We start from the raw sequence: 67,308 nt of genomic DNA, 5'->3' as shown, positions 1-67,308 counted from the left end.
ACATTACTTTTATCAGTTTAGAAAATGTTAAAATTTTGTGTTTTTTAAAAATAGATACTAAAGGAAGTCTTGTATTTGGTAATTTGTTTAATCAGTGCAAGTGAAATGAAAAAACAGTGTAAAAATGAATGTAGAAAATGAGCAGATACTGAGTGTAAATCCCATAGGTGAGTAGAGATTTATGACAAGTGCAGGCCATTCGATAGTAAAAGTATCTTTAAATACTGTCATTTTATGCCATCAGGAAACAGTGATGCTATTTTTATTTTTAATTTTTTTTTTGTTTCTCACACACATGACAATAGTGGAATGCATTGCTATTATAATTATTCATTCACAACACCATTTTGTAACTCTACCCTCATCATTATACAAAATACATGTATGAAGACATGAATTCGTTGTCAACATACCTTATATACAATCAGAGATACGATGCTATTTTTAAAATCAAGTTTTTGATTCTTATTTTCCTAGGAATTTATCCTGCCCTCATGTTTTTCTTCTGCCTGTCCTTACACATTGCATATATTCTTACTTGCCACTATTTATTATAAAGTATATAGTACAGAATGGAGAAGAATAGTGACCCTACTTACTAACATTTTATATGGACTTGTTAGTGATCTCTTCAACATAGGCTATAAATGAAATCTTTGATATCTTTCCTAACTATTTGTTATAAATTACATATGATATTTTCCCATGGTACTTCAAGCACATAAACAACATAAAAACAAACATGGTTTTGTGGAGTAGATGACCATGTTCTAAAGAAAATGTCTTCATTGTGTAACTTTCAGAACATTCTTCCAAAAAGAGTTAAATTAGGATTGTGCAATATGTTAATAGTAATATTGGTATATTATAGATAATTGATTGTTAATAATTTTATTAAATTGAAAACCTTGTGTTTTCTGTACTTGTAGATACGTTAACAGTTAAATATTATAATTTCATTTCTCCAGTGACTTTTATTCACTATTGTATACAATTTTAGTTTTCTTTATCTAAACCTTTTGATTTAAAGTAGGCTAGAAAATTATAGTTGAAAATTTGCTCCAAAAATTAGGGATTATTATGTGCTGCTATGTACAATGACTAAGTGAGTACTGGGATAGGGGGTAGAGTATGAAGGCTGAGGCAGGAGGTCCACAAGTTTAAGACCATCCTCAGGAATTTAGTGAGGCCCTGTCTCAAAATTAAAATTTACAATTGCTGGTGATATGGCTGAGTGGTTAAGCATTCCTGGGTTCAACCCCAGTTCCAAAACAAAAGTTTTTCATGTATAGGTAACTGTTTATTTTTCGCACTGTCCCTTACAGTATCCACTAGGCATTTGTGGCTATTCTGGATTTAGATGCAGGTGAAATCTCAAATTTCATTATGATTGCATGTTCAAATAATATTATTGTTAGATTGGGGAAAATAGTTTAAAATTAATTTTACCCATTTTAATTATTTTAATGTGGCTAGTAGAAAATTTTAAATAATGTGGCCTCTATGTCACTTCTATGAGAAAGCATACCTTTAAGCTTTATAAGTTTGTATTCTTACTACAATAAGACCTCATTAAAACTCATCCCCCCAGTACTTCCTTGAAATAAGGGATATAGTCTTTAATATTTGGATAGGCAAGAGGCAAACTTTGCGGTAAATTCTTCCTAGAGCATATAGTCCAAGTCAGAGACAATAGTATTTTAATCCAACTTCTACCTTTACCAGTTTTTTTTTTTTTTTTTTTTTTTTACTATGAGGAAGTAGGTTATTTATGTAACCTTCAGTTTCCTTATATATAAAATGGGTGTATACAGTTTTATAAATTTATTTTTAGAATTATCAATATATTATATATCAAGTATAAAACCTTTTTAGTTATGTAAAATACTCCTAATATTGTTACTCTAAGTTGCCACTCATTGGAACTCCAGAATTGGAAATGTGATTTCTGATACTTTGGTCATATAAGTGGAAGTGGTTAATACTGAAATGTCAGAGAATTCAGAGAAGGAATTAGTTCACAGTAGAATACAATTCTGAAGATACCACCTTCTCTGTTTCAGTATTTTTTTTTCCTTTTTAGTTTTATTCAGTCAGATTAACAGTTCCTTGACTTGCCCCCAATTTAGGTAAGTCTGTATAGCAAGATATTAATAAAAGAATTGATTTATGCATGGGTAAAAAATTCTAAGATTATTAGAGAAAATAATGCTGCAGACAGAAACACATATTGAAGAGGGTGCTAAAATAGTTGGAGAAAAGAAATTCAAGTATGGGAATAGATATGTTTAAATTAGATACTTTGATATTTCAATAGAGTTTTAACACCTTTTATTATACTTGTAAGCCCTTTATCTAGTGGACCCTCTATAGTTTAATGTTAACAAAATGAAAGCAATATATTTCAATGATATTTCAATTATTTTCTTAACCACCCATTCTTACTTGAAAACTGAATCTAATATGTCTATCTCTGGTTTTTCTCCTTTACCTTATCTTCTGTTTATCTTACTCTACCTTTACTCTTTTGTTTATCCTGTCTCTTTAGCTTTCAACACTGCTATATTCTAGTTTTATATTTTCTGTAGTTTTATGAAATTTAAAATGTGGGTTTGATTCCTGGTCACAATTCTTTCTAGATAGGCCAAAATTTCAGTAAAATACTTTCTTTCTGTAAAGTGAATTTAAACTTCCATAACTTCTTTATAGAGCCTTGCATGTCTTATAGACCATATATAGAAGTGAATGGCATGCAACCTGGTATACAGTGTGTACCAGATAGTATAGAACCTGATATCTAGTAGGTTAACAATAGTAACTGTGATGACAAAAGAAGTAATTATAGAAGTGCTACTAAATACGATAAGCTACTCTTGCTAGTTTAGTTATGATGATGTCTCATATATGTCCTTGTAACACCAGCTTCCTATTACAAAACTTGTAAAGCATTATTTTACTATTCCGATATGCTAAATCTGTTCCATGTGAAATGATATTATTAACAGTGAACCATTATTATTAACTCCAGTTACTACTACACTTAATCTTTTCCAATTAGCTTGTCACTGAATTACTACAACATTTTCTTAGTTGTCACCCCCATCACATTTTATGTTTTTATCTCATACATTTTATATTCCTCTCTGCAACTTATTCCCTGAACACCTACCTATCATACCAAATCTAAGGTTTAACAATTTGGATATGTTTTTAATCAGCACTGATACTCTAAGGTAAGCAGAAATAAGATGATGGATTACTTTAAATTACAAGGTAAAATCTTTGCATTTTTAGATAATGGGAAAAGCTTTCAAAAGGTTTTTTGTGTTGTCAAATTTTGGACAATGAGTCTCTTCTGTTTGGAAGATAGTTAAAAGGTTAAAGACAGTAAGACTACTTGTGAGAATAATGGGAAAATTTGATTTCAATTAATGTTTTTATTTTTTTAAAATTTTTTGTTTAGTTGGACACAGTACCTTTATTTTATTTTCATGTGGTTCTGAGAATAAAACCCAGTGCTCCACATGTGCTAGGCGGGCACTCTACCACTGAGCTATACCCCCAGCCCTATTTTGTATTTTATTTATAGACACAGTTTCACTGAATTGCTTAGAACCTTTCCCTTGCTGACACTGGCTTTGAACTCATGATCCTCTTGTCTCAGCCTCCCAAGACACTGGAATTACAGGTATATGCCACCATGCCTAACATGCTGTTTTTATTACAATGATGTTTGTTATTAACTTCTATACTTTATGTCAGGAATTTTTAAGTGTTAACCTTTTTAGAGCTTGATTTAAATTTTTTGTTTCTACAACTTAAAATATATTAAAGCCCATGCACATAGGTCTAATGCATGGTATTTTTAAGTAGGCATATTTAAAATAATTTAAGATCTGGTAATAGTGGTACACATCTATAATCCCAGCTACTATGGGAGGCCAGGGTAAAAGGATTGTAATTTCAGGGCCAGCCTGGACAACTGAATGGGACCCACTCTCAAAATGAAATAAAATAAAATGGGTGGTGGATGTAGCTCAATGGAAGCGTACTTACCTCACATACATGTGTTTCTGGGTTCAGTCCCTACTACTGCATAAGAAAAATACTTTTTGAGCTCTGACTTGAGATAACCATTGATGAATAAAACCAGCATAGTGATAAAACAGCTTTTCTTATTTAAAAAGTTTTCAGAGCAAAGATCAAATGTCTCCATATGATCTTTATGAATTTTGAGTTGCCAGAATGAAGGATGATTTGCCAGGTGTTGGTACACAGTAATCACAGTCAGAGCCATTTGGAAAAGCAAGGCTGCTTCAAAAAGAAATAACCAACTGATTTCCAAGATGTGTTAGATGAATGGTATATGACTCTTAGTGTAGCTGTGACTATAGAGTTGTTAAAAAAAAAGTATTCATGGAGGGAGTCGGATTGAAGTATATCCTAAAAGATTTGGATAACTGAAAGAGCAAGGATGATATTAATAGGGGGACCAAAAAGAACTGCAAATTTGTTGCTCTCTTTTAGGTTTTATTGTCCTTAGACTGGAAAGTTTCTTGAGTATGGAAAGTGTAATAATATGTGACAAATTTGGGGAGATTATTAGAGTTTTTAGATGATGGACTTGAAAGAAAGCCTTATCTTGAAGGCAGTGGACCATCAACAGTTGAGCTCATTAATCACATCTGATCATCTGTTGGCCAAATGTGTTTCACTCTCTTTTGAGTTACTAATATTTCCTAACCCTAACAGGGTAACTGTACTTCAACATGTTTGGCAAGTCATTTAAACACTCTGAAACTTAGTTTACTTATTTGTATGAATGATAAAATAATTACCTGCCAGTCTTGTGGGTAAAGGACACAGTGTAGAGTGCAATGCTTGATAAATAATAGATTTCTGGAAATATGAATTTATCTCCCTTTTTTCAAGATTCTTCATTTTAATATTTTTAATTGCTTAATTATTTTTTCTCCAAAATGTATAATGATTTTATGATGTTGATATTAACGTAGATGTTGTAATCTAAACATGAGATAACATATTTTAAGGAAACCTTGTTCATTAAAATCAGTGTTTTAGTTTACCTTTCTTGATAATTGGAAATGTAATCTGATTCACTTATCAATTATTAGATTGAGACATTTCCAGTTTGTAACTGCTATATTAACAGTTAGAAATGATAATTTCATGAGAGTCACCCTAATTAAACTTGGGACATCACCTGGTAGACCAGTAGATACTTAACATACTTAGTGTTCATAATTTCCTTTTTGCTCTTAAAGATCCTGATAAATTCAGTGCCTTTCTATTTTCTAATGATGAAGAAAATGCTGTTACTGAGGAAATAAATGATAAAAGGTGGTTTAAGTACTAATATTTTCTTGATACATACCTCTACTGCAATGTTAAGCAGATATTGTAAAGGAAATCTCTCTTCCATTTTGAAATACATTCTGCTTAGTTTTATTCCTAGGAAACCAGTACCATTTTATCTATTTTCCACGTGTGTGTGTGTGTGTGTGTGTGTGTGTGTGTGTGTGTGTGCTTGCGTGTAAATAGAAGTACAGGCTAATCATGATCATGACTTAGTTGGAAAAGAAATAACAAACTGATTTTCAAGACATGTTATATGAACAGTATGTGACTCTCAGTGTAGCTGTGACTAGAGTTGTTATGAAAAGTCCTTGGAATATGCATATGTATATATAATTTTTACAGGCATGTACTGCTGCTACTGGGGATTACAGGCATGCAATTTCTTTTAAGTCTGGACATATATTTTTTTCACACATGGTAGTAAAGTATGCTTTTTGAGCTCAGTTTTCCTCACTTAACTATATTAATATTTAACATATAATACTTTTTCTGTTCTAGGCTATGTTTATTAAGCATTTGGTATTGATTATTAATATTTATTTCAAACTTGGAAATAGCTAATGTTATTCCCTTGTCCTAGGTGAAGAAATGAAGCCACAGAAACTGTAAGTAGCATCTTAGTTGTTGAGTTGAACTCCAGCATACTGGGTAGAATTCTCACTACCGGACTGTTTGCTACTGTACAGTAGTTTTTCTTTATCTGTAGGAGCATGTTCCAAGACTCGCAGTGGAGGCCTGAAACCATGGGTAATACTATGTTTATAAAGCTCTTCTTTACAAACCTATGACAAAATTTAATTTATAAATTAGTCACAGTAAGAAAATAATAGTATCTAATAATAAAACAGAAGTTTTTACAATTGGACATTGGATGTAATAACTGAGCTAATTTCAGTAGCACATATAATGTGGATATGTTTTATTCCACATCCCAGGTGGAAGAAAACAGAATTGTGTGAGATTTCATCCTACTGGTCATAGGAGTGCACAGTTTAAAAGTTGTGAATTGTTATGGAAATTTTTGTTTGATCAGTTAGGATTATGGTTTATTGTAGATAGCCATGAAAAGCAAAAAAGAAACTAGTTCTGATTCAATTGTTTCCTACCAATATAGCTAACTGCTGTATTCTTTTAAATAAATACTTAGAAATCTATTAATTAAAAAATTAATTCTTAACATAACCAAGTCCTGGTTGGAGGACATGTGATTCCACGTATGTAATGCCTGCATCATTTTGAATATGTACAGAGTTTCTACATTTTTCAACTTTCAAATTTTGAATTAAACGGGTCTTATAGTCACATAATGTTGTTTTTTGACTTAAGCCTTTTTCTTACAGTGGGTATATTTAGAGCATTTATATTATGAAATAATGCTTAGTTCTTCATATTTTAGAGCTAATGATTTGAGATAAATGAATATATGGTAACGGAGGTGTACTTAATGGTGTAAAGCAGTACAGTTGTAACAATGTTATAACTCAGTCCATTTTTTCCTCAAATTTTGTTGGTAATACCACACTGTCAGTGACTCTATCATTTGTATTTTGAGGCATAGTTTTATTTCAGAGGACTCTATAGGTATTCCTTTATTATTTTTTTTATTTTTAAATATTTTTATTCTTTTTAGTGGTACATGACAGTAGAATGTATTTTGACATATACACATAGAGTGTATTTCCACAGTTTTTAAAACATTGATTACTCCCTCATTCTGCTTTTTAGATAGCAGTGCTTTTGCCTAGATTCTCAAAGGATTCTCTTTTTAAATCTGTCAAGTATAGTGAATTTAATATCATTTATCTTGATGAGGTTGTACATATTGTTCTTAGGAAAAGGTGTGTCCTTTCAAACAATGAATTCTTCTGATTCTTCTCTGTCTTGAGCAGTGCCCAAGGATTTGGGTGAATGTTTCAGGTGATGCAAGACAGGGATTGATTGGCTGTGCAATCTAATTTAGTGAACTGATGATAGTTTTTAGATTTGAAGCTTATATCTTTTATGCTTGCTTGAGATGTTCCACCATTTCTTGTTAGTTTCTGCACTGCATTTGGCAACTCTTCTTATATAATGTGGCTATGGTGGTTTCCTGTTTATTTGAAGATAGTATTCATATTTCTGTTTCTCATTTTTCTCTCCTGGTTGTTTTAAGACTTTCCAAGAGGAAGAGGAGGCCATCTCTCCTCTACCATTTTTCAAACTAGAAATCTTAAGAACTGTCGGTCCTGTTTTCTTAAATTAAAATAATTTTGCTATAACAAATAAAATATGGGAGCTGGAGTTGTGGCTAAGCAGTAGAGCACTTTCCTAGTACATGAAAGGTGCTAGGTTTGATCCTCAGTACCACAAAAAATAAATAAATAAAATAAAGCTATTATGTCCAAATACAGCTGAAAATATTTTTTAAAAAAGAATAAAACACATGCTTATCTGTCAGTGTAGTTTCCTGAGAGCTAAAACTATTTTATTTACAGAGGGTGTGCTAGATTCCCCCTCCATCTGTGCTTGCTAGGAAAGCATGTCAGCACTGATCTACATCCCAGCTATAGATTAAAAAAAATAACTTAAAAGTCACATTTTAGCATTAATTTTTTTAAAAGTATTTTTTCTTAGCTGTAGGTAGACACAGTATCTTTATTTCATTTTTGTATGATGCTGAGGATCGAACTTAGTGCCTCACGTGTGTTAGGTGAGTACCACTGAGTAACAACCCTAGCCCTACTATATTATTTTTATTGTATCAATTTGTGATTATAAAGGCTTGTATTAGAAAATATTAAGAATGATACTAGAGAATATAGTCAGGCACTATTATTAGATTGTTTATTAGTTCTTTAGTATGTCTTACTGTTGATTCCTTTTTGAACTGAATCTGAAAATTTAACTTTGATGTTTTAGATTCTGCCACTAAAATAATTTTACTTTAAGACCCTTGATATAATAACAGTAGTTATACAATATATTTTTTTCTGAATGACATTTTGTTTTCAAAGGAAAATGCCAATTATTTTTCTCACTTAATGATTCTTTTATAAGAAATATTTAAAATCCTTATGTTCTCTGATTTGAATATGTTCATTTGACTCAGTTCCATTCTCCCTATCATTTTGGATTTGCAAGAGCAGTATAGCAGTTGGGAGAAGATCAGTGTTTTCCCCTTAATTTTTCCTAGGCAATGACAAGATTACTTTCTTAGTTCCAAATTAAAAGTATATCTGACAGGGTTGGGGTTGTGGCTCAGTGGTAGAGTGCTTGCCTAGTATGAGCAAGGCACTGGGTTTGATACCTTAGCAGCACATAAAAAGTAAATAAATGAAGAAAATAAAGGTATTAAAATGACATCATGTTTAAAAACAAAAAAATACATCTGACAACATCATGGAATATTATAATATTTGTTAGATTATTGGAAATTTCAGTCTCAACTCTTTATCATCCAGTTACTGGTAACTTTATACTTTTTAAAATCTCAAAATTTTAATGGTTTTAAAAATATATATCAGTGTTCTAGTTTGTTTGATAAATGATCAGTGTTTGCTAGTAAATGGAACTGTAAATGCTGAAAATATTATGAGATTAATAGATATTCCTGAGAAAATGTTTTGTTATCCTCATAAATTTGAGAACTTTTGTATATAATATAATGATGACCCCATGAAAAATATAAAGAGAACAAATAATTTCTTCTGGAAAGCCAGTCAACATTGATGTTAGAAACACTTTTTATCCCAAATCTCTTTGACCATTGAAACTAGAGGATATTGAAATACATTTTGGGAAGATTTTGAGAATGTATTACAGAATATTTTCAGATTAAAATATTGTTAGGATATCCATAAATATGTGTTTGGAGATAGTCATGGTTACCTAAAGCCATGGGGATCTAATATTCTTCTAAATATTCAAATATCTCAGTGTGTAAATATACTCAGAACAATTAATAATGTTGATGTCTTCTATTGTCAAGGGTACTTTTTCTATAATCCTAAGAATTTTATTAGAATTTATTTTCAACATTATGTATTAAACTTTTGGTTTCTTTTGAACTACATTCTATTAAGTCTTAATAGTAGAAACTTTGGTATTTTAAGGAACCTATGAAATCATTTCATATACCCTCAAGACTTACTTTTCTTATAAAAAATTGAAGCCCAAAAATATATTTTTTTGCTCAAATCATATTGCAATTCATCAAGGGATTTGGAACCAAAACCCCCATTCCAGATCTTTTTTTTTTTCATTTTACTGCATTTTCATTTATGTATTATTCTTTTGAGGACAATCCTTCTGAGATGGGAATTAGTTAAATGATATCTCCATTTAACGAGAGAATTAAGGGAAAAGGTTGTTTGTATAATATGAGGTGAATCATATTTAATGGGAAACTAAGTAAGCCACTAAACACACAGTTCTCTCCTCAATAATCTAAATTACTTTTCTCTTCTCTTTATCTCATCCACCTTTTGTTGCCACCCCAACAAAAGATTACTAGGTTTAAAATAAGCATGTATCCTTACTGTTTTTACTACTAAGCGAATTATCAGGGCTAGGTATTAAGACCAGGGAAATGGGCCAAGGATAGGTGAGTTCAATTCTTTTCTGAATTGAGTTGCATCATCACTTCGTAGTAGTTGGTTATGTAAAGAATTATCTATATCATCTAATATTATTAGTCAAGTGCACTTAAATGACTAGAGTTAAGATCTACATTTTGAATTTAAATTTATTTTAAAAAACTATTTTGGCATACTTTTTGCATAGAGATATTTAGTACAATTGGACTTTATGAATTATGCATTTGATATAAGTGTATTATTGAAAGATATTTTTTTAAGTTCCAGAATGATCAGTAAATTACTAGTGTGGTCCTAGGATCAGGACTGCATTGAGGGGGAAATTAATTTCTAAAAAAATAGGTATTTGAGTTTTTTGTATTCAGTTGGCAATTTTCTGTTAAACCGTAGAATGCAATCCTACCTTTAGAAATCTTTTTCTGTCAAATATTTTTTCTTGGTTCATATGTCCAATTCAAATTATTTACATGATTATTTATTTTTACTTATTGTATTCTAAAATTCAAGAAGCATATATTATTATAGGTGATAGTCTCATGACTGTCAAAAAATATCTTCTTGGATAGGTCATTTAATTTCTTTAAGCCAGCATTTCCTTATCTCTAAATGGGCCTTAATCTGCCTCAGAATTATTTTAGCAACTTAATGGACTGACTGATAAAAGCACTTTGCAAAGTGCTTGGCATATACCAATTGCTCAATAATTAATTTTGCTGCTGCAAATACTGTTTTCAGATTAAAATCATGCTATTTAGCAAATCATTTTACTAGACCTTGGTTATCTGTTAAATGGGAATGCTGCTACCTGGGAAGCTTGCTTTTTTAAGAATTGTTTTGGAAATCAAACGTAATAGTTGGTAAACTCTGCTTTCTGAGCTGAAGTGGCAAATTTTATACTATTAGAACCAAGTGGGGTGGGATGGGGGTAAAAACATAGAGTGAAGATCTGCTTTGAGGGAAAGAGTTCAACTAAAGGCTCTAAAACAGATTTGCCTTTGCTGAGTTCTGCCAGACATAGACACATGGGGATATACAGCTTCCTTCTAGGCCAGCCAGACAAATACAGACTCCTTTGTTAATTGTCATTCAGAGATACATCATCCCTCACAAATTGAAAATTATCAATCAAGATATTAGTTTCATTGGTTTTATTGATATATAGTACCCATGAAATCCTAGAAAAGGAATCTGTGGCAGGGTATAGACTCTTTTAATGGAGTATCCATAGCCTTTAAGAATTTGGCCTTAAATTTTTTACCTTGTTCAACTTTATGCCCTCACTATGCCCTCCCCCCACCACCTCATCATCTCAACTCCCACATCTTTTTCTGGAGAGATTAAGCAGGTAAGTTTGGTGTATATTTTTTAGTTCTTCTGTGCTCTTATATAGATGTGTAACTCTCACATAAATTTATACTTTTTTATTTTAAAAAGATAAAAAATTACTCATTATGAAGAAGACACATTTTTTGAATTTATATCCCAATACCAGCACATATGATAACAACAGTCTATAAATACAAAATCTCCGTCAAAATGCTGTAAATGCTTATAAAGTATACTACATGTAACTTTGGAAGATATTACATATGATTTTGCATATACAGTATATGTAAACATAGTGATTTATATAGTTGTATAATTTTAGAGATATGTTTAGTGCATTATTTAGGTATTGCTTATGTATTACACAATATTCATTACCATTCAAATTTACAGATTCTTGCTTCTTGTCATCTTTTGTTCCTGTGGTTTTTATCAGTTATTGGTTATATAAAGTTTTTCTGATGTCTTCCATTAATTTAGACTTTTCTGTGACCTATTTAGAAACCATTACTTCCACTCTGGTCTCTTGAGTAATTAGCAAAGAAGGGTGTGTTGAAATCCTCAATTATAGATGAAGATTTATGAGTTTTCTTTTTAGTTTTATCATTGTCATCTTGAGACTTATGAAATAATTATTTAAAACTTGAAACAGTGACAGGATAAGACTTGTTAAACTATGGACCAGTGGCCAAATGTAGGTCAAGGCCTAGTTTGCTATAAAATTTTGTTGAACTCATCTACTCCTGTTTGTTGTGTATTGGTGTCTTCTGCACTCATACTGAAATAACAGAATTCATATTCCTGCCACACAGACTTAATTTGGTCTGTAAAGCCTGTGGCCCTCTACAGAAAAAGTTTTTGACCTCAAAGTTTCATGTATTGAAGGACTGGGCCCCACCTTATGGCCCATTTGGGAGGCTTTGGAACCTTTTATGAGGTAGAATTTAGTGGAAGGAATTTAGGTCTTCAGAGGCACACCCTTAATGGGAATATTGAGACTCTGGCATGTTTTTTCCCATTTTGCTTCTTGTCAAGCATGTTGAGAGCAGTCTTGCTTCTCATGTGTTCCCTGCCATGATGTACTGCCTCACAATAGACCCAAAGGTAACATGGCCAAACAACCATAGGCCAAAGACTCTGTAATGTGAACCAAAACGATCCTTACTTCCTTAAAGTTGTTTATCTGATATTTTGTCAAAGTAACAGAAAGCTTCCTGACAGAACCCTGACTTAGAAGATACTGGAAATCTAAATTAATCAACATCCATATACAATCATGATATGGATGCTTATCTTTGTAATTGAGCATGTTATAAGGCAAAGGATATACATGGAATTTAAAATCGGCATCCCTTTTTTAATTTTTTTCCACTTATTAGATGTGTCATTGTTCTTGTTTATACATAGGGAATAGAGTCACTTTTCACCTTAGAAATTCAAAATTGTTTTCATAATTTGTAACATATTTTTTTGCTTATAAAAGTTACCTCAACCTAGACCTTTGCAAGGGGGAAATCAGTGCCATTTTCTGGTTTGATGCCATTTTGAATTAATTGTAAAATGGATTTAACAGAGCTAACTTGGTTATAAGAATGGGATTTGTTTTATATCTTCCTTAGGATCTGGTTGTGAGACTATGAAATAAGATAGATTAAAACCCCATATAAAGTGCTCTATATACAGTAGTTATTAGATGGTTGGAAATAAGAGTTACCAGGGGTGGTGAGTATCTCAGTATAAAAACATATTGTTGGCATCAGTTTAATTATTGATACAATTTTAGGATTTCTTCCTCAACTGGATTTGAAGCATTTGAGACAGTACTATATACTATTGCATGAATGAGTACAAAATTCTCAATCTTTGTAAATGTAGCTATCCCTCCAAACATTATACAATTAAAGTAATTACATAAAGCCCAGACTCTTGAATATCTTATTTTCAAGCATTATCAAAGATTACTCTGAGTACATTTTATCTTTTAAAGTTTGGCAGTGTCAATTGATTCAGAAATATATTGAGAATTTACTTTTGGACTGTCAAGTCAGTTCACCTGAACAAAATTATTTTACTAGATGTGATTTTTTTTTAAAATTAATAGTCCAGCCTGGTTATTTAATTAAAGAATAAAAGCATGGTGAACTGTGAGTAAACTGTGTAGTAGCAAATCTCTTTTGGTACAGGAGCTGCAGGATGGGTACGTGACTCAGCTCAAATCCATCTTGGCTAGAGTAAAATCATTGAAATAGCTCAAGTATTGGTAGTCTGAATTTCAAATATAGTGTATGGTGTTAATAAACTAAAGGAACTCCTTTAGACTTCAAGAGGACCCTAAAATTATGAGTAATGTTTTTTTTCATTAATGTACTTATATCATGAACTGTCCTTGACCTTCAACCTTCATTATTTTAGAATGATACTTGAGAAATACATTTACTGGTTTTCAGATCCCACATTTGTTCAGATCAAATGTTTCCCAAACTTGATAAGTTTTTATACAGACACTTTGGTTTAGGTTTTAGATTTCCAGGGCTCTCTTCCATAAAGGTTCTGATTGAGTAGTTGGAGATGGAGCCTCAGCTTTTGCACTTTTAAATATTATTTATTTTTACACAGGAACATTGGATTTTTCCTTCTAAATTGTGTTTATATTTAAGTAAAAACTGAATTTTCAGAAACTTAGTAGGATGGCCTTTCTTTCAATGCTTTTTGTTTGTTTGATTTTAGTACCAGAAATTGAACCCAGGGGTGCTTATCCACTGAGCCACCTCCCTGGCTCTTTTTATATTATTATTATTTTTTGTATTTTGAGATAGAATCTTGCAAAGTTGCTTAAGGACTCACTAAATTGCTGAGGCTGGCTTTTAACTTGTGATGCTCTTACCTCAGTCTCTGGGGAACTACTAGAATTTACAGGCATGTGACTTCATGCCTGGCTCATGATGACATTTTAAGTACATGTGAGCAATGCTGTATCCCTGAAGTGATGCATATTTTCCATTATTAATTGTTGTATTGTTTGAGTAAAGGCACTTCATTGGTTTGAAGGGGCCATAGTGGTGAATGTCATCATCCAGAGCTTTTCTGGTATGCTAGCAAATAACAGCATATTTATTTAATTGTATTTACCAGTGTAAGTTCATACTTTGCATTTTCAATTTATTTATAGATCCTTCATTCCCTAGCCAGCTTCTTTTATCATTGCAAGTCTCCTGTTTGATCAAATTTCTACCTTTTCACTATCATTTGCAAACTAAGCCCATTTGTTCTTATTTTAGGCAAAATGTCCCCTTTCCTCATGTACCACCCATCTCTCCTTGTTTGAACTCTACTCCATTAATAAGGAGCAAGTTACCCTAAGTTCATCTCAGCTATTTTCACTGATAATGATTGTCCCAAACATTTTATAGTTTGTGTCACTCATATGAGGAATTAATATACTACACTACCTAGTTACTTAGTTGTCTTGAGTGTTCTTACAGTCTAACTTCTAAACTTGTGTGGGTGAGGGGCAATAGCCTACAATTTTTCCTGTTCCTGGGTTCAAACTTAGAGTCCTTATTTGTGCCAAGCAATGTGTATCATTAGTTAAAGCTAACAAGAGTTAAAAATAAGAATTGTATATTTTAAATTTAAAAAATGTTTGGGAGAACTGATGCCTTCCACAAAAGTTTTCCATACCATTTCTTCACCAGTGAATTTTTTGTACTTTTTCTGTGCTATTAATCTTTCACTTTTCCAAGAATATAGACATCATTAGAGATTGCTGTGTCATGGATTCTCAAGGGTGATCCCTCTGATTAACCTGTATGAGAATCAAATAGAGTGCTTACTAAAGTGCACAGTTTAATACTGTTTTCCCTTATTTTAAATTTTTTTCCATCTATATAATTTTGTTCCTTTTGTTCTTTTGCCACACTGCTGGTCTATTCTTTTATCAACTTTATAACCCTTCCTGTTTTCTAAAGCTACAATTAGTTGCAGGTAGAGCAGTTTTAGGCTGTTGGTTAGGAATAGAGCCTGTAGATATATACTGATTTAAAATGTTGGTTGTTTTTCACTTCCTCGATAACAAAGCTAGTTATCTAAAAGTACTTCTGTGTTTCAGTGTCCCTTTGTAGAAAATGTGGATAATTGTTCATCTCATAGTGCTGTTATATATATCCATGTAAAATATATAAATGTTTGTAAATTCTTCAGTGTTTGTATTAGCACTTAATAAATGTTTGCTGCCGTTGTGATTTCTCTCACTGTAACTTCCATAAAGTTTTACCACAGAGAGATTTGTAATCATTTACCTCTATTAGATTCCAAATTCCTTGAAGGGAGTGCCTGCCTTATTATTTTTTTTAAGTTTTCAATTCATTTTACATACTAAAAAGTTCGTAAATACTGTATCAAGTAATAGGAAGATGGTAAAATCCTGTGACCAGTGTGGCCAAACTAGCAGGTTCTGATGAGGGGCAAAGAGGGATACGAAAAAAAGACTCACATACAGACAGATGTTTTTGAAGGTAAAACTGGGGTTGGTTCACTGCTGTTTTCTGAAGAAGAAGATCTAATGAATTATGCCACTATTCTTTATTTATATATGCCTCATTTTCAGGTTAAAGCCTCTAGAAACATTATCCTTTGTACTCAGATGTTTATAGGGCTAGCAGCATCATGCACTATTCCACAATCCACAGTTGCAGTGTGGAACATTAAGAGCTTTGTGTAGCTCTCAAAGTTTATTGTCCGAACTTACTGTTAGGTGGGCAGGTTCAGGAGAGGCACAACTGGTGGAACAGCGTGGTATTCTAGCAAGAGATTTCCTCTATTCCCAGGAGCTATGTGTTTGATTTGAGGTTGATAAAACTCTAGCACAGAGTCTCCTCATGGAGGGCATTCCAACAGCAGATAGGCACTCTGCACCTCGGCCAAGAAACATTCTTGTCTACCAGGCATGCCCCAGCCATGAGGTCATCCAAGACCCCAGTCCCAGACAGTGTTCTCCCATTCTCTGTGACCATTCTTCACAGCAAGACCATTTTTCTGAGGCTGTTTACTTCATATTAATTATAACATAAGGTAATTTAATACTCTCTATTATATTTCAGGAATTCTAATGAATCATTGATTGGTCAGCACCATTTTACCAGTTGGAATGAGTTTTCAGAAATGGACAAAGTACTTTTAGATCCAACATGTGACAGATGGGTGTTACTCCATGCTGATTACATTTTCAAGCTAACACCTGTTTGATTGTTTAGGATGTTTTTCTGTTCAACATTGAATTTAATTGCTAGGAAATGAAGTAAAAGTTAATGTATTTTTTTTTCAAGCTTGAGTCACCATGAGTTGTATTTTAGGGAAAGAAAAAGACTCTAAAGAGAAAGATCTGAAAGTGCCATCAGTCAAAGAAAGAGAAAAGATGTCAAAGACCTCTGGAGTTTTGGAGAAAGAAAGCCATAAAAAAGAACCTAAAACCAAAGGGAAAGATGCCAAAGATGGGAAAAAGATCTCCAGTACTGCCCAACCAGGGGTGGCTTTTTTAGTTAATACAATCAAGCGGCCAAGTCCTCCACGTGGGACTGGGAAAAAATCCAGTAATGCAGAAGTAACTAAAGAGCTCAATAAATTCCTGGAAGATAATTCAGTGCGTTTGGACTTATCCAAGAGGTCTATGCACATATTGCCATCATCAATCAAACACTTGGCTCAATTAACTGAACTTTATTTATACAGTAAAAACTGCAGTCCCTCCCAGCAGTGGTGGGCTGTCTAGTAAATCTCATGATACTGGCTCTAAGTGAAAATTCACTTACCAATTTGCCTGACTGTCTTGATAACATAAAGAAGCTGCAGTTGCTTGACTTATGGCATAATAAACTAAGAGAAATTCCTTCAGTGGTGTATAGGTTAGATTCTCTCACCACTCTCTACCTTCACTTTAATCGCATAACTATTATGGAAAAGGACATAAAAAACCTGTCAAAACTCAGAATGCTTAGCATTCGAGAGAACAAAATCAAACAACTACCTGCTGAAATTGGTAAGAACATTTGGGTTATTACTATTGATTTTATTATTTGTTATGTTTAATAATTCAGTTGAGTGCTTTTCCATATCAAAAAATTCCTAATATTTGTTTCTAAGTTCCATTTTCCCTGTGATCTACTTAATACTACATGACTTGAGATTATTTTGTAGGATTAAAGTGTAAGATAGGACATAGATATAATTAGACCTTTATTACAAACACAATCAGCTCTGATTTTGATTGGAAAAATGAATTTGAAAGATGTTTGCTTAATTGTTAAGTTGTCATCTGTTTTCAAAGCACCAAAATATTTATACTAAATATATTAAGGCTCTACATGCCCATTCTCTAACTTTCCATTTTTTATTTGAAGGCTTTAAATTCATATCACTTTCTACTTAGTGTATTTCTAAATATCTTCATATTATACCTTTGTGAACCTGAAGTGCCATAGGAAAATAGAAAAACATGTTTTTTAAATTTTGTCAGTACCTTCATTTTTATTTAAAACTCTAATATTACTATACTAGAGTGAATATCATCATCATGTACTTCCACAAGATATTAATTGAAAAAATAAAAACTAATGTACTTAAATAGCAGAAAGATCAATAAAGGAAAGGAAAGAGGATCTGAGGGGGTGGATAAAGGCAAGCATTTTATACTGAATTGGAAGAGATCATACTCCATGCATTTATAATTGCATCAGAATGAATCCTAATGTATCACTAATATGATGCAATTAAAAAATAGGAAAAAAAATTGAATATATTAGCTGTGCAGGGTGGCACATGCCTATAATCCCAGCTTCCCAGCTACTTGGGTGGCTGTAGCAAGGAAGGTGGCTTGAGCCCAACATTTCCAGATATGTCTGGGCAACATATTGTATCAAAAATGAAATCCAAACAGCAAACAAAAAAAATCCAGAACAGAAAAGTAGAAGAGAGATCTGTAGTAAAACAACACTTAGCATTTCTATAGCACTTATTCTTGCCTTTTATAGTAAGCTGAATAGTAAGGAAATAAAGGAAATGTTTTAAGAGAATGGTAGTAGGAAAAAAGTAATGAATATAGATGTGTAAAGTCAGTAAAAAAGAAATGAATTATCTTTATTATTAATTATGGGAAAACTTCTGAACTATTTTGAATATAGAAATTTATTGGCATCAATTTTGTGAAATTAAAGTTACAGTTTTGTGTTTTTTTTGTAAGAGTTTTTAAAAATCAAAATACAAAGTATATTTTTATTTTTTAAAGGGAAGCTTTTGTTTCATAAAAGGTTTATTCAAAATACACAAAGATGAATTAAATACATGCTTGCATTCAGTATATGTCTTGTTAGTGATAGAGGAAATTTTCTGATTTTAGGCTCTGGAGCTTTTCAGGGAGATAATGTTCTGTGTTTTAAAATGCAGTTAAACTTTTAGATAACATGTTTTATTAGATTTAAGTCTAGACACTTAAATATTAATTTCATCTTCAGATTACTCACGAGTATCCGTTATAGGCTTTCTCAAGTAATACATGGTATTTATGAAGTAAGCATAGTTTGCTCAAGAGGTATTAAAATACTCCCAGGAATTTCTGTGTGGAAGTGATTTATTACATATGGTCCCATAGAAATGAGATTGTAGTATGACTGCTGTTAATATCATATTGTCAAAATTTGACCTGCATTTATGGCTTATTATTGGATAGAAGTATAGACTTGGAAAAACAAATACTGAATTTTTTGTTGTTCTGAGGAATTGAACTCAGGGACACATGACCAGTGAAATAACACCCACACCACATTTTGAATTTTATTTAGACACAGGGTCTCACTGATTTGCATAATACCACACCCTTGCTGATGCTAGCTTTGAACTCTTTGTTCTCTACTCTCAGCCTCCTGAGATACTGGTATTACAGGCATGTGCCACCATGCTTAGCCAACTGCTGAATTTTTGTATAGAAATGTCAGATATTATTGCTTTTCTTTGTTATTGTTTTTTTGTGTGTGTGTGTGTGTGCTACACTTAGTCTTAAAAAGTTTGACTTAAATTCACAAGTCATTCTATATGGGTTTCTTTGTATAGCATTGCTATCAAATTACCTAGACATTAATATACTATTGTTGAATGAGGAATTATTTAACAGGATTTTAAATTTAACTTCACTTTGTTCTTGAGAGTACACAAGCAGCATTTTTACTGAAAATTGAACATACTTTTAAATTTTTTTAAATATTTCTTTTTTAAGTGTAGATGGACACAACACAATACCTTTATTTTTATGTGGTGCTGAGGATAGAACCTGGACCTAACCCGTGTTAGGTGAGAGCTCTCTGCTGAGCCACAATCCTAGCCCCTGAACATAACTTTTTAAATTGGCCTATTTTATGTCATTACATGATTCATATTTGCAGCTACCCAACTTTTGTCTTTTATTCCTAAATTTCTAATTCTAAAAACAAATCATGGAATTGAAACATCTTCAGGTATTATGTATTTGAAAAGATAATGACAGATCTTAAGTTTTATTCTGAAATGAAGAATAGAAGTATCCAAAATTTCCTTAATTATCTTTATTCTTTCAATTAATATAATGCTTTGCACTAAGCACCAAACAGACACAGTGCAGATGAGGAAGTACTTATGCTCTAAGGATTGCTATGTCTTAGAGAGAATTATTCTGTTCATTTATTATTATGTAAAGTTTTCTGTATTCTAGAGGATTTTCCTTGCTTTGAAGTTTGCTTTGTCTGAAATTATAGCCATACCAGCTTTGTCTTCATTGTCTATTGTTTTAAAGTTCTATTAAATTGAGACATTATTTTTATTTATTAAAAAATTTATGTATTTATGTAACATCAGATTATATTCCTGTATTAAGCATGTATATTTTGAGGTGTAAGGCATGTCTTCATCTGAACTGAAGTTGTATTTGATATAATTGTGCTACATTTGTCAGCTTTTTAAATCTGGACTATGTCATCCAGCATTTGTGGTTAAATTTGCTACTTGAATATATGACATGGAGCCCTGGATGTAGCTAGTGGTAAAATATGTTCTTAGTAGGTGTGAGACCCTGAGTTCAATCATCAGGACAAAAGAAGAAAACCCCACATGACACTGATTGTTAAGTAACCTTTTACAAGAAATATTTTCATGTTATTAGATGTACTTTTGAAATAATAGATTCAAATTTTGAGTTCAATTTTAATATTTTCAGAAAGAATGTAAATATGTTGGAGAAAACCAGGTTTTGTACTTACAATCTAAGTATGTTCACCCATTTTCCATTTTCAAAAATGTTGCCTATGTAATAATATTATATTTCTAGTTATGTTTCAAAATCATAAAAATTACTCCCTTGCATCCTACTATTACCTGAGATATTATTTAATAATGCTTATTAAATCACTATGTTGGTCAATTTGCAGGTGAATTATGTAACCTCATTGTGCTGGATGTAGCTCATAATCAACTTGAAAACCTTCCAAAGGAAATTGGAAACTGCACACACATAACCAACCTTGACTTGCAGCACAATGAACTGCTAGACCTCCCAGATACTATAGGTATCAGAGGAGAAAGAAGATATTGATGATTATTTATAGCAACCTAGATATTTAAAGGGTTATTTTTGATCCATTTTGGTAACACAAATTAAAGAAATTATCAAAGTACTATATAAGTAATAAGAATTTTAAGACAGTGTTTGAAAACTTTTTCTATTTCAGGAAAATAAAATTAAATTTTAGGAAATTGACTCAGTCATTTTAAAAGAGTGTTAAGTTTCATGTACATACTCTATTATTTATTTTTTATTATAAAATGATGGATTTTTGGTATTTTTATTTAAGCATATTACATGGAGGAGGTCCCTTCTTTGCTAAAGTAGGCAATATTAAAAAATTAAGCCTTTGCTGTTTAGTTTTCTGAACATGGCCAGTATAGTTTAAAGGTTGCTTATTTGTAGTGTTGAGGGAGTTGTAAGAAAAGACATGTTTTGAAGACTTCATACACCACACTGCAAAAAGTTTGAGCTTACCAAGATAATGTTCTATATTTATGTAGATTTTTTTTTCCAAAAGCTCAAACATTTCTACAAACATAAAAGGTAATTTTAAAAACATAATGCTTTTCAGTTATTAGTGTAATATAAAAACACTATAGTGCTTATTTGGCAAAATATTCATATAATTTCATTAAAAATATTTCAGAGATGTTATTGTATTTTTTGAGATGTAGGTTTGTCTTATCTTTCTCTAGAAAGATTTTTGATTGCCTGTGGAATGTACCTAATGGAACCACTATAATCAATCCATGTTCATAGCTGGATATTTTTGTGGTCCATTAGGTAATACAAAGTTTGTTACAGATTATTTAGAGGACTGTTTTATCTCTAATTAACCTATATTATTGGTTTTAGTCATGATTGGTCCCACTCGGCTCAGGCCTTAGATTTGACTCTTGCCAGAATGACAGCCTTGGAGCTGCAGGTTAGAAAAGTGTTCTCAAACTCTTCAGCCTTTTGATTATTTACGGTCTATTATTTAGTTCTTGTTAGTTCTTTACTTTTTTTTTGGAAGATGGTTTTTAGAATTTTTTAAGGGTATGGTTTGAATTAACTCCCAAGGAAATTGTTAAAGAATTTTAAAATCCAGTTATTTGGCACAACTCTATACAGAAAAGCTTGCTGAGACTTAGTTATAGATACTGTCCATTGAACATATGCTTTCCTGAATTCTTGTCATGGGTCTTTATGTCATATTCTTATTTGGAGTGGTAATGGGTTAAAAGTATTTTCTAAATGTTGTTCTGAAAGGCAAGCTCATCTGTAACACATAATGAATTGTTTTTATAGCCATAATAAATATTTTATATAAATTTTCTATATGAGATTTATATTCATGGTTCAATATAGTAGGAAACAAGAACAAATATTTCCTAATTTTCTTTCTTTAAAATTTATTGAAGGGGCTGGAGTTTTGGCTTAGTAGTAGAATGCTCATCTAGCATGTGTGAGGCACTGGGTTTGATCCTCAGCACCACATAAAACTAAATAAATAAAATAAAGGTATTATGTCCAACTACAACTTAAAAAATTTAAAAAAATAAAATCTACTGAAATGGCAATGATGAACAAAGAGAAATGATCCTGGAAGAAAAAAACATAGAAAATATGTATTGTATATAAAACATGATCAGACTAATTAAAAGGGGAAAAATGAATAAAATACAAATCTTAGAAATATGCTTCCCAAATCAAACTCAATAGAAAATGCTATATACTATAGTGAACACAAACACCAAAAATATTGATCTATAGGAAAAAGTAGAATTCCCCTCGATATCTAGAACAGAAAGAAGGGAATGTATGTAAATCCTGTGAAAAATTATATTATAAGAAATAAATCTAAAAGTACTAGAAAGAGAATATTGGAGTAATCCAATGAAGAAAATTAATTTCAAAATATGCTGATTTCTTAAACCTGATTAAAACCTAGATATTAAGGATAAGACTAAAATTGCTTTCCAAAAAAAATATAATCAAAAAGAGTACTTTTAGTTTTAAAAATTATATTCATTGACTTATTTGGAATAAATAATATATTCACATATAAAATTTTACAACCCATCTTTCTTTAGTTTTGGTCTAAGGATACTGCTGACCAACATATAGTAAGTTCCTCTTTTGTTTTTGGAACCATTTATATGAAATTGGCATTATTTTATCCTTTACTATTGGTAAAGTTTCCATTGAAGATGTCTGGGGCAGGGGTTTTCTTTTATATGAATGATTTTCAGAGCATTTCCAATGTGTTTAAAGGTTATAGGGTTGTTCAGGTTATTATTTTCTTCTTGAGCAAACTGTGTCATGTGTTTTTTTAAGGAATAAGTTAATTGCATTTGAGTTGTTATTAAAGACATAAAATTATAACATTTTCTTATCTTTAATATCTACAGAATCTAATATTAGTAAATTGTCTTGTCTCTCCCTTCCCAATATTCTTTATCAAAACTGTAAGTTTCATTGCTCCTCTCAAGATTTTATTGATATTTTCCTGTTTCTCTGATGTTTAGTTCATTGATTTTCATTTTGAACTTTATTATTCCCTTTCATCTGCTAACTCTGAATTTTATTTGCTGTTTTTCTAGTTTCTCATGGTAGGAGTTTGAGGTCATTGATTTAGATCTTCATTCATTTTCATAAAGATATATAGTGCTGTGACATTCCCTTTAAGGATTGCTTTAGTTAGCACCTCACACATTTCTATATACCATGTGTTCCTTCTTTCTGTTATTGATTTATAATTTTATTCCATGTGGGGAAAAGCATGACTTTGTATGACTTGAATCATTTTTAATGTATTCAAAATTTATGGTGCAGTATGAGGTCTATCTTGTTAAATATTCTGTATACAATTGACTGTATATTCTACATTTGATGAGTCAGGTGTTTTGTAAATGTCAGTCATGAATTGTTGTGCAGATGAGGCAATTAGTGAATTTAGTCTACTTCCTGCCTTTTGGGGTCTATTTTCCTTGTAATTTTTATAATGTCTGGACAGATAACGTACACTGCTATACTAATCCCTAATCTTCATTTTTGTTTCAGTCTTCATGGTCATGAGCAGGACTGTTACCACAGTTGATTTAGTCAGTTTTACTTTAGTTAAAGTCAATCTTTGTAGAAGTTTTTCAAACATAGTTTATGGGAACAGTAGTGTCTCTATTGTTATTGTGTTTGTGACCTTTTTACTTGAACAGGTTAAATGTGTATAAAGTCATTGTATTTGACTTCCTTTTTCTTGAGGATCTTAGTAGAACTAAAAGGTAGTTTTCCTGTTCTTTGGAATTGAATGATTAAAACTACAAGGCAAGTCCAGTAATTTTTATTATAAATGATTTAATCTATTTGCCTGGCCCCTCAAAGATTATTCTTTTTCTCTGAAATTCAAAAGCTAGATTTTATCTCCTAGTGTTTTTTTTTTTTTTCCAAGGATGCATGTCCCTGGTATGCTATGGGCTAACTCAACATGTACATTCAATTTTTATTTCAGTATGCTTTTTGAATACAGAATTACATTTTTAATTTGTTATATGTTCTTACATTGAAATATATGTCTTTAAGTTTACTTTGAACGACCAACTAATTGGGATGGTAAAGGGAAAAATAATTTGGAATCTCAGCATGATAACTTCAGTGGAATTCCATTTTCGGAAAATAACTTTCATCATCAAATACAAAATCTTGTTTAGTTTTTAAAAGAGAAGCAGAAAAAATAATTACTATTTATGCAGATTAGACACAAGAAGCAAAAGTTAAGTTACTAAAAATGTTTAAAAGTTAGGTTCTTCTCATTGGTGCTTAGTCACTGTGTATTTCTATTTCTCTTTCCTCATTTTTTTATTGATGCATCTTAGTTGTAGATTATGATGGAATTTGTTGTAACATATTTGTTATTGCACAGGATATAACAATATAATTTGTCCAGTTATCACTACCCGGCTCCTCAGGACTCTCACAGCCTTGTCCCTTTCCTCTATTGTCTCCCCCTTGATTTTTATTGATCCCCTTCCCTAACTCTTTTCTTTTTCCTTTTTATTCTAGCTCCCACAGATGAGAGAAAACATACAACCTTGGACCTTTTGAATTTGGCTTATTTTGCTTAACCTAATGCTCTTAATTCCATCTATTTTTTTCCTGCAAATTATACATTTTATTCTTCTTTATGGCTGAATTAATCTCCTCTGTGAAAACATACCACATTTTCTTTATCCATTTACCTGTTGATGAACAGCCAGCTGACTCCATAGTTTGGCTATTATGAATTGTACTGCCTATAAATGTTGGTATACATGAATCATATATTAAAGCTTTAATGACTTTAATTCTTTGAGAAAAAGTACTGAAGAAAATTGTACAACTGGGTCATATGGTGTTTCCATGCCTAGATTTTGTGGCCCCATCATACTGATTTCCATAGTGGTTTTACTAATCTGCAATCGCAACAACAATGTAAAAGTTTCTTCTTTTCTCGACATCATCTCCAGCATTTATTATCATTTGTATTTTGATTTTTTGTTCTTGTTGGGTGTTTTTTTTTTTTGTTTTGTGTTTGGAATTGAATCCAAGGACACTTACCACTGAGGCTGTAATCCCAATCCTTTTTATATTTTGAGGTGGGATTTCAATAAACTAGTGAGACTGACCAAGAACTTGTGAATTTCTTGTCTCAGCCTCTGGAGTCAGTTGGGTTACAAGCATTCTAAACTGTACCTGCCCATGACTGCCATGAGATCAAGTCTCAGTGTAGTTTTGTATTGCATTCCCTAGTTTTTAAAGGTGTTCAAAAAAATTTTTTTCATGCACTTTGTTAGCCATTTGTACTTCTTCTTTTGAGAAGTATCTATTTACCTATTAGGGGGATTATTTGGGGTTATTTTGTTAAGTTTTTGGAGTTCTTATTTTAGCTATTAACACTATTTCAGGAGAATAGCAGTGATTCTCTATCAGGTGTGTACTTTCTCTCATTACATTCCTAATTGTTGCCTTTGCTGATCAGAAGCTTTTTAATTTGATATTGTCCCATTTATTAACTCTTTGTACTATTTCCTAAGGCTTTTGGGTTCTATTGAGAAAGTTATTGACTGTGTCTAAAAGCTGGAGTGTTGACCCTGTATTTTCTTCTAGGAGTTGCAGTTTCTGGTCTAATTCTTAGGATTTTGATCCATTTTGAGTTGGTTTTTGGCAGGGTGAGACATAGGTCTAGTTTCATTCTTCCCACCACCAAGTGTTAAAAAGGTTATCATTTCTTTAATATATGTTTTATACCTTTTTGAAGTATCATATGCCCGTGGGTTTGTCTCTGTGTCTTCTATTCTGTACCATTGATCTATGTCTCTTTTTATGCCAATACAATGCAGTTTTTGTTACTGTAGTTCTGTAGTACAATTTGAAGTCTTTATAAAGCATTGCTTTATTGGCTAAGCATTGCTTTACCTATTCTGGGTCTTCTATTCTTCCAAATGAATTTTAGGAATTTTTTTCTAGTTCTAAGAGTAATGTTATTGGTATTTTGATGGGGGTTGTATTGAACCTATATTCTGCTTGTTGGAGTAGGTTCATTTTAATAATATTTTGTCTATCCATGAACATGGGAGGTCTTTCCATCTTCTGGGGTCTTTAATTTCTTCAATATTCCATAACTTTCATTGTAGAGGTTAGATTTATTCCTAGGTTGGTCAGTTGGTGGTTTTCTTTTTTTGTTGTTGTTGTTTCTTGTTTTATAGTCTATTGTGAGTGAGATTGTTTTATGATTTTTTTCTCTGTGGATTCATTGTTGGTATATAGGAAAGCCATTGATTTTTGTATGTTGGATTTGTATCCTGCTAACTCGTTAAATTTGTTTGTTAGCTCTAACAATCTTTTGATGGAATTTTAGGATTTTGTAATTATTGACACTGTATAATTCTTGGAATATTGTGGATGCTATACACCATTGGTACTTGAGCTTATCAAGCAAATTCTAGCCTCAAGGTTTTTATATTTTTGTATCTCTGCTTAGGCCTCCTTTCTCCTAAACATTGATATCATATTCTTATTCATACAGTTCATCAAATGGATACATGGGGCTTGGTAAGCAATCGACCCTATCCATTCTAATATTTTAGCAATATTTTCTTGTTTTGTATTTTTGAGCATGTATTTGTATCCTTATTGACTAGTAATCTGTGGGTGATGCAATCAGAGCACTAAAAGAAAGGTTTTGGCCCACAGAGGGAGCGTAGATGGGGCTAGATGGTAAAATCTCCCAGAAAGTAGGATGGGTTCACTTCCTTTGACACAAAGTAACTTCTTTATGTATACTTCTCTGTCTTGGTTTCCTTAATCATTCTATGTTTCTTTTTTTATTAGAAATGATTCCTCTGATTTTAATTTATATTATGAATATGAAAACATTTATCTTCATTATAAAGTCTTGTAATTCAGATGACATATGAAAAACACATTGCTTCATGTATAACGTTTTCTTCAAGGTCAGGTAATATTTTAGAGATCAATAAAGTCTAAGAGTAATATTGCCCTTATTTTATATGATTTGCTAGTGGTCAGCAAATATAGTACCATTCCTATTTTGAGTAAAGGAAGGTAATAATACTATGTTTTCCAAATTTTATGAATCACAGTTATTTCTTATTTACAGTGTTTATTAGAATATTTTTTTCTCTTTTTTTCATCATTCCTATCTCCTGTATCATGTAGCAGAAGCCTGAGTTTTGGTGAAAATTTGAACCTTTGAATCATGATCTGTTAGACATCTCAGCAGTCTTAATTGACTTTTGAGATTCTCCCTGTCATCTTTTGGAGAAGATTGATATACCTGAAATAGTATTCACAAACTTAATAGAAATCTATCTTTTGATTCTGTCCTTTTACCCTTGATGCTATCTTAGCACTTCAAAATTGTAACTTATTATGAAAAAAATAAATACCCAACTGCTGTCTTGAAGAGTTGATGCTAGTCAAATAGCAGCTGCCATAATATTTTTTCCTTGGGTTAAAAATTTTGCCATGGGGTGGGGTTGTGGCTCAGCAATATAGCATTTCAGAGAGGTTACCAACTTGCCCATTGTCACATAAGTACACTTTGGTTTTTCTATTCTATGGTTATGCCTCCAATTTAAACATTATTTTTCTGTTGAACATTTAGATTGTCTCCATTTTTGCTAATGTACATACAATTTAACATGTTTAGTCATAGATTATTTTACTTTTGGCCAACACATATTTTACTGTTCTCAATGTCATAATGCAGTGATCACAATAGTAAATATTTTTGCCTGTATTACTAACCACTAAGTTCTCTGGAGCTTTGAAAATGCACCCCAGTCCTCCATTCCCATCTCCCATTCAAAATGGATGCAGTTTACCAGAGTGTCGTCAAAACGATGCTAGTGAATTTCCTTAGTTAATTGAGAAGATACATTAAAGACAAAACATACTTAATATTTCCTAAGTGGTAGTTTTTAATCTTGACTTTTGTATAATATTTTATGCCTGTTGGAATATTGCTTAATTGGCACCAGAATACTTTTTAGCTCAGTTTACAAACCCTGTTGAAGTAAAGTGATGTGCATGAGCCTAACAATAGTTATACTTTGAAGAACTGAGAACTCAGAAGATTGCTGCTTTTCTGCATTGTAGTTGACTAGATTTATAGTATAGACTCATGAGATTTTTTTTACTGTCAACGACTAATTTTTATAAATGTAGAAAGTACAACTGTACCAATTAATCATTTTTTATGTAACTTCCCTCAGCAAGAGGGAAAGAAACTAATTAATAAAGGAAAGAAGATTATGAAGCATAATGACTGTCCTCTTAAGTTCCAAGGCTTAATTTATGCTGTCAATTTAATGTATGCTGTCATCCATTTATGCAAGCATTATAAACATCAAAAAGAAAGTTTATCATACAACAGATTTTTTTTAAATGATCAAACCAAAAAGAAAGAAATGGACAAATACTAGAAGGTTCTGAAAATTGAAAGCCCACAAGTATTTGTCACTAAAAACACAACTGTGACCTAGAGACCAGACAATCATTTCTCTGTCTTCTAATATTGGAAAAGAAAATTTAAAAGTAAAGGCAACATCTGGCATTTTAACCTACCCTAGGTAATAATGTCATAGCAACAGTTATATCAAAGAAACTTTTTTCTTATAAATGTTATTTGGTAAGTTTAATTTTATTTGAATCTTTTATGATAGTAGATGTCATTATATCCATCTATGTAGCTCATGTGTATTCTCATACTGACAATAAAACTAGAACATGCCTAGAAAATAAAGCACTATTTTTAATGTACTCATTAGTGGCTAATATGTTCTTAAGCAGGATTTGCTTAGATTTCATTAATATATATGTACTTGTGTATGGTGCTCAGAAAGTTATTGATCTTGGAGCACTTCAGATTTTCACATTAGAGATGCCCAATCTGTGTAACTTCTTTTCACAAGTTGGTTCTAAAGATTAAGTTGTTAAAAGATGACAATAATTTTCAATAGGATACTTAACAAAGTATAGCTGCATATTTGATTATTTTTCTTATACAATTTCCTTGGTTCTAGAAGATAATAATCTTGTAATCCAGTGGATAGCCTGTGACAGTAAAGAGGTTCATTTTATATTTTCAGGCAACCTGTCTCATTTATATCATCTTGGTCTGAGATACAATAGACTGTCTGCAATACCCAGATCACTAGCAAACTGCAGTGCACTTGAAGACTTAAATTTGGAGAACAATAATATTTCTGCTTTACCAGAGGTAAGAATTGGATGAGAGAAAACATGACTGGATTGAAATAAGCTTTCAAGATAATTTAGGGAAAACTAACCAATCTTTATAGCTGGGGACATAATTTGGTGACTGAAATTGTTTAAATAACAAGCATCCTATATAGCTACCACTAAAATAGAATTCAAAAGAGGAAAGAAAGGATACAGGGAAGCTTTTTTAATATAAAGAAGGTAAAAATCAGAAGGAAAATTAGCATGCTATAGTTCCCTGTAGTACTGTGTAAATCATTTTTATGTCATTTTGGGCAATGGCAGTAAAAATATTAAGAAAAAGTTGTATGGCTAGTTTTAAATCTCATCTGTCCTTCACAGTTCCTTATAAAATGTACTGTAGAAAGATGATAAGTGGCAAGAACTACCTTGATAGAACATACTACTTGTTATTAAAATTAATGTTAGCTGTAACTCTAATGTGACACAAATTATTACCCTTATCAGTGCAGTAATATTAAAAGTATTTAGTATATTAAAATCACCAAAATCTTTCATTTTTAAACATTACTTAAAAAATTTAAATTAGTTATCCATGACAGTAGTATGCATTTGTGCACTTTTATATTCATAGGTAGGTATAATTTATTTTTCTGATTTTCCATGTGACAGACACAGTACTTTTATTTTTATTTATTTATTTTCTGTGGTGCTGAGGATTGAACCCAGTGCCTCACATGTGCCAGGCAAGTGCTCTGCCACTGATCTACAGACAAGGCCTTGATTTTGCATGTTATAGAATCACATTAGTAATACCGACATATATGGACATAAGGCAATAATGTTTGTGTCATCCTTCCTATCTCCCTAACCCCACCCCTCCCCTCTCTTTACTTCCATCTATCTAATCTAAGGTAATCTAAAGTATTTTTTCCTAGTGCCCCCTCCTTATTTTGAATTACCATCAACATATCAGAGAAAACATTTGGCCTTTGGTGTTTGGGGATTGGCTTATTTTGCTTATCATGATGTTCTAAAGCTCCATTCATTTACTGGAAAATGCCATAATTTCATTCTCTTTTTTTTTTTAAACTTTTAAAAATTTTTTTAATATTTACTTTTTAGTTTTTCGGTGGACATGACATCTTTGTTTGTATGTAGTGCTGAGGATCGAACCTGGGCCGCACGCACGCCAGGCGAGCACGCTATTGCTTGAGCCACATCCCCAACCCCATTTCATTCTCTTTTAGGGCTGAGTAATATTCCATTGTGCATTTGATTTAGCCATTCATCTATTGAAAGACACCTAGATTGGTTCCACAGTTTAGCTATTGTGAATTGAACTGCTATAAACATTGACATGGCTGTGTCACTGTAGTATGCTAATTTCAGATCCTTTGAATATAAACCAAGGAGTTGGATAGCTGGGTAAAATGGTGGTTCTATTTCAAGTTTTCTTAGGAATTTCCATCTGCTTTCCATAGTAGTTTCATCAATTTACAGTCACACCAGCAATGTATGAGTGTTCGTTTTTCACTATCTTTTTGCCGTATCTTCTTGCCTTTATTCTTGATCATTGTCAGTCTGACTGGAATGAGATGAAATCTTACAGTAGTTTTGATTTGCCTTTCTATAATTGCTAGAGATGTTGAACATTTTGTCATATATTTGTTGATTGTATTTCTTCTGAGAAGTGTCTGTTCAGTACCTAAGACCATTTATTGATTGAGTTATTTTTGTGTAAGTTTTTTGACATTAATTCTTTATTGTATGTACATGCAGTAAAGATATTCTCCCAATATCTAGGGTCTCTCTTTATATTATTAATTCTTTCTTTTGCTGAGAAGACATGTTTCAGTTTGAGTCTATCCCATTTATTGATTCTTGCTTTTACTCCTTGCACTTTAGGGGTCTTTTTAAGGAAGTCAGATCCTTGGTCAACATGGTGAAGACTAGGGCCTACTTTTTCTTCTAGTGAGCAGAGGTTCTCTTTTCTAATGCCTAAGTTTTTGATCCACTTTGATTTGAGTTTTGTACAGAGGAGGAGAGAGAGATTTAATTTCATTTTGTACAGAGGGAGACAGGTTTAATTTCATTTTGTTACATATATGTTACTTTTAACTTGGCTTGTGTTGTATATTTTAAATAATTTTTTATTTATTTTGTGTTGGTAGTAATTGGGTAAAATGTAACACTCTTTTAAACTGTGTGTCTCGACAATGAAAGGGAATTTTACCCATAAATGTTTGCTTATGTTTACTCAAGCATAATATTCTAAAAAAAGAATGGAATGTGGACTTAAGGATCCATAGATCTTTCGCAAATTTTTTTTTCTTCCGTAATAATTAAAACTGTAGATACACACACACACACACACACACACACACACACACACAGTAAATTAGTGTGTCTGAATTTTCATGAAACAGCTTGGCCAGGGTTGAAAGATGAATTTCAACCAGGCAAAGTGGTGCTTGTTTTTAACTACTCCAGAGACTGAGGCAGGAAGATTGCATGCCTAAGGTCAGCATAGGCAATTTAATGATACCTTATCTCAAAATTTAAAAAAATAAAAAGGGCTGAGGTTTTACCTCAGTAGTAAGAGTGCCCCTGAGTTCAATCTGTAGTATTGGTGGGTGGAGAGGAAATGATTTTCCCACAGTTGCAGTTTCTAGACTAGTTATTCTAGTATTTCTTCTTTACTTTGGAATTAATAGGGGTTCTTCATATCCTTATCAGTTCATTAAGACTAGTATGACAGGATCTTACCTATGACCAAAGAGTACTTCTGTTGACAAGAGGTTGAATGGGATAAGGAGTAAATCCACAGATACCAGATACATCTCTGAGAACCAGAATATCTGGGTTTTTGTCTTTGATCATAGTAATTTACACATGATCAAAGTGTATGATGTTCTTTTGTTTAATGTCACCCCTCTTGATAATGAATGACTTGTATCCATAAGAGTGTAAGTAATTAGCACATTCACTAGTTCTTTTTGAGATTATATTTGGATGTGGTTTGTGAGCTTAATTAAGAGTGACTGGTTTTAATATATATCCATATACATAAGTATAAAGACTGGGTCTATATCAAAATTCAAAAAGTGGGAATTCAATTTAAATATGTGTGTTTATATTGCCCCAGTTTTATTGTCAGTGAGGGGAAGCTTATATTTATGTGTGTGTGTGTGTGTGTGTGTGTGTGTGTGTGTGTGTGCACGCGCGCATTACCCCATTACAATTATACGCTGTACTTGGGTTACTTTTGACAAACTCATACATGCATGCAACTCGATTTTAGTTCAGGCTCCTCCTGTTTACTTCCCAGGCCCCTTCCTTCATTTTCCTTCCTGTATGATAGTGATTTTCCTTTTGCTCATGTAGTTGTTCACTTTTGAGTGGTTCTTTCTACTTATACATAAAGTTGAAATAGCCTATGTTATGTTTATGTATGTATATAGCATGACTTTAAAATTGCTTTGCATGCCCCCTTTCCCTTCCCTCCATTCTTTCTCTCAATCTCCTTCTAGTCCACTGACCTTTCCTTTATTTTATGAAACCAATCTTCTCTTCCTTCATTTCCTTATTTTGCTTTAGCTTCCTCATATGAGAGAGAAAACATTAGACCCTTTAATTTTTTTTGCCATGGAATTAAAGTTACTATTTTATTAATAGCCAATATTAACTATCCTTGCTGCCTGTAGTACAACAATAAAGACTATATTTGCAAATATACAATAATGTTTCTAGCTATTTGGCCATGCTTCACTGAATTTTGTATAACAGCTTCTCTGTAAATTTCTGCAAGCACATGGTAGTTTTTAAAAATACAAAACAAAAGTTAAACCCAGGGGGCAGTTTCATATCTAAGACACACATAAACACATATCTATAGATCTTATTTTAAAAAAAAAACATTAAATATACAAAGTATTATTAATATAAAAAGTTCCAGACATTTAATTTTTATCTGCAAAAGGAATGTCATCCCGACTTATTCTCCACTTAATAATTCTCTCATTAGTTATTTACAGATTAAATGTAGGAAACTATAGTCACATATGAATATACGTTTAAAAAACACATGATGAAAAAGGCCAATATTTTGGATGGAAGCCAGGAAGTTCTCCCCTTGAAACTAAGTATTCTCAAATAAAGTAGCACAATGTAACAAAATCCCTCATAAAGAATAATATTTTAAAAACTAAACTGTTAAATGAAATGTTTTTCTTCTGAGGGCTTTAATATACTATAATTTCTAAGTAGTTCCGATTATATTCATTTATTTTAGTATCTGGTAATGGTAACTGTTAAAATATTAACAGTTACTTATCTATTAACAGTTACTAACATTTAATATTAAACAAATGTGACAGGATTAGTATCTGTAACTGTTAAAAATATTAGAAGTTAAATTAAAATATTAAAAGTATTAATAGATACCAGATACTAATCTGGTCACATGTTTAATATTAAGCATTTAGAAAGCAGTCTGAAAGTGTCTATACACTGTGTATACACAACTAGTAAGATATTTTGAATTAAATTAATATTATTCCTATAATTCAGCCTAATTTGACAATTCACTCTTATCCACTAAACTCTGTGGAACTGTTTATTAAGTTCTACAGGGACATTGCTATGACAAGCACCATGTCAGAGGATCCATGTATTTCCTGCATGTAAAAAAAAATGGAAAAAACAAACTTAAACTGTTACCTCAAATTCTTAGTACTTCAACTTGACATGTTATAGGAACTAAAAATGATGAGGTATTCTATATTCTACATATTGAAACATGAGTGCTACTAAGACTTTCATAAAAAAATCAAGATTAAGCAAGTGGGGTGTTTTTGCATAAATTTCAAAGCAATAAAATCATATTTCTAAAGACATATTATCAGTATGATTATTTTCTAGAAATCCACTACTTAAAGTGTGGATCAATAAATATAACAGAAGACGATATGATGGGATATGAAATAGGCCATATAACAAAATCCTCCAGGGGATTAAAGTAAATAGAACTTTTCTTAAAAGTGAAAGATTTTTTTTAAAAAGTCAATTTATTTCTAAGTGATATAATGTGAAAATGTTTATATATTCATTTCTTTTTCCATATTTGTGTATATGTTTTGAAGTTCTCATCACACTGTTTCTGATTATTTTCTGATTTTAATAGTAATTAGTATAATATTATTGGAAATAAAATTGTTTTCAGTAATTATTAGTAATAAATTAAGTTCTTACTAGAACTGAGTATATGAAATTTCAAACTGTTCCGATTTGAAAGTTTGATAAATTAAAGATGCAAAACTATATATGTATATATTAAAAGATACACTGTAGAATAAACAACATAGTAATTTAATAATCCACATATCACTGAGATATATTAATGAGTTAAGAGATATGCCTATTGATAGTGCAAGAGGCATGCCTTTTAAAAATGAATAATTTCCTTTTTTCCTTTTTAATTCTTCAGTCATCTGCATCCAGAATCAACCACCGAATTTATGTAGAACATCCATTTAAGTAAAGTTCTTTTTTGGACTTTTGCACCAAAATTTGTTTTTAAGCACTTAATACAGAAAATATTTTTATTATAATTTTAAAGAAAACTCTGAAATCATACAATTAAAAGTTGCCCTCTGTTCCATTTAGATGTCAAGAAGATGATTATCCTAATGTATACTATAAGTACACTTGATTGCTGACAAAGATGGAGGCTCAATGGTGAGCGAGGGGAGAGGGAGAAAGAAGACAGCAGGACTGACAGCTTAGCTTGGGAGGTCAGATCTCCCCCAGCACCTCCATTTCACTTATCAGAATCAAGGCTTTTGAGAATACGGGTGATTCTTAAATAGTTGTGCTGGGACTCATTCAGATGCTGAAATCTTTCCTGCCAGTTAACAGCCCGAGCAACATTTCCATTTTTATCAATCAGTTTTATTCCAAAAAATTCTAGCATCATTTTATAAGACAGGAGGAATCTTATAACTGCTTCTTTTGTTTTTTTGAATTCCTCAATTTCATATGTAGTTAGTTCTTTAGCATAAAATTTCAAGCCTTGTTCTCTCAGGGGAAAAAGCCATTGAATGTAAGTGTGGTTGTGCTCCAGCTTTTCATAATTTTCTTTCCATTTATTTAAAACTTCTTCAATGTAAACACCATCTGGCTTAAATGGAATTTTTTTCTTATAGAAACGAAGATTGCTCAAGTCATTTTGATATCGGATATCTTTGAAGTTCTGGGGGTACTGATGTCGGTATTTGTACAAATCCCTTGCATAAAAACTTCTCTTTGGTTTGGCAGTTGCTTCAGAGGAATCACCACCCTGCTGGGCGCCTGCCTCCTCGGTGTCTTCCTCCGGCGGAGGGCTGGCGCGGGGCCGCCCCCCCAGCTTGCTCCGGAGGCTGCACGGGCTCCTCGGGTTCCTGCCCCGGGGCCTCGCCGCTGCAGCCAGGCCCTGGCTCCTCCGGCTCAGGCTCCGAGTCCGTCTGCCAGGTGGAGTCGCAGTCCTCCACGGTGGTGGGCTCGCGGAAGCTGACCCAGCGGAGCAGGTTGCCCATTGAAGAGGTGGCGGCGGGCGCCGGGCTGCTGGGCGCAGGGCTGCTGGGCGCACGGCGCGGGCTGCGGCAGGCACACTAGGGCCCGGGTATGGCCGGGGGCAGGGCGCTGGACAGCAGCCTCAGCGCCCGCTGCCGAACTCAGACCCTTTAATTTTTGAGACTGGCATATTTCACATAGCAAGATTAAATACTCATAAGGAAATGGAACTATAGCTAAGCACATATGCTCAAGACATGAAGCTAGGAGCTCTACATGTATTATTTTATATTCAGTATCTTCCTACGATTTGTTGGGAATATTCTTATTGAATAGATAGGGGGAAAAGACAGTTTTATTTTAGTCAAATTTGTTACCATAAATATTTTTTTGAAAATATGGGAGAGATATTATCTAATAAATTTACCAAAGTTGGCAAAATTGATGAGTAGAAGACCTAAGATAGGAATCCAGATATATGTGACTGTAAAGGAAAGATAAACATCTATGTTTCACAGTGTGATATAAGTAATGCATGGAAGAGGGTTGGGGCTGTAGCTCAGTGGCAGAGCACTTGCCTCCTAGCATGTGTGAGGCATTGGGTTCGATCCTAAGTACCATATAAAAAAAAAGGCATTCTTTCCATTTACAACTACAAAATTTTTTTAAAAAAATGTGTTGAAGAGAAGTCTTCTTGTACTCTTAGTATAATCAAATATCAATATTTTGTCATACAAGAATATCAGTTCAGCAGTTTAAGTCAGTTTTAAGAATAACATTTTTGCAATGAATCTCAATAAATCTTGTTTCTGATAAAGCAGATTAAAGACATTTTTCTTGAAATGTCATGTAAGGTTTTCTTAAGCACTGTTCTTGTGCTCATATTTTGTCTGTGTGCAAAAATAGATGCTAAGGTTAGATTTTTTAATGTTTAGTGTGAAAATCAAATATTTATTAAATAGATAATTCACTTTCAATTCTATAGTTATTTTCTTCCTTCCTTTTATGTTGCCATAACTGACATCTCAGGTACCAAGCCTTCATGGAGGTCAGACAGCTGAATTTTGAATGCTATTTTAAACCCACATACTCTCAGTGGACTTTGTTTCTTTTTGCTTACATTTTTATTTAATCTAGATTGGTTTTTATCCTGTTGTGAATTCTTATTTCTTTTTTGATCTTTCAAAATTTCATTGCAGTCTATTTTCTCCATTTCTAGTTATTCTAGTATTTCTTCATTACTTTGGAATTAAATAGGGGTTCTAAAATTCTAGCAGTTATTATATGTTAGGTATGGTAAAACTGTTTGTGTATTTTGTCTCCATTATCTTCACTACAACCCATAAAGTAAGGCATTATAATTTCAAAAGTGAATAAACTAAGTTTTAATACATCAGTTTACCCAAACAGGAATAGTGGTGCCTACCTGCAATCTCAGCTACTCAGAAGGCTGAAGTAGAATCACAAGTTCAAGGCTAGCCTAGACAACTTAGTGAAACTCTAAGATAATTTCAAAGAAAAATGCCAAGGATATAGCTCATAGGTGGAGGAACCCTGGGTTCAATCCCCAGTACCAGAAAATAAAGAGAGAAAAAAAGAAAGAAAAATAGTTTACTCCAAATCACAAGCTATTAAATGATAAGGCAATATTGATTCAAAACTATTTAAATAACCAATAACAAACAGTATTTCTTAAATATTGGTATGCAAGTCAACAGAAAAGTTTGTTGTAATGCATATTAATTATGTGGGAGTCAGCCCAGAGTCTCCATTTCTAACAGCCTTTCAGGGGCTACTAATGTTGCTCTTCCTTGATCCAGCCTAAATAATGAGCACCTATTCTGTGTAATTTATTATTGATGACATACCAATTGTGCATTATTTTCTAAGTGCTTCCTATCTGTGCTTTATATCTCTAAAAATGTTTAATGTTCTTAAAGGCAGATATTTATTTATATTTACACACTTAGCAGTTTCTTTTTGTAGTGGGAAACTAAAGTAGGGATATATGAGTTTATGTGTTTAGTAAATACTTGCTTAATAGGTACTTGTATTCCTTCAAATTTTACCATATAAAAAGGAATGTGTTATACTATATCAAGAAGTATAATCAGCTTCTGAATTTAGTATTCCTAAAGAACCATTAAATTATTGAATAATGATTTATACTGTGACAGGAATTATGCTAATTTTTTTACTATTTATTTTTATTTATTTATTTTTACATGCTGCTGAGGATCAAACTCAGGGTCTCACTTGTGCAAGGCAAGTATTCTACTACTGAGCTACAACTCCAGCTTAATCTTAGTACTAATGTTAATCTTAATACTAATTTAGATAGTTATATAACTAAAACCTATATAGGATTTGTTACAGTAAGTGACATAGCACTCTAAAACTAGCCACCTTGAGATACTTCTCAGTCACCAATTTATACTTTTTGTTATAGAGTGATTTAAATAAACTAAAGCCAAACAATTCAAAAAAAGGGAAAAAATTCCTGTTTTCTTGTGAAATCTGAAAAATCTGAGTGCACTGACTTCACAGTTTCCACAAGGCAAGACAATAGCTTGCTGGAATTGAGTATTGACTATCCGGGCGAAAGTGTCACAGAATCAGCCTAACCTGTTTCTGTAGGTCCTTACTTGCAAGGCCTTGAGGCATTTGTGTTTGGAATTTGCTATTCTATTCAAATGAAGTTTTTTTCTCAGTTCTAATTTAGATTTATGTTTGTTTTTTTAACAGAGCCTTTTATGCAGTCTTGTGAAACTGAACAGTTTGAACTTGGTTAGAAGTTACATCCAGTCATATCCAGTGGGTGGTCCAGCTCAGTTTTTCACCATCTGTTCCCTCAACATGGAATATAATCAAATCAATGAAATCCCATATGGAATTTTCTCTAGAGTAAAAGCATTAAGGGAGCTAAATATGAAGGTAAACTTTTTGTATCAGGAGGAAAGGAGGAATTACTAATGAATTGATATTCTCTCTATTGATGTGGGTTATGTTTCATTTTACTTTGTTGATGAAGTCTACTTAGGGGAAATATATATATATATATATATATATATATATAGAGAGAGAGAGAGAGAGAGAGAGAGTGTGCTGATAATCAAACTCAGTGACTCACATATGCTAGGCAATCACTTTACAACTGAGCCACAACCCCAGCCCCTTGGGGGCAGTTTTTATCAGATAAAAAGTGTTCTATAATTGTGTATAATACCCTAGGAATTTGTCCTCAAGAATTAATAATGAGGATTTTTAAAAATATATTTGTAGGTATGCTTATTGCAAAACAGTTTTAAAGGTACCAAATTATTATTACACTTAGGGATTTAAATTTTTAAAGTGGAATACTGCAGCGCCACCAAAATTGATGCTCAGATATAGAAGAATATTAAATACCAGTTACAATATTCTTAGTTTATTAAGAATTAGGAGGCAATAGCATATAAAAAATTCGTTGCATACATAGAGTTTAAAGCTGTTTGGAGTATGATTAAATATAGTAACTACATAGGTATTTATGTGTACATATATAGTCAGTGTTTTCTAAAATGTATCTCTTTAAAGACCACCCATAAGTAATTCTGATCTCCACTTCTTTTCATTTTTTATTTCTATACTGTCCAGTGAAAGTGAAAGGATCTCACATTTGTAATAGTTTATTGTGAAAGAGGTGAAGAAATGGTGATTTATCTAGTCCAATGATTTAATTTTCAGTAAATTTTCTACTCAGAAAAAACAGTCTATTTGGCCATTCAGCTATTTCTTGGCTGAGGCAGGAATTTAGCTTCCTAGATTTTTTGAATCGAGGTAGAGGGTTCTTTACATTATATCATTCAATATATTTTTGTCTTTGATGAGCCAGTCACACAATTATTGTTCTGTATAATTTAAATTTACAATTTCTTGACTCTGTCTATACTTTGTCATAAATATAGTATGTATCTTTTTTGGTAATTTGGAAGCACATAATTACTGAAGTAGTATAAATTCAAAATCCTATTACAAACAGAATTTTTAATATAGTTACATAATTAATATATGCAGTAACAGTAATGTAGTGGTAAATAACATTAATTCTGTATATTCATTTTGTAATAATAGATTTAGAACACAGAGGTCACAATATTAATTAGTTTTTGTATTTGAATATACACTTTTATGAATTTGACATTATTACAATATGTTAGCTTGGAAAGGATTGTTGTTATTAGTAAAACAACAAAACACTTTATAGCACTTTTCCTAAATTTCCATTCAGACTTGATAAAGGTTACACAAAACTTTCTCTTGAAAAAAAATCAAAATGAAGTTTGTTGTATTCTTCCTCATGTAAGAACCTGTAATAAATATTTCTTAATGAAAATACTTTATCATACTGTACCTATTGGTAGTCTGGGCATAGATAGATAATGTTAAATATTTTTTTAATAAATAATAAATTTCAATTTAGAAAATATAAACAGGATTTTTAAATATATATTCACTGATTGGTATTTCTTATATTGATGATTTTGTGTAAAAAGCCACAAGGATCCATGAGTGTTGCAGAAAAAATTAGAAATATACACTAACAAAAGAACATAATAGATGGAACTGAGTTTGTGGCCCAGTGTTAGAGTGCTTGCCTAATGTGGGAGGCACTGGGTTTGGTTCTCAGCACCATGTATAAATAAATTAAATAACAAAGGTCCACAAACAACTAAAATATTTTTTAAAAAGAATGTGAAAGAAATCCATGACCAATTGGTTAATATATTGGCACATTGATACCCAACTGGGACAAGGGGGATATCACCCTTTTCCATTACCATTATAATATTTTATTTAGGGTTGAATCTGATGGGCATGGTAGCACACACCTGTAATTCTAGCAGGTTGGGGGGGAGTGATATAGGAATATTGAACAACTTACTGAGGCCCTAAGCAATGCAGTGAGATCTGTCTCTAAATAAAATTCAAAAAAATAGTTGGGGATGTAGATTAGTAGTTAATTGCCCCTGGATTCAATCCAAAATATAAAAAAGTGAACATGTAAGAGCAGGAAAAAAGGCAATTTAAAATGCTTAATTAATATCATAGCACTCCGTTATGTTTTTATTATTTAGTGATGAATGTATTCTGTCTTCCTCTTTTTTGGGGGGGTATGTGCTAGGATCAAACCCAGGGGCTTGTGCATGGGAGGCAAGCAATCTACCAACTGAGCTATATTCCCATCCCTTTCCTCTTTTTTTTTTTTTCCTGCTCAGCATCTCTTCCATTCCGGAGCTCACCTGGGTTTCCTTTTCTGCCATGTATCTTCTTTCATGGTGTTTATATCTCAATTTGACCAGTCACATTTTCTCCAATGGTTCCTAAACATTATTATAAAATAAAACATCAAATTTATGAGTATTATCTTTGAACTCTGAAGTTGTTTCTCTGTGTAGTATTTTTATATTTCCATTACTCATATTCACATAGGAAACAAACTTCCTTTTTAAATTCAAAGCAAAAGCTCGGTACTATGCAAAAATCTTGGAAAATCAATGCTTTTGTTGCTGGTTGTAAATCCCTGATTTAGATATCGAGAAGTGGAATAAGGTTTAAGGTTTTTTTCCCAAAAGACTGTACACATGGAGCTTTGTGTTAATGGTTCCACATGAAATGCTGCATTTTGTATTTGCCAGGACAATCAGTTAACATTACTTCCATTGGACTTTAGAACTTGGACCATCATGATAGAATTGAATTTAGCCAATAATCAGCTAAGAATGATCCCTGAGGATTTATCTGGTCTTGTTTCTCTTCAGGTGAGTGAGTACTAATGAGCATTTTAAACTTCTCATTCTCTTTCTCAGTTATCTACTAATATAAAATAAGTGATTTCTCTTTGAAGGTCACAATTAACAGTGATGATAATAAGAACTCTCTTAAACATATGACCCTGTTAGGATGATGCAGTATTGGATCAATTAGTCTAGGCTCAATACTACTGAATACTAATCATTAATATTTAATACTAATGAATATGAGTTAATCTAGGTTCAATATTACTGTTGCCCACTAAAAGGTGGCAGGTTTGAATGCTCTAATATAACTTTGAAGGAAGGGGCATTAAAATTCAGCATCTTTAGGCCATTTTTCTAAATTCTTTTAAAAAACCATATCTTGTTTACCATAATAATTATGGATACCTGAGACAGGCATTTAGAACCTTTTACTGTATGATGTTGACCTAATTTTCATCCTAAATCACTCACCTGCTATTTGTTGGAAATCTAGCGTGTTTCCAGGTCTGTATGTTTATTCCAGTTGTTTCCAGCATCTAACTCTTCTCATCCTCTTTTTTTCTCTAAAAATTCATTCACATGAATAAAGATCCATCTTATTACCACCTTCTTAGTCAGGGATAATCACTTCTGCCTGAGTCCCTAAAGTTTTCATCTTTTTGATGAATAAAGCTTACTAATAGTACTTCAACTTTTTAAAAATTTTCCTATATCATGTTTTTTTAAATCTTGTTTATTTAATTTGCTAAGATGAAATAGTATTGTGTGGTTGAAAGCATGGGTGAAATAAGAATATATAAAATTAGCTAGAAGTATCTGAACACCTTTCTTTTTAGTGCTTGTTTCAAAACCCCACTGCATTACTGACTCCTACTCCTATGGTAGTTTATAATTTATTAGAAAACAAGGACATCTTCCTTCCTCCCCCAATTTTATTTTTTTAGAATGCTTGAAATGTAGTAAATACCATAAATTATAAATACTGTGGATTGTTAGTTGTGACCTTCCTTATGTGATTGTTTACAACAGATGGTTTCATAGACATTTGCAACTTTTCAGTATCAGATAGATTAACTAACTATATGATATTCATGAAAAAATTAATGCTTTTAATTTTATTTATCATTTAGTTATAGTCAAATTTTTAATTTAATTTTGACATTAAATGATTATTTTCAATAACTCTCCTGGGTTTGAAAGTTTTTAGAGTACTAAATTAAATATTTTATGTAATTTAATTGAATGTTACCTATCCTAGTACTGACTGTTTGAAAAATTATCATTTCTAATAAATTTTTAAGCCCCACAATTGTCATATATATGGCTAATATAAAAATGAAATTAATATTTCCATATCATGTTTTATCAAACTGTAAATTATTTCTCTGTAGGTTCTAATATTATCAAACAATCTTCTAAACAAACTTCCCCAAGGTCTGGGAAACCTTAAGAAGTTAAGGGAGTTGGACATAGAGGAGAGCAAATTAGAATCCTTGCCAAATGAAATTTGTTATCTTAAAGATTTACGGGTAAATCGTGTCAGGGGCTTTATAAGCATATGATTGGAGTTTTTGGAATTCATCTTTCTAATTCTTCACCATTTTTAAATTCTTGGACCAGATACATTTTTCTATTATAGGATTAGGGCTGAGTTTTAAGTTCACATAATCTCCTTTTATATTTCTAGAAAATGATAATTTTTGAAAGAAGATCCTGTAACTTTTTAAGTCTTATCTGATTTAATTTCACTGTTATTTTATTCTTTTGTGGAAGTATTATTTTAAATTTATATAGTTGTAGGAAATGTGCATATAACTTTTATTGTTCATTTTTTTTAGAATTTAGTCTTGACAATCAACCAGTTGACCACTCTTCCCAGAAGCATTGGTTACCTTACCAATCTCACACATCTAAGCCCTGGAGATAACCTGCTTAATCATCTTCCTAAGGAAATTGGTAGGAACCTTATGTATTATTAACTCTACAAGTAGTTAACTGTTGATTTTCACACAGTATTTCAGATAAATCTGTTTTTGTAATATGAGGTTATATTAGCATTCTGAGTTTTTTTATGGAGTACTGATACTTAATGTTAGTGGGTGCTTTGATTGTTTCCCCATGGGGTATTATGATTAACATTGTATTTTTTAATATAGTATGGTATATTTATATTTTCAATAAGTTTTCTGAAATCTTAATTTAAAAGAATTATTTTCAGTTCTGCTAAATTTGAAAAATCACACAGACTTGAAACAAATTATTATTGTGGGGATTTAGGCTCAATAATAATATTTGATTAATATTAATATTTGGGATCATTTTAGAATTTTGCCAAATCTTTTTATATCCATTATCTCATATAATTATGAGCACCTTTAATTTCATAAGTGAAGGTTGTAATACTGTTTTACACAGAGTTAGTTAAGGTCATATACTAAATAACTGTGAGTTCTTAAGTTAATAATTCTATGTATACTGTCCTGCCATCTATAATGAGCTTAATACAATGTTAGATTAGTAATTAAGAATAGTTTGGGGGAGCTGCGATTGTGGCTCAGTGGCAGAGCACTTGCCTAGCATGTGCTGGGTTTGATCCTCAGAACTACATATAAATATATAAAAGTGTGCTACCGATTGAGTCACATCCCCAGAAATACATATAAATATATAAAAAACAAAGGTTCAACAACAACAACAACAAAACAATGGTTCTGGAGATTCTTAGCTATTTAAAATCTGAATCTCTCACTTCTTAGTTTTATGTCTTTAAATAATCTACACAAACTCTTTCTTGAAGACTGGAACTTCTTATGTATAAATTAAGAATAATAATGTAAGAAAACTTTTTGAAAGACTACATGAATTTATTTTGGTTTGCCTATCACATATGTGTAACTTTCTTCATGAAAGATCTATATCAAACACACACACATACTGACACACACATGAATGCCAAACTCTATCAAAAAGATCTCTAGAGTTGGAGCATTTTCAAAAAACTAAACTTAAAAACCAAGCATAAGATAGGAGGTTCTGAATAAATGGTCGTGGAGGGTGACCTGGTCATCAGGGTTTTAGAAAATCTCCCCATATAAGTTATATATGTAGTGAAGTTTGAGATTGATGGTTCTAAGAGTTTTAAAATGGAGAGAAGAGTGGGAAATATGTATTACGTATTAATTCCTACTTGCACCTTTGTATAGTAACTGCTTATTTTTAAAAAATTATTGACTTAAAAAAATAGAACAGGTACACTGGAAAACCTTGAAGAACTGTATTTGAATGAAAACCCTAACCTACATCGACTTCCTTTTGAGCTGGCTCTCTGTAGCAAGCTTATAATAATGAATTTTTGGAACTGTCCACTCAGTCACCTTCCACCTCAGATTGTTGCTAGGGGACCTTCTTTCATCATTTAGTTCTTAAAAATGCAGGGTACATATCATGCCATGGTCTGATATAGCTCTGCTGATCCCATACATTTTTCAAGTCATTTGCCATTAATGTGCCACATCTATATCTGTATATATTTATGTAGATATTGATATACATGGCAGATTTATAAAGATTCATTATGTGTTTCTGAAAATAGAGAAATTTAGATCTTTATAAGTCTTTTATAATTTTTCTTTGCTGAAATTGATTCATATTTTTTTTCTGTTTTGTATTCTGACGTGTCAGTTTCCTTAAAAAATTGCCAAAAAATTATAAATTTATTAAATTCAAGTGACAGAATAGTTATATATATTTCTCTTAGGAAAAAATAATGGGTAAACTATTTTTGTGAATTATTAATACATTTTTCTATTACTAATTGTCATATCAGGTAGAATATTTCTTTAACTTCTTTTGCAATTTGAGATTTAATTTTTTATACATTGTTTCAGTCCTGAAAGAACAATAGGACTCATGTGCATGTGCACAAACTCCATTGAAGAAATTATGTTTAGTCTCTGCTGCTTAGTATATGAGATGGTCAGAGAATTGTAAAACTGTTGATCTCAATGTTGCTTATTGTTAATCTGTAGCAGTAAAGCAGAAATAGTGATATCAAATAGCCCTCCTTTGTGTGAAGTTAGTACTTTTTAAATCCCAGATTTTTATTTCATGCATAAAGAAGGGGGAGATATTAAATAATTTACAGACTTCATGAATACTCATGAAAACATTAGATGATAGAAAGTGCCAGAGGTGGAGCTGGGGATGTAGCTCAGGTGGTAGTGTGCTCACCTGGCATGTGCAGGGCACTGGGTTCAATCCTCAGCATCTCATAAAAATAAAAAATAAAGATGTTGTGTCCACCATAAACTAAAAAATTAATATTAAAAAATTCTCTCTCTTTCTCTCTCTCTTTTTTAAAAAAGAAAGTGCCAGAGGTGAAAAGTGCACCAAATGTTAATTTGTTACATATGCCTTCCCTTATTCAGAGTTTTCACTACTTTTTTCTTTGTACATTACTGAGAAATATTTGATGTAATCAAAAAATCAAAATATTTTGCCAATAGTGATGGTAATACATAATTATTAATGGAAATAAATAGTTTAATATTTATTAAAACAATAATTTTACAGTTTTTAAAGCACTGAAAAAGAACAATGTCAATTTTCACAATGATGTCTTCCTTTAGCATCTTCTGCTCCCTCTTATTTCTTGGCAATGTTTAACATTTTTAATGTTTTGACTTTTCCAGAATGTCACAAATTTGGAATAACACAAGATGGCATTTCAGACAATATTTTCTTTCTGGCAATATGTATTTATGATGCCTCCATATGTTTTCATGTTTGATATTAAATATTATTTTTAAAAATTTTTGAATGACCCTCCAGTGTATGGATGAATCACAGTGTTTACATTAATAACAAATAAATAGCTACTGAAGTCTCTATTAGCTGTTTCCTGTTCTTGGCAATCACAAATGAAGAAGCTGTTGACATTTGTATGTGTGTTTTGTGTGGACATAGTTTTTAATTCCATTGAATTAACACTGAGAAATACAATTAGTGGGACATATTAAGTGTATATTGTAATTTTTAAGAAGCTACCAAACTGTTTTCCAGAGTGGCAATGTATGAGAGTTTTTCTTGTTCCCCAACATTGTCAGCTCTTGATTTTGTCAGGTTTGAAATTTTGTAAATTATTATAGGCGTGTTATATTACAATTTATTAATGACATACAATATTTAGTATCTTTTCCTATGTTTTCCAAATATATAGTTTGTTTGCTGAGGAATATATTTATTTCTTTCATTCAAACTTAAAACAATTTTTTAGGGTAGTACTGAAATACAATAAACTATACATATATAACTCATATTTTGTCATGTTTGGACATACCTATTTACCAGTGTAACAGTGACCACAAACAAGTTTTTACATTGATAGTTTATGTATATGCTTCTTGGTGCCCTGTTGTAATTTCTACCTCCTGTAATTTCTCTTCCTCCTACCAGGAGGGGGGGACCAAACCAAAACCAAAACAAAAAACAAACAAACAAACAAAAAACACTGACTGAATTTGTAATTTGATACATGATACAGTAAATTAGAAATCACACAAATTATTTGTCAGAGCCTTAGTCTGCATAGTTGGTGACCTTCAGACAATCAGTCATCCTCAAACTTAGTACACTCATCTGTAAGATCAGAAGTCTTCCAATCAGTACTCAAGATACTGGGCAGATAAGAACAAAATAAATAATAAATCAAGAATACTGAATGACACAGAGACTGCTATTGAATTCTGCTATCCAGTTCTACCATCCAACCTTTAGTCTGGAGATGCAGAGCACATGTGGGTTTCTATACCTCCAGAGTTTCTTTCTTTTTTAGCTTATTTTATTTGTTCTTTTTAGATATGCATGATGATAAATTATATTTTAGCATATTATGCATACAAGAGTATAACTCATTTTATTCAGAATTCTATATTTGTAGTTATATATAATACAGGTACTCTGGTCATTTGTTCAAATACAAAGATAAAGAATTTATGTCTAATTCCATAGTTCATTTCTCTCACCTCTGGCTATAATTTTATAGACTTCAATGTTTTTAAGATTTTTTACTTATTGGTGTTATTGACGTTGAATTCTCATAAGAGCGCCCATCAAAAAATAAGTTAAGTAATGATAATAAGTCAAGTATAATGTTGAGGTATTGTTACCACAATTACCTTGTTTTAAATATTTTAACTACTGATTTAACTAATGTAATCTATTAATCAACCACTTAAATGCTTTCCAAGCCCCTGGCAACAAACTCTCTCTTTTCTAACTCTATGATTTACAGATTTTGGATATTTAATATAAATGTAATTATAGCACAGGTGAAATTTCATGTTTGATTTTGTTGACTTTTCTTAATATTTTTTTTTAGACTTGTCAAGAGGGTCACTTGTATCAGTACATTACTTTTATTGCAGAATAATATTGAAACATATATATGGATGCTATATGGATATATATTTGTTTATATGAATATATCTTTATGTACATGTGCTTACTCAGACATGGATACATATAGATACATAGACACATTTGTTTATTATTCTTGATAGAAATTTGGATTTTCATATATCTCCTAATGGAAATGGTGATGCCATTGATATTCATGTTGAAGTGTTTGAATATCTGTTTTCAGTTCAAATGAAAATATATCTAGAAATAAAATTGGTAGGTCATGTAGTACTTCTATGTATAAAATTTTAGCAATCATCAAATTCTTTCCTATGTTCAGGTCCTTGGCCCAAATTTTTTCCTATACCTACTACACCAAAAACATCTTAACTTCCTTCTTTGCCAGTTGACTCAGAGACATGAGAAGCCCAAAATGGCCAGGAGGAAGTAATAACTTTCAGTTTAATGAAATCATTGCTTTACTTCCAAACAGAAACATTCATTTTTTCTGGAACTACGACTTCCAGGGTTGTAGAGTCTAAGGTTGCAGGAACAGAAAGCAAAAACTTTCTTACTGTGTTACTAGGAATAATGATTAGGGGTAACATTCCTGTCTCCATACCTTGATTTCTAGTCACATGAATTCCAGCAATAGAAGAGACAGCAGCATGTAGTGGGTGCTGATTCAGAGACCATTGAAAACCTTCTGAAGAACCTTGCCCCAGCCCTGCAATGTACTGCCACCTAGCTGGTGCTGTAACTACATCTTCAACTGTCCACTAAATTGTTCTATCAAACCACCTGCTTCTTAGTGGTGGAGGATTTGGTAAGGCCAGTGAATTTCTTAATCATGAGTTCACTACTTCACTTCTTTGGCCATGAAGTTAGTTCCTTGGTCCAAAGCATTGTTTTTTGGAATACCTTGATGATGGATAAAGCATACTGTACATCCACAGATGGTGGTTTTGGCTGAAACACTATGTGCAGGGAAGGCAAATCCATACCCAGAATAAGGGTGTGTTCCAATAAAGATAAATTGATGCCCCTTTCATCATGGGAGGGGTCCTATATAGTCAACCTGCCAAAAGGTTGCTGCCAGTTTTCCTTGGGGAATGATGCCATATCTGGGGCTTAGTGTTTGTCTCTAATGCTGGAAAATTGGGCACTCAGAAGTGGCAGTATCCAAATCAGCCTTGATGTGTGGAATTGAATGTTACTGTGCCCATGCATAACCACCATTATTGCCACCATGACCACTTTGTTCATGAACCCATTGGGCAATGACAGGGGTGGTTGGGAAAAGAGGTGGACTGCTATCTATAGATTTGGTTAGAACATCTATCTGATTATTAAAATCCTTCTCTGCTGAGGTCAAATTTTGATGGGCATTTTCATGAAACACAATTATCTTCACATCCTTTGCGCATTCAGAATAGTCTATAAACATACCTCTTCCCCAAATGTCCTTGTTGCCAATTCTCGAATTATGTTCTTTCCAGTTCTCTGATCAGCTAGCCAACTCATAGCAATGACCCAACAATGGTGTACAGTCACACATCTGACCAATTTACTTTCACAAAAATATGCACAACCAGATGCAGTACTTGAAGTTTTGCCTCTTGTGAAGATTTTACTTTAACACTGTCCTTCATGGTCATTCCAGAAAGGGGAAATATGGCCTTATCTGTCCACTTCCAGGTGATACCTGTGTAATCTGTAGAATCATCTTTGAAGCAAGCCCTAATCTTCTCTTTCTCTGTTAACTGATAATAAGGTACACTCCATGAAGTCATAGGTTCATACTGAGAAACAGAATATACTGCAGCAAGAGTAGGAGCCATGGGCAATTTAACCACATCTTTATGCAACTCTCTTGTTCCTTTAGGTCCCACCCATGCCTGATCAAGTATATACCACTTCCTCTGAAAGATAGAGTGATAATGAACATGCACAACTATATGGCTTTGGGGGTCAGATAACACCCAGTTTATAATGGGCAGCTCAGGTCACATAGTGTCCTGGTGACCCATGGACAAGCATTCAGTAGCCCAGTAGCCCAAGGGCTACTTTTCTAAGGAAGAGAATTTGTCTACAGATTATGGCAGGGCCTTGCTCCAAAATCTCAATGGCCCTATCTAATTCACCAATGGTTGCCACAGACAGTGTCTCTATCTGCCACTGACACTTCAAAAACCATTGACTCTGCTGGATCATGTCACCTGAATGGCAGAGCAGCCTGCACAGCAACCTTGACCTTTGGCAGTGCCTTCTCCTCTTTTAAATGCCACTCAAAAGAAGAAGCTTTCCTAGTCACTCCATAGATAAGCTGAAGTAACACACCCCAGGGAGTAATGTGCTGTCTCCAAAGTTTAAATAGACCCACCAGGCATTGCATTTCTCTCTAATTTTTAGGAAGAGAGAGAGAGAGATGCAACAAATAATTCTTTACTCTGGAAGAAATATCTCAGAAGGACCTACATCTGTGGACTGCTAGAAATTTTATTGAAGTTGAAAGGCTCTTGAATTTTTGTGATAATTATTTCTCATCCTCTGATACACAAAAGTTTCACTAGCAAGTTCTAAGTGCTTGCTATCTTCTGCTCAGTTGGTCCAAACAACATAATGACATTGATATAATGGATCAATGTAATACCTTGTGGAAGAGAAAAATAATCAAGGTCTCTGTGAGCTAAGCTGTGACACAATGCTAGGGTGTTGACATACCTCTGAGATGAGACAATGAAGGTATATTGCTGGCCTTGTCATGTTAAAGTAAATTTATTCCTTTGGTTGTTGTACACTAGGATGGAGGGGGAAAAAAGCCAAATCAATAGCCACATACCAGGTACAAGGAAATATATTAATGTACTCAAGCAAAGAAACAACATCTTGTACAGCAGTTTCAATTAAAGTCACAACCTGATTAAGCTTATAATTATCAACTGTCATTTTCCAAGAGCCATCTGTCTTCTGCACAGTCCAGAAAGGAGAGTTAAATGGGAATTTTGTGGGAATCACTATTTCTTCATCTTTAAAGTTCTTGATTGTGGCATTAATCTTTGCAATTTCTCCAGGGATGTGGCATTGCTTTAGATTCAGTATTTTCCAAGAGATAGGTAACATCAGACACTTCCATTTATTCATTTCCATCACAATGACCCACACTCCATAGGTCAGAGAACCAGGATGGGAGTTTTGACAAGTGTTAAGTATATCTATCTTGATTATACATTCCAGGACTCAGAAAATAACCACAGGATAAGCTTAGGAACCCACTGAAAAAACTGTAAGTCAGACCTTGCTTTTCCCAGCACTGTTTGTTGAAGAGTCTATCTTTTCTCCAATATATGTCTTCTGCTTGTTTGTCTAGTATGAGATAAATGCATTTATGTGGGCTTGTCTCTGTGTCTTCTATTCTGTACATTGGTCTGCATGTCTACTTTGGTGCCATTATCATGCTGTTTTGTTACTTTAGCTTTGTAGAATAGTTTAAGGTCTTTGTAGAATAGTTGAAGGTCTGGTATTATGATGCTCTCTCTTCACTCTTCTTGCTAAGGATTGCTTTGGGTATTCTGGGTCTCTTAATTTTCCTATTGAATTTCATAATTGCTTTTTCTATTTCTACAAGGAATGATTTTAGGATTTTAATTGGAATACATTAAATCTGTATAGAACTTTGGGTAGTATGGCCATTTTGATAATATTAATTTTTGCCTATCCAAGAGCATGTGAGATCTTTCCATCTCTAAGGTCTTCTTCAATTTCTTTCCTTTGTGTTCTGTAATTTTTATTGGAGATGTCTTCCCTGTCTTTTGTTAAGTTGATTCCCAAGTATTTTATTTTTATTTTGAGGGTATTATAAATGCAGTAGTTTTCCTAATTTCTCTTTCAGAGTGTTCATCACTGATGTATAGAAATGCATTTGATTTATGAGTATTGATTTTGTGTCCTGCTACTTTCTGAATTTATTTAGTAATTCTAAACATTTTCTGGTAGAGTTTTTTGGATCCTCTAAGTATAGAACCATGTTGTAAGCAAATAATGATAGTTGAGTATTTATTTTCCTATTCATATCCCTTTAATTTATTTCATCTGTCTAATTGCTCTAGCTAGATTTTCAAGGACAATTTTGAATAGAAGTAGTGAAAGAGGGCATTCCTCTCTTGTTCCAGTTTTTAGAAGGAATGCTTCCAATTTTTCTTCATTTAGAATGATGTTGGCCTTGGGTTTAGCATAGGGAGCTTTAACAATGTGGAAGTATGTTTCTACAATCCCCAGTTTTTCTAGTGTTTTGAACATGAAAAGGTATTGTATTTTGTCAAATGCATTCTCTGCATCAACTTATATAATCGTATGATTCTTATCTTTAAGTCTATTGATGTAATGAATTACATTTATTGATTTCTGTATGTTGAACTAATCTTGCATCCCTGGGCTGAACCACACTTGATCATGGTACACTATATTTTAAATATAAACACGGCTGCAGTGTTCTTAAGATGGGGGTAGGCTTGGCCTGGGCTCTCTCATGGGTCTACAGATTGGCGTGAGCAATCTTGGACCTAACCTTGTCCTAGAGCAGAAATACAGAAAAATAGGAATGAACAGAATGCTGCAATAGCAGGATTGAGCACACTGAAAAAAATCAGAGAACTTAAAAATAGACAGTAGCAGTTTGCATTGTGAGAATAGAAAAATGAAGAGAAGTAGTCAGATTATAAGGGACCTGGGGAATATGATCAAGCAGGCAGATATGTTCATTACTAGAGTTCCAGAAAGAACATTAGAAAGACTATTTGAAGAAGTGATGACTGACACCTAAAAATTTGATGGAAAACAAAATCTACATATCCAAGGTGCTTGATACTTCAAGCAGGATAAATTCAAAAAACCCACATTGCAATTTAGTATAACCAAAATTTAAAGAGAGAGAGAGAGAGAGAGAGAGAGAGAGAGAGAGAGAAGAGAAGAGAAGAGAAGAGAAGAGAAGAGAAGAGAGAGAGAAAGAGAGAGAGAGATTGATTTAAAACAACAAGAAAGAAATAATTTATTAGGTATGGAATTTGCTCTATATAGTTAAAAGTTGATTTCTTGTCAGAAACCATACAAGCTAGGAGAAAATGAGATAATATAAAATATCAAAACTGAAGGAAACTTTTTACAATCAGTTGAGGATTTTATATACTGCAAAACTGTCCTTCAAGAATAGATGAGAAATTAAGGTATTTTCAGAGGAAACAAGTGTTAGGGAAACTTGTTACTGGTAGACCTGTCTTACAAAAATGAAAAAAACAAACAAACAAAACACTAAACAGAACCCTTCAGATTTAAACAAGAGAACTAATTAAATTGTAACTGAATTTATACAAAGAAATAAAAAATTCTGACAGAAGAAATTGGGAGCATAAAAGCCAGTATCGTTGAGTTTTGTTTTGTTTTGTAACTTTGTAATATTTGCCCAAATAATTTAAAAATCAAAAAATATAAATATGTATAATGGACATGCAATGAAAAAATGCAACCTAAAGGGAGAAAGATGAATAAAAGCTGAGCATTTGAATACTACTGGAGGTAAGTTGATCTACAAATCAAATTGTAGAATATTTAAGATGCCAATTGCAATCCCTAGGTAACCATTAATAACATCACAAAAACAGAGTTAAAGAAAAGAGGAATAAAAATGGTACACTACACAAAATCAAGTACAAAGATGGCACTAATGGAGACATTGAGCAAAGTGAGTATGGAAGAAAAACAGAAAATGAATGACTAAGTGGCAAAGCCAGTCTTTCATAAGTAATTACTTTTAAAATGAATAAATTAAACTGTTCAGTTAAAATGCAATAATTGGCAAATTGGATTTTAAAAGGAAAGATTATTCATCTATATAATAGTTACCAGAGAATTGCTTTAGATATAAAGACACAAAAAGTTGAAAATAAAATGATGGATAAAGATATCTCATGTAAATAGTAATTACAAGTTGCCTGGTGTGGTTTCTATTATTATAATATAAAATACATTTTATGGTAATAATTTTTAGAAGAAGAAATAGGTGCACAATATGTTGATAACAGTTTCAATCCATTAGGAAGACATGACAATTATAAATATATACATGCTAAGAATGAAAAGCTCAATTATATGCACCCAGATTGACTGAATTGAAAAGAAAAATAAGTAATTTCATAATGATAGTTCGAGAATTCAATACATGACTATCGTTTAGTGGGGAAAGCATAATATCTTCAACAAATTGTATTGGAAAAACAATATTATTGCACAAAAAATGACTCAAAAAAGATCAAACATCTTGGTTTATAGTTAAACTTATAAGCATTGTAAGAGCAAACACGTGGACAAGTCTTCATGACTTAAATAGTTAATATTTTTTAAATAAGATATTTAAAATATTATACTAGAAGAACACAGTCACATCAATGTGTATAGCAGCACAATTCAGAATAGACAACCTATTAGCCAATCTAGTTGCCCTCCAACAGATGAATGGATAAATTACATTTGATATATATATATCTTACTAGCTGACTAAAACACACACACACACACACACACACACACACACACACACACACATATATATATGTTTTAGTCAGCTTCTTAATTGCTTTGACTAAAGGACCTGTTGAGAACAACTCTAAAGGAAGAAAGGTTTATTTAGAGGTCTCACAGTTTCAGAGGCCTTAATTCATCCGAAGCTGGCACTATTCCTGAGGCTCAAGCTGAAGCAGAACATCATGGAGGAAGAGTGTGGCAGAGGGAAGCAGCTTCCAGGTTGAGTTTTCTTATCCATTGATTGTCCTCAAAATTAACTTTGTTTAAAAGCTAATTGTAGTTTTTAGAAAAACAAAGCTGAAATAATTTCTGCTCTCATTTGCTTCTAAGGTTCATCCATCATTTAAAAAAATAAGTTGTGTATAAAACAACTAATATTCAGAGATTAAGAATATTTCAAGTAGATTTTTTTGTAATAAAAAGCCTTGTACTGACCACCATTGGTGCACATTTTATTTTTTTACAAAACTATTAAGATTAAATATTTCATTAGAAATGTATAATTATCACCCACTAAATCTTATTTGATATATGGATTGTCCCTAATCTGTACAACATTCATATGATTCATTATCTTTCTGCTTAAGACAGACTTGTGATAAACAAATCTAAAAATAGTTGGACTAAAGTTTACTGTAATATATGTACTTTGTAAAATTTAAAATTATAATTTGTAAGTAAATACTGTTGGCTATGTAAAACCAAACAAGCTCATAGTAAAAAAACAAACAAACAAACAAACAAAAAACACAATGATACTTTCATCACAAAGGAACAATTAGCAGACATAAATAATATAATGTGTAGGATGTAGCAGACATAAATAATATAATGTGTAGGATGTTTCCTCTCTAAGTTATCATCTCTGCTGGGTGCTGGGTAGGATAAGCATCATGTTAAGTGAACTAGGATAATATCTTATTAATAATGTGAAATGTGATGTCTACGTTTCTCTATCCTTCTTGGAGGACCAAATCATTTTTATGGTAAGTTCAAATAAAATCAGTGCAGAGTTGTTGTCAAGCATACTTTCTGTTTTAATTTTACTCTCACAGTTATGAATTCTTGAACTTCTATTCTTCTAGCTCTGTAAGTCCTTCTTCTTCAAAGAATGATCCATCTTACCATATTACAGTGATAAATACTTCTTTCTTATCTCTAATAACATTTCTCTTGGCCAGTATCTTCTAAGTTGTCAGTAACAGAAAGTTAATTGTATATATGATTCCAAATTAAAAAAAAAAAAAAAACCTCATAACAATTTAGTAAAACAAAACAGATAATGGATTTATGAGCCTGATAAATATTAAATTCAGAATCCAGAAAGGAAAATTATGATCTTACACTGTCCATTTCACCATCTAAGTTCCTTCAGAGGTACAGTAATTAGATGAAATTCTTTGACACACATTTCTGTTTGGAAGATTTTTGTGTTCCATGTTTCCCCAACTTTATACTTCAATCAATTTAAACTTATTCTTAACTTACGGCTACTAAGGTGAAATTTCTTAATGAAAACCAAGCTGCTAACTATCAAAAATGTCAGATTATTATTTCTATCCTGTATCTTCTGCTTCATATTCATGGCACTTACAATTTAAAAGACAAATTTTCCTTTGTCAGTACTTCTTAGATTTTATATGGTGAAAAATGAGCTACCTCAGTCCTCACCATTTGGTACTAGTACATAATCCATTGTATCAAGCAAATTTAATAAGTTTCTACTTTCAATGAGACCAGTCCACTGATCACATGCCTGAGTGCAGTGGTAATATCAAATTGCCCTATATTTTTCTAAGTTTTTCCTCTCAATTTCTGAACTTATTTCAGCATTCATCTGTTAAATACACTATGAGTTTCTTAAGTTGTACAGTTGTATATGTGATTTAGATATTGTCTGCTGGAAAGAAGTCCACAAAAGCAAGAAACTGTGTTTTGTGTTTTTTGTTTTATTCTTAGTAGCAAGAATAGTGACTTGAAAATAAGAATCAAGGCATTTAACTAAAGATACTACAGAGTTCATATTTTATGAATAACATTTCTTTCAATTTTGTAGAAGATTTTTCAATATGATTATTCAAAACATCAACTGTTATTTCTGTATGTTCTTTGAAAAAGTCTGTACAATAAAAATATAGATCTTTTTGAAGAAGACAATGAATAGACCAATGTGGTATCTATGTGGAGTGTTTACGTGGAAATGGAGGATGATAGACTTCAAGTGCAGGTCAGGCCTGCACCCTGAATATCATGTCACTGCTGAGCAATTTCAGTTTAATTTATTAATAAGTGAAATGCCAACAAAAGGCTTCAGAGAAAGAAGCAACATATTGAGAGTTAATCTTTAGAAAATTTAGTGGGTCATTGGTTACAATATGGATTGAAAGGGACAATGAGAGGAACAAGAAGTTCATCAGGTAAACTTTGAACATATTATTTGATTAGGAATAAAAATCAGGTAGTAAATTTTTAGAAAATATAAAATCCATTAAGCTGTTTATCATTTTGATGATCATAGGTTTTATTTTTAGTTTTTATAATTAATCTGCTTAGCATTATCCCATGAACATTGCCTTTTTTACTTTACTAATAGTATGATATTCATAAAACCTGATAAGCAAGAAGTTATAATGCCTGAAAATCTGTTGATAAGATGTATTCATATCAGAATAATAAATAATTTCCACACATATTCTAGATGTTGAGATTTATCTGAGTTTATAAAAGAATATTTGTGATATTAATGTTTCCCGCAAAATCAAGGGTAAATTCCTGCATATTGCATGTCACAACTCTAAGAAATAGAAAATAATTATCAATAACTTCATGTGACTCTGCATTTAAAATATGATGCAATGTGTCATGTAGCCTAAATTAATGGATGTGTTTTAAGTCGAGGCAAAGGCAGGAGAGGTTCCAGAAATTTTTTAAGTCTTGTGACATAAACTAAATGTTCTTACAAGTTTTTGTGGAGAAAGGCCTAATTATAGTCTGCTAGAATCTCAAGGTAAACTTACCTATAAGTAACCGCAGCCCTTTGGAGATATATTTTCATTCTTTTAATTGATGGACACAGTATATTCTTAAAATTGGAAGAAAAATTACTGTGTCCCTAAATATTCTTCCTTGATATTGTTGTGAGATCCACTAAACCTTAAATTTCAACATACAAATCTACACTCTGTAATGAAGAGGTAGAAACAAGTTGAAGATGAGAACTATTCCGTCCTAAACACCAAATAAATATTATGTGTTGCTTGCTTATTTGTTCATGATGCCTCCATTGCCCACCCCCATTTCTTAAACAATGTTGGAGGTGAAGTGATAAATACCCACCATGACTTATATTATAATATACAATATATGCTTAAATGGATTTCTCAAAGCAAACTGATACAGTGTTGCAACATGGCCCAGGTACAGTCTCATAAAACAGTGCAGGAAATAAATGTTTCCATGAAGTACAGTTTTACTAGTACATTTGATTTCCAATGTTTCCTGAATAGCAGGAAATATAGTGTTATTGATTAATAGAAGGATTTACAATTTCAGCACTATTTACCTTTTGCACATATAATTACTTGCTATGGAGTGAGTTTACATGCACAACTGAATGTTTAATAGCATCCTTAGCCTTTACCCCTATAATGCCAAGAGTATCCCCTCAACTGTGAGAACACAAAAACATCTGCAATGTTGTCTCATCCCCACTTTTTCACTAGTTATTGTGCAGTGAGTAATGATTTAGTTATTGGCAGTTACTTGGAAGGAGTAACAAGTATAACCCTTGAGGAAGGGTAACTAAGAAGTCTGAGAAAGATCGTAAACTATACTTCACAGAAAAAGCTCAGACTATGTCGACCATGGTGGTAGATACATGCTGAAGCAGAAGGATCAAGAGTTTAAGCTTGTTTCAGAAACCTAGTGAGATCATGTCTCATATTAAAAATAAAAGTTTCTGGGGAAGTAGCTCAGTGATAGAGCACCACTAGGTTTAATTCCCAGTATCCCCATACATACATGAAAAAAGGAAAGAAAACAGAAAATACATAGACTGTAAATATATTTGTGGTTCATCCTCACCATAGCATGACAACTGATGACATGATGATGTCATTCTTTATGTAGCCACTTTTAAAATTTTTCAATGAGGCTAGTAAGCAAGCACAAACACAATGAGATGCAAGTTGTGAAGACATTATATTTCCAAAAACATTGGTGTGGAATGATACACAGCTTTTCAAGAAAAAAAATAACAATTCTAAGTTACTAATAAATCACAAGTTCCCAAGGATACTAACCAACCAACTGATGGTGGGCATATAATTGCCCCTCCCCATGTTGGAGGAAGCAGTCATTGTCCTGAAACAGATACATAATCTGGATATAGGTTTGCTTCACCTTGCTCCTTGACTACCTTCATGGATTCAATATAAGTGTTGCCTTTGCACCTATTCTGTACAATATTGGCCATTTAATAATGCTCTGACTTAGTATTAGTAGAGAACATGGTCATTATAATAATTAAGACATAAATTTCCGGGGATTAACTCAACTGCTCACGTATCAATGATTGAGAAGTAGCTGGCCTTAAAGAATGGTGGGATAACTACTGAAATCCTTTTCATAAGATTAAATATAGTTTCAGTGATGTCTCAAAAAATAAGAATAGATGCTTTGATTTAGGAGAAATTTTATTTTTTCTGAGTCATATCATTTTACCCATTTATCCTTAGCTTTTGATCTGTTCTGTTTTTAATTATTTAATTTGTTTTTCTCTTAGCTAGATGAACAAAGAGTATTTACATAATGCTCCCAGATAATGAAATCTAATGAAGTCACAGAAGTTTGATTTTCCTTCTTACAACTTTGGGCCATGCTGGTTTAAAAGTTTTGGTCACAAGAAATAACTACTTCTACCAGATTACACAGTAGTAGTTTAGAAGTCTGTAAATTGTGATTGTCATCTTTTAATTGGGGGTCTTCATAGCAATGGGGAAAATGGGGTCATTTTATCAACTGTGACAAAGAAACAAGGTTGCTAGTATACAGTAAGACTGAAGAGGAATAAGCCTAGAGGTTATCTGAGATTATTCTTATTAAGTGTACCCATGTCTAGTAGCAAGTGTTAAATAAAAATAGTAGTAATTAAACATATACAAGAACAATAGTAAATTTCAGAAGTGAAGAATTGGATCAACCATCTAGTAAAAATGCCATCAAGGTAGAGAAGGAGTACACCACGTACACCAATTGGTTGTATTGGGGGGGAAACTGTATACAAAATGGTAATGGGTTACATTTATTTTTTTCTTTGTGACATTATAATTTAGTACTGTACAGTATTCTGAGATGTTTTAATTTTCCTCCATTGTTTTTCCTGAGTCATGTCAGTTTACCCATTTCTCCTGAGCTTTTGATCTGTTCTGTTTTTAATAATTTAATTTCTACTTCAACATTATATTTTATGTCTGAATCATTTTTCCATTTTTATTTTGTTATTTTGTATGTGGGCTTTGTGTGTGTGTGTGTGTGTGTGTGTGTGTGCATGTGCATGTGCATATGCTTAACACTTTTAGTGTCATATTCAACACAACATTGAGTTCAATGACATTTAGTAACTCTTGTGTTTTCTTCCAAGAGTATTATTATTTTAGCTTTACATTTAATCCTATGATGTGTTTTCAGTTTTTTTTAGAAAAAATATTTTTATCAGTGATGGGAAAGCGAGGAACGAGAGGTGTGTAAGTGAGAAATGAAAAACAGAGACCAGTCAGAGATATATACGAGAGTTCATTTGTCAGAGCTGACAAAGGCATTTCTCTATAAGAGAAAGAGGCAAAACAGGCTTGGGTTCTGGACTTTTATGGGAAAGGCTCAGGAATCAAAGCCAGGCACTTTCTAATGTGGGTGGTTAAGGATTGGGTTGGTATGAGGGAGTGGTGAGCCTTTCTCAAAAATGCCCTTTGGTGGGAAAGTGAAACTTTTTCCTTAAATCGGTGGCTCACTTAGGATGGCTGTCCAGATGTTAATCAAAGACCTTATAATCAGTGTATTATAGTAATACGTAACGTTGTATTCATTTTGACCTAATGGAATATAATTGGCTCCACTTCAGTCCCCGGTACTTCCTCTTTTCGTCTCCTCTTCCCTTCCCTTGTTCTGCTTCATCTGTTGCTCTTCCTTCTATTTATTTACATTTTTGATTATTGTTTCAGGGATATATGTAAAGCTAAAACTCACTGTGGTGTTTTCATATATAGACAGAACATAGTTTTGTCAATTTTATGCTATTATTTCCTTTATTTTCTGTCCCTCCCCTTTTCCCCTCAGTCCCCTTCCTCTGCTCCACTGGTCCTCATTCTATTTTCATGGGATACCCTCATTCTCCTTTTTATTTTAGCTTCTGCATATGAGAGAGAATATTCTGAACCTTGACTTTCTGAGTCTGATTTATTTCACTTTCTTGAAAGTCTTCAAAAAAGCAGTCACATTTGTGTGTGGTTCAGTTGTCTCAGCATTTGTTCTTTCCCTGCTGATTGCTTAGGAACTCTAGTTCAAAATCAATTGGTCACAACTATAAAAATTAGAATCTTGATTTTGAATTTTATTCAATTGGTCTATGTATTTCTCCTAATGTTCTTATCATAAATTTGATTAATGAAGCATCATAAGAATAATTCTTATTCAGAAGCAAAATCTCCAGCTTGTTCTTTTTCAAGACTGTTTGACTCTTCTGGGACCAACGGAGCATTTGTGAACTTCTGCAGAAAAGCCAGCTGGGATTTTATCAGTATTGCATTCAACTTGTACACTAATTGGGGAAGAATTGCAACGTTAAGGGTATTGATATTATGATCCACGAATGAGAGGTTTTCTGTTTGTTTTTCTAGATGTCCTTTAAGTTCTTTCTGAAATTATTTGTACTTTTAGAAAAATGTTAGGAAGACATTACAGAAAGTTTGTGCTGTTATATGCAGTTTCCCTTATTAGTAGCTTCTTCATATTGTCTGGCACATCAGTTATAATTAAAGAACAAGCTCAGACGCATTATGCTTAACTCAAGACCATGGTAACTTACAGCTCCTCAGTTTTACCTAAAATTCCTTTTACATTCCATGATGGTATCCAGGATACCACATGGCATTTAGTCCTCATGTCTCAGATTCCTCCTCATTGCTGTGACAGTTTTCTTGCTTTTTGGTGTCTTTTACAGTCTTGAGGATTACGAGTCAGGTGTCTTGTAGGAGGTCCCTATTATGAGATTTTTTGACTTTTTTTTTTTTTTTTGCTTGATTTAACTGAATTTTCTTTTGGAAGGAAAAAAGAAAATTAGAGGTAAAGTGCCAATTTTACCAACTCATATTGAGGGTATCCAACACTAAATTTTTTTTGGGGGGTGGTACCAGGGACTGAACTCAGGGGTACTTGACACTGAGTCACATCCCCAGCCCTATTTTGTATTTTATTTAAACACAGGGTCTCTTAGTTAGTTCCTCATCATTAATGTGGCTGGCTTTGAACTTGTGATCATCCTGCCTCAAGAGCTGAGCCCCTGGGATTATACAGGCTTGTGCCACTGCACCTAGCTTGTAATCCTAACTTTTTGACTGTTGATGCTGACCTTGGTTACTTGCCAAAGTAGAGTTTTTGCCCTGTAACCCTCTTCTATTTTCATTTCCCTTTCTGAATTTAGAAATACAGAAATACTTTTCTGTCACTGTGAAGAGTCCACATGCAAGGAATAGATAGTTAACCTTATTTCTCCTTTAGGTCAGAAGATTTTAAGTTCTTGAATTTTTTCATGATAGATTGGGCCCTTCTTGGCATTAATTAATTTATACCAGTATAACCTTAATGACATCTATGATATACATTGGATTGTAATCCAATATTACTATTTGTTGTTCAAATGGTTTTAGTTGTGTTCATCGTAAACTTTTCAGGCAATTCTTGTGCCACTCTGTCACACCATACAAATATAGGTGGGTTTTGATTATTACTTTCTTTGCTTCTGCTTGTGTTTTTTTTTTCTAAGCACTTCCTTATTTTCTAGCAGTATAAGGAGCTCTAGACATGCTATCCATCTCTGCATTTTCTCTGGAAAAGTCTCTGCTCATGTCTTATCATCATTTTTGATTGTTTTATTTTCTTTAACTTTGAATATATTTTGTGTTTTCATTCTCTGCACATTTCTTAAAAAGAAATGATTAGATGCACTTTGCAGATATTTCCTCTAGTCTGAAGTTGGTCTTGTCCTATTTTCTTAACAGTGCCTTTTGTGGGGCACTTTTTTATTTAATTGTTCATAATTTCAATGCAGTAACACTGTTCTTCTCCTCTTGGTTTGTGCCATTGGTATTGTATCTAATAATTCTTTACCAATTTCAAATCCACCTATATTTTGTACTACATTATCTTTTAGAAATTTGATTGTTGCTTTATGTGCAGCTCTATAATTCATTTTGCATTAATTTGTCTGAAAAGCGTATAGTCTACATCTAAATTCATGTTTGGTTTTGTTGCAATGTGTATGCTCTTTTTCCCCCAACACTATTTATTGTAAAAAATATATTTTTTCCAGTGGTTTGTCTTTCTCCTTTGGTTCAGATCAGTTGACAGTATTTCTGTTGAGTCTATTTCTGCTTCACAGATCTATATTTATTCTTAAAACAAATATCATTTTTTCTTTTAATATCTATAACTTGTCAGTCTTGAAATTAGGCAGCGTTAGTTCTTTAACTTCCTTTGTAGTGTTGTATTGACTATTGATAGTTTTTTTTTGTGTAAACATGTAAACATTTGAACCAATTTTTAAATAGCCACAAAGTTACCTCTTAGACTTTTCTTACTGTGGTTGTTTTGAATCTACAAATTTAATTTGGAAGAATTGACATCTTAGTAATATTCAGTCTTCCTATCCACTAACATGGAGCATCTTTCTATTTGTTTAAGATCTTTAATTTCTTCCCTCAGATTGTTGTAGTCTTCTGCATATAGATAGTGATCATATGTTTTCTTTGTTAACCTAAGTAGTTAATTTTGTTTGGTACTGTTTTAAATATTATAATGTTAATGTCACATTCCAATTGTTTATTGATGATATAGTAGCAACTGGCCTTTGTATATTAATGCTGTAGTCTGCAACTTTGTCATAATTGCTTATTTGTGTCAATTGTTATTTTCAATTCTTTGAAATTTTCTACAAGAATATCACATTATCTGAACAGACTTTTCATTAGCTAGGACAATAGAATAGTTTCTAACCATAGTACAGAATTTTTCACCACTATGACTAATATTGTTCTACCTTTTTAAAATTTTTGAATATTATCTTTTAAATTGAGAATTTCTCTTCTCATAGCAGGCTAAGAGGTTTTTTTTTTTCTTGAAAAATATTGGATTTGTCAAATGCCTTTTCTGTATGGATTCAAATCATCCTGATTTTTCTTCATTAGGCTATTTATGGGGTTGCTTCTAATATTTTATTTTCAACTAGTTGTGTTGTCTTGAGAAGCAAAAATGAATAATATAGCTTTGGTATAAAAGATGTGCATTTATATAGAACTATTGGGTTCAATATAATAATGTTTATCTTATAATTTTTACTTTTATATCTATGTCTGCTTGTTTGAATAAATTTAGATCATATACATTTAAAGATATTATTGATATAATAGATTAAATAAATATAATTTATTAATAATATAATACAATCAATATAAGAAAATTAATATCTATCAGGTTTGTACCTCTTTGAAAATGGCACTTGTTTATTTGATTCTTTTATTCCCTTTTTTACGTTCTCCAATTTGTATTAAAATTTTTCTGAGATTCCATTTTTTCTTCCTTTATGACATATAAATAACTCTTCTATAAGAATTTTAAAGTAGTTGCCCATAAAATTGTTTTGTTCACTTAATTTATTTTTAAATTTTTATCATAGTTATGCAGAGAAGGTCCATGGGGCTTTTCTGAAAATCCCTGAAGTGCTTTTTCAATATCCGGGTGTTGATTCGATTTCAATTTAGCAATTTAGAAAAAAGTGGCAACCTGATTAAATTAAATATTTGAACTCATGAACAGAGGATAACTTTATCCTTATTTAAATATTTAATTTTCTATTTTTAAGGTTACTTAATTTTTATGTACAGATTTTTAAATTTTTTTATTTGAAAGATTTTATTTTTTAATTTCATTATAAATTTGCTTTACTTCCTTTCAGTGGGAGATTCTGTGCAAAGCAGAACTATATAATACTCTGGGGTAAACACAATGTTGTCTGCCTTGACAGGGGATAGTTGCATGAAAATACTAATTTGTAAAAACTGAACAGTATAGTTAAGATTTATGGATTTCACTTTGCTTAACATGCTTACTCTCAGGTTGTGCTTATTTTTCCTACCCTCAAGGAATATTGAGCTATGTATAAAATCATCTTTTTACAACCAGGTGGGAGAAGCCAATGGATCTATAAGTAAAGACCCTGGATGCCATTAAACCTCCTACAACACCTAAGGCAGCTTCCCGTATAACAAAGAATTCTCCAGCCTTAATAGTCAATAGTACTGCTGTTAGAAAGCGATTATGCTAAGTTTTCCTGATTTTTAAAAATTTATGCTTGTAGAATTTTTAAAATGATATTTATTACCTCATTGGACAGTTTTAAAACTTAGGATAATTTAGGGCATTATTATAAACTTTAGCATATTTTGAAAGTCTAAAATATAGAAAGATCTGATAAAAGCTACATATCTTACGGATCTCAAAATTGGATGCTTATTATATTAAGTTAAATGTGTGAAATATTCAACAAATATCATGAATTCAGAAGGGATATAAAAGCTATATCTATAATTCTAAAACAATTAGCATGCTACTCCACAAAAACTTCTCAACTATTATATTTTACTCACATTCTTGTTGAAAGAAACTCTACCAGGCTTGGCCATAAGAGTTACCATGAACTCGGGGACGCACTTCATGACCCATCAAATAGTTGACAATCACACTTGATTCATTTGCTTATGTGCTTTTCCTTGAAATTTATTTTACTCTTCCATATTCCTTTCATTAAGAGCATGTCAAACTGGTATTTAAGCATTATAAAAATATCAGCATATGATTTTTCATGTATCCTGAAGTGGGGAATGGAGTTTTATACACACAAAGAGCTGAAGGGAATCATGTAGTATCCTCACTAGGATACATGCAAACTTCTCCCTAGGATAGAACTTTATCTATTCCATCCCTGAGGCAGGCAGAATGAAAAGATGAATAAGGAATCTCCAGAGAATGTTCTTCAATTTTGATTGAGGAATTTACTTAATTCTTTAAAAAAAAAACTTTGATCAGAGGACATTAATTTTTCCTTGATTTATTTATGAATTAATTAAGACAATTAGCTATTATTTTCACTTTCTGTCATGCATACAAATTTATTATTTTATCTCAAAATACTTAGTCAAATTCATTTTTTCTGAAACTTTCCTCTATCCTGCTCTTCTTTTGCATTTACCCATTTAATGTTTGTTTTACATCTTTCATTTATCTCCATCTCATTTTTCATATTGCTATATCTGTGTTCATCTACCTGTAAATATCACTTCTGACACAGTATAACACCAATGTGACTTTTCTTCAATTACTTTAATGTTATTAAATTTACTACCTATTATAATATTTACTACACTAATGGGTGCTTTTCTTATATAAACAAAGTAATTTTCCTGAAAGAAAATGTATGAAACAAAAGGAATAAAATTATAAAAATCTTAGCTAGCCACATATGGATTATTAATTTTAAGGCATTCCTAATTATCACATATGTAAGGTCTTTTAGTTACTAAATCAACAATAATTAAAAAAAATAGTTTATATATATATACACACACACACACACACACACACATATACATATATACATGTATACACACATACATATATCATAATATGGTTCTGTAGATAATTTTGTTCATAAAAGTCTTCATACTAGGTAACATCCATATAGTTTTCTTTTGACATATAAGAGCTCGCATAAGCTTTGATCAAGAAATTATGAGAGCTGGGGCTGTAGCTCAGTGGCACTTGCCTAGCATGTGTGAGGCATTGAGTTTGATCCTTAGCCCCACATAAAGATAATTAAATAAAGGCATTCTGTTCATCTACAACTACAAATTAAATTATGAATTTATTAGAGTAGACAAATTGGGAAACTGGGAATGGGAAGTGTAGTAGGAGGAATAGGATATAACTTTCTTATGATCACAAATGAATATAAGATCAGTGAAAATTCACATAATATACAAATACAAAAATGGGATCTTAATTAGAAAAGTTATACTCCATGTATGTGTAATATGTCAAAATACACTCTACTCTCATGTATATCTGAAAAGAACAAATAAAACAAAAA

The 67,308-nt window shown here is 32.1% G+C and overlaps 2 pseudogenes; one reads left to right on the top strand and one right to left on the bottom strand.

The window, feature by feature from the left end:
* The first annotated feature begins 16,614 nt into the window (after positions 1-16,614).
* On the top strand, positions 16,615-45,376 carry LOC143388875 (leucine-rich repeat protein SHOC-2-like; annotated as a pseudogene).
* Positions 35,383-36,161, bottom strand: LOC143388863 (opioid growth factor receptor-like protein 1 pseudogene; annotated as a pseudogene).
* Positions 45,377-67,308: the final 21,932 nt, after the last annotated feature.

This window comes from Callospermophilus lateralis, unplaced genomic scaffold, assembly GCF_048772815.1.
Source record: "Callospermophilus lateralis isolate mCalLat2 unplaced genomic scaffold, mCalLat2.hap1 Scaffold_45, whole genome shotgun sequence".
Lineage (NCBI taxonomy): Eukaryota > Metazoa > Chordata > Mammalia > Rodentia > Sciuridae > Callospermophilus > Callospermophilus lateralis.
Note: the sequence above shows the minus strand (reverse complement) of the source record. Positions and strands in the feature narration are given on the sequence as shown.